The sequence below is a fragment of the Siphateles boraxobius genome, unplaced genomic scaffold (assembly GCF_051911475.1).
Source record: "Siphateles boraxobius isolate OS27281-9 unplaced genomic scaffold, OSU_SipBor_1 9, whole genome shotgun sequence".
NCBI lineage: Eukaryota > Metazoa > Chordata > Actinopteri > Cypriniformes > Leuciscidae > Siphateles > Siphateles boraxobius.
Window position 1 is genome coordinate 22,043,424 of NW_027509219.1, and position 72,089 is coordinate 22,115,512.

Below are 72,089 nucleotides of genomic sequence, written 5' to 3' on the forward strand. Positions count from 1 at the left end.
CTGAGCACTTTTTTCTGTATCGTAGCCGATTTGTAGATTGTGTTTTTGGCATTTTCCCATTCATATGATCGGTCATTTTTGACCGAAGAGGACAATTGTTACAATTTTTTATACACACACACACACCCATATATATTCTATATATATATATATATACCCATATATATATATATATTAAAGAATTTATAACACCATTCCACAGTGTCCTTGTTACATGTACTTACTTTAGTAATATCAGTTAATTATGCATAATTACATGCAACTAACCCTAGACCAAATCCTATTCCTAACCCTTTAGTACATTGTTAATTACTCACTGAAATGTTTAATTACACTGTAACAAGGACAGAAATCAGAAATCCTTCTAATATGTTGATCTGATGCTCAAGAAACACTTCTTATTATCAATTTTGAAAATGGCTATAATATTTTTTGTGGAATACATTTTTTGAATTTGAGATGAATAGAGAGTTCAAAAGAACAGTATTTATTACAAATAGATTTTTTTGTGATGTTATAAATCTATTTTCTGTCTCTTCTGATCAATATAATGCCCCCTTGCTGAATAAAAAATATATCTTTATTTCAAAAATATTATTATTATTATCATTTCCAAAAAATAGAATTGAGCTGTAGCCAAGTTGAGCGCTCAAACATATTTTTTTTAAAATGAAAATTTCAGGTTGTAAGGTGTCGGATTTCACTCTTTATGGAAGCTTCAGGTCTTTCTTTATTGGCTTTCACCAAGCAGTGGTAGAAACCTTTTCAGTCTGTCAATTAATCTGGCCATCGCTCAACACAGGGATGCTCAGCCCTGTTGTTATCTGTTTTTAATACTGTTATTGAAAACAATATGAAAAGAAATCTCATGCCAAAGAACAAATCAGAGACACACATTTCAGCGTGAGAACCAACTTTTTATTGTTCATTTTTGTGACTCATAACTCAGCATTTTTGCAAGTGAATCAGAAATACTGTACAATATCAATGACATTGACTAAGAGACATTAAAATAGTCCTTGTGAAGCTAACAGTATACTGTGGCTAGTGATCTGAATGTGCTATTACCCAACAGAATAGGGTTTGACTAAAGTTTTAAGAGCGTTGCTCTTCTTTAGCAGTGAAGCCCTCTGACGCAGCTACTCTCAGAGTAACAGCGCTTCCTGTGGCCTAACAGACCGTCTGACCAGTGTCAAACCAAAGTAAATGCCTGTAGAAATATTGCTTATAAATCTAAGACTAGTACAGCACACAGGTGTAGACTAGAGGGTAATAGTACACGTTTCATCGGTGTACTTCTTACTAAATTATCGTTACAGTACTTGGGGGCATTAAAAATACATTTACATTCACATCAAGTATATTTATAATGATTAAAATAGCACTTCCAGAGTGCAAAAGTACTCTAGTTTTGACTTCCCTCCTTAGTGCGCATACACATACGAGGCACAAAGAGTGGAAATGTCCCAGCTAAGTGTGTGCTACAGAAATCTATAACACTACTAACAATGATTGCCTTGTATATAGTCGGACTAAAAACAACGTGTGTGAACATTTTGACTTTTGACAAAACCTAGAAGCAGCAAACAATAATATTGCGGATACTAAGGCCAGAGGAGCGTACAGAAGGTGCTGTCTGTATGATAAGCTGACGTCTACATTGAATTAAAACCAACATTTACATTAAAAGCGTAAAAGAACACTTCAGTTTAGTGTGCTAACCAACAATCTTTGCGGCGTGAACACACAAATGAACGAGTCATGTTCACAGAGGAATCAAAACTCACACCTGGAGGTGAATCTTAGGAGGTTAGGGACTCACAACATCACAATAGCAAAAATAAAACAGCTTTTTTTATACATACACACACACACACACACACACACACACACACACACACACACACACACACACACACACACATTTGAGACAACAGACACTACTCCCATACACAATACATACACTATAACACAATGTACAAAATAGTTAAATATTCTACGCTTTAACTGTACAACAGTATCATACACATCAGTGTTATAAGAAATCACCTGTTTGCCTTTCATAGATTTCTTACCGTTCATTTAACAAAATGTACACCGATATTTACAGATATAATATTCAGAATCACAATGTACATAAATATACAGTATAGCACTTTGCTCACAAACATTATGGCCTCCAGCACCTCTTGAAAAAAGGAAGAGATGCTTGTTTTACATTTCATCAGTTGCAGTCGACTAAAATATGGCTCAATGTTTACGCTAGAATGATCTTCATTTCAAGAGGTCTCAGAGCTGCAGTTTTCATTGTTTTCAGAGCAAATTAAAAGTGCAATTGTGTCTGCGCTTTAAAAAGATAAACATGAGCCAGATGATTCCAGATTGTCTACGACACTTAGTGGATTAACCTCAGTAGTTGAATTGGAGTGTAAAGATTGTATTGAACACATGCTATTCGAACAGAGAGCATTTGCAATTATGCATGAATGCGTTGCCACTATTACCACTACTTGTAACTATAATGTAGAGAGAGGCATGTGCTGCATATCATATCAGAGAAATGCCAAATGTTGTGCTTGGCTTTGTGCTAATGCAGCCATTAAAGGTGCACTTAAGTCGTTTTTAGTCCCTAAAAAGTTTCGGACATAAATGAATAGTACGTTTGATAAATGTTTCCCTTAAACCTTTCAGCTTGTGTGTGCCTTGACTGCTTCTTTGTTCCCTGTTGATTTATATTGTCTTTCCAAATACTGATGATGTGGTTGATGGTATTGTAAAAATTATACATGTAAAATATCGAAGTAGGGAAAGTTTCTGTAAGGGGTAAGGTCAGAAGGGTTATCCGTTTTTGTCTGAAGAGTGCAGATGGTTACGAATGAGGAACAAATATCAGCCAGAGCCAGTTCTCTTTTTATTTTGTGGTTCTGATTCTTTATAAAATATAACTTGGCCATTTAAATAATAATTTGTTTCTGTATTGAAATGATGCACAAAACCTTAATGTAAAGTGTCAAATGTGGGCAGGATCAAGAATATTTTTTCTTTAGATTCTTAGCTTAGCTTTGGTTGAAGTTAACTTAATATTGCATTTTTGTTAATAAATGCGTATTTTCCACACAAATTAGTTTTGTGAAATAATTGGCTTTGCAGTACCGTTGTGGACCTCCAAGGGGTCACGGACCCCCTGTTGAAGGCCCTTGATATAGAATTTAATATTCAGGCTGCACACAGAGGAGATTTTAATTGGAGAGCTGTAGGCTACTCTCCTCTTTGTTCTGTCTTTTCGTGTTAATAACTTGGTGTTGTTGAAAAGTTAAGATTTCATTCTGAATATCAGCTGTTGTGGCTGAGATAAATATTTTTTTATTCGAGTGCAAGGAGTTACAAGTTCAAATTTTGCTTGACTGGCTTTCAATTTTTTTTCTTAATGAACCAGTTAAAGTTGCATCTGTGTGTAGATAAAACAGTCCTGGTGTCATTTTGTGCTTGTGTGGTGCAGCTCTGGGGCCTCTTGTCGAGAGAAGGTAAAGTGCACAAACCCAAAACTGCCACAAGAGAACAACAACAAAACAAACAATACATGTTTCACACAAATCATTGGAGTGTAAGTGATAATGAGAGGTTGAGGCTAGAGATGAGGCTAGGTACATAGAGACACGGCAAACAGCGACACCTTGTGGACAATCTTGTGCTATTGCAGGTTATATAAATTAACATTATTGTACTTTACCACACACTGGACAACTATAAACTACTACAAACAAATAAATTGTGCATGTAAAAACATGTAACGTCTGTGCTGATTTATGTATCACTGTGCTCTTTTGACAATCTTATCTGACTGTGTGATTAGAGTCGATGCACAACAGATTAGTTAGCAATTCTCGTCTAGGTGGATGGCTTCACATATTTCTAACCTCCTAATTCTCTTTTAATGAATGACAACACAATCCATCTTAGTGCAGGTAAAATGTGGGCTCGTAAAGGGAAAGTTCTCATAAAAACATAAACACGTTTGTCATCATTTACTCACCCTCCCCTTCCAAACCCATGTGACTTTATTTCGAATTTAGGCTAAACACGGCAAAGAGATGATGTTGAACAATCAGTGTGAACAATGAAAGTGAAAAGGGACCGGAGGTGTCAAGCTCCAAAACATCACAGTTGAATGAAGCTCAATAATGGAGGCAAAGATTGTCAGTGAATGATTACTCATGATTCCTTCGCAAAGCATTTATATTACTTGAGAAGTCTACTGTTATGGTGCTTTTCGTCTTTTTAAAGCTTGACAGTCCCAATAGGGAATTGACTTTTATTGAAAAGAAAAAAGTAAATATTCCTAAAAAAGTATATTCCTAAATAAATTCATTGCATGTCCTTGGATTCAAGAAAGTCATTGAGGGTGAGTAAATGATGAAAGAATAAAACAAGAATTTGTAGGTGAACTGTTCCCTTAAAGCTGCAGTCGGCAAGTCTGGCAGATTGAGGGGATTTAGCCAAAATGTTGACTGTTTACAACTCTCATGCCCCTCTCCCACTACCACCGAGCACCCTCCCATCGAGTTCGTGCTCGTCAGTGCGTGTGCACTGAATTTTCTGTGAACGCGCCCGTATCTTCAGCATTGATCAACACCATGGAGTACTCGGAGGCAGGCTGCCCTGGCTAATCTATTGATAGATTTTTTTCTCCATCACGCTTCGTACAATCCAACACACCTGCAAACTTCAGGTGTATGTGATATTGTAACATGCGCGAGGGGGGATCTGTGGCATGTGCATGAACTGTGATTGACAGTAACATCTCACACAGCCCTGCACTGATTGGACCAGAAGAACCGAGAGCGGTGGATTTTTGCAAAACAAATAACAGGCTCTAGGTGGAGGTAGAAGCGCGTTTTTTTTTTTCTAAAATCGGCCGAATTATGTTGTTCTGTCGGAGCATAGAGTCGGTTTCAGTGAATATGATCAAAAAAATCTTGCCGACTGCAGCTTTAAATTATTTTCCCCTTGTTGTTGTGAAATGCAGTGGTTGCTAGGGATACCACAAGGAACATATTGAGCCCCCCTCCCCCCTCATTAACATGCAGCCGTGCTGTTTCTAACACAGGTTCCCCTAGGCAACCAGCCTAGTCCGTGTCTATTTTTATCACAGAAGCTTTTGTGACAGCCGCAAAATCTACAAGCAGCTGGATGATCAAAAGCCGCAGTTGTACTCATCAGTGTTTCAATATGACCCACAACTCCTGTCCCACTCTTCTTCACACCTTCCCCAGCTCTCCAGTCCTCTTCTGCTCCCTGAATCTATTCTTACTGGAATAAAAACTGAAAATGTACCCCTTTCATTAAAAGCACATAAACCAAACTAAAAGTGAGAGTATGTTTAGGCTTACAGACTATTAGGCAGTGAGCTTTTAAGGGCAGCAGTTCTCAATTACATTATTAAGCAGTCTTCACAGTATTCACTCTACACTACACATAAAGGGACTACATATTACACGAACCAAGACTGTTCCTTTTTCCAGCACAACATATTACCTTATAAATACACTTAACTGCTTTTCCATATCAGGTTGATTTACATGAATCTTTTTAAAAATATATTTACCATTTAGAATTTTCAGAGCCTGCTTTTTTTCTAATGCAATTTTTAAGAGAGAAAAAAATGCAACAAATATCATGCAAAGAGGCTTATATATATATGCTACCAATAAAAGTTTGGGGTCGCTAAGATTTTTTAAAATATTTTTGAAAGAAGCATCCTATGCTTACCAAGGATGTGTTATTTGGTGAAATTATGGTTAAAACAGTAATATTGTGCAATACTACATTTTACATTTTTTTTTATATTTTAATATATTCGTGTCTATTCTGTCACTTTGGATAAATGTAATGCAACCTTGCTGAATAAAAATGTCCTTACTAACCACAAAATTTTGAATGATAGCATATATCTGATCTGTGAATGTCTGCAGTGTGTGTAAATTACAATGTCATCATGTGTGTGGCATTTTGAAAGAATGCTTACAATATCAGATTGAAATCCACACAGATGACCTCATAATGTATTTTACACATATTCCAGATCAGCCGTATTGTAGAAAAATCCTGACTCTACAATCATATCTTATCTGTTCAGTGGCCATGACGAGAATATGTGTCTGTAACATGGCCTCAGAACAGCACATTTGAAATCAGGCAGTGTTAAACAATGGCCAAACACTTCTCTGTGCAGTAAACTCACCATAAGTAAATAATCTGAGATTGGCATCTGTAAATAATAAGCAAACACAACTTAATAACCATTTACATCTTTTGTGGTTTGAAGTTTAAAAGCATACAGTAGATTTCAGTACCATTCCCTATTTGGAACTTGTTGTCTTCACTTAGAATAATTATAAATAATCATGTCATATAGGCTAGTCTCCACCAAGCATGGTAACTTATGCAGCCAAGTCCCGGTGCAGAGTATAGCTCACAGCAGCTAATGCCACTCATTTCATTTATATTATTGCCACTGCAGACATGGAAATGAAATATTTGTTGATGTTCAGTTCATTTGTAATTTGAAAGTTATAGTTGTTGTGCTTGGTGGAGTTACATGGCTCAAACCGTACCCCTTATTGCATCCTGAAAAATGTCATTCCTTGTGCTGTGTGAAAGTGACCTCTAATCAGGCAGTCATATTTGTTAAGATTATAAAAAATAAAAACATCTAGATAAAACTTTCCAAAAATGAAACTTAAAAAGAAAATCAGATAAATCCAGTTGCAAAAACAGCCTGAACCTGACACTGATACTGTATATATTTGATACTGCACTGAGACTACAGTACGTTTGTTGTGTATGAATACATATGTCGCCCTCCTGTGCTGAGATGTGGACATGACATACTGTTGATGTGCAGTCTATAACCAAGAACACTTATCAAATGAACATGGACTTCAGTCTGTAACAGAAATCGAGCTATTGATACACTCTACTGTCAGGTGGTCTGTATTTAACAGTGACACTTACATAATATCCACTAGAGAACTCATTTTAATAAGTGAAAGGTTTTTTTTCTCTGAGCCCCTCTGAGTCGTCTATCGCTATGAGCTCTAAAGGTGGGTTTAATTAAATTCAATTTCTTGCATGGCATCTTGTGCATTTTGTAAGATGTCTGGAGTTCAGCAGCATTGGTAACACCTTAACCTAAGCAACAACTATTACTATCACACTCACAGAGAGGGATGTACTACACCCCTATGGCCCCAAACCAGTGACAGAGACCAAACATGCAGCTTGAATGTTTTCATTACCTTCTTGACATTATTTATCTATATGCAAAAATAACTTACCAAATTAGACACCTTACACACTGATCTGAAAGCTCCAGGCTCTCTTTCACCTTCAGACCAACATCTGTAGTCCGTATGAATAATTGGGCCCACGGAAGCTTTCTAGTCAGGGAATACGGAAGTATCTCTGCGTCTTTCTGTTCGTTTTCTTGTTTGTGGTCCTGCTCCTCTGGATGGCTTGGGTTAAGGTGTGACCAACACTAGGACCTTCTCATCTGTTCAGAATCTTCTTTCTCGTTCCGTTTCAGTCTCTGGGAGGTGGGTTGGAGGATCATGACTCAGATTTGGGAGGGGCAGGGTTGGTCTGGTAACCGCTGCCATAGCCGCTGATGGAGGTAGAGTTGGTGATGAGCTCCACAGGAGATGTGCTGCCAGGGCCCAGATAGGCCCGATGGCTGGGCATGGGAGAAGGGGCTTCACTGGGATTCTTCCCGAGGATAAACCTCGTCTCATCTTCCAGGGTGGAAGCCTCCTTTGCCAGGCTCTTGCGGTAGGAGACCGACAGCTTGTTGGAGCCGTCTGGGAGCCAGTTAAAGTGACGGGCAAAAAAGACCAATGGAAGAGGAAGCATGGCCGCAATGATCAGAGCAAAACACATGACTAATGCCCAAGGAGGATAACTCTGGAACCTCTCCATGGCCTGATTATAAAGAAAAGGAGAGAAAGAAACGGTGAAATACAATGGAAGACACTAAGTTAACAATTAAAGTTCCTGAATGATAATTTTCCAATTTAAATGTCATCAAAGTCTACAATTCATTGCTAACTTCCTCCTTGAAATACATTTAATACCATTCAAAAGTTTGGGGTCGGTAAGATTAAAAAAAAAACACTTTCATTCAGCAAGGATACATTAAATTGATCAAAAGTGACTGTAATGCAATTATTACATTAATTATAATGTAACAAAATATTTCTATTTTAAATGCCGTTCTTCTATTTTAACTTACTATTTATCAAAGGATCCTGAAAAAAAGTATTACGATTTCAATGAAAATATTAAGCAGCAAAACTGTTTTCAACAATGATAATAATAAATGTCTGCTGAAAATTCAGCTTTGCCATCACATAAACAAATTACATTTTAAAATACTTTAAAGTAATAAAGTTGTTTAAACTGTAATAATATTTAACAATATTACTGTTTTTACAGTATTTTTAATTAAATGAATGTAGCCTTTGTGAGTGTAAAGAGACATTTTTTAAAGTAACTCCAAACCTTTGAACAGTATGTATCAGAATATGAACATAATGCCTAGATGTACTTGAATATATAATATATAAAGGGAAAAATATCCAGATATGTAAACTAGGGGTATTAATAAAAACTACAACAAAATATAAAAAAATGTAAACTTTTTAATAGAAAAAATATATAGCTATATATATTACATATATATTATACAAATCTGTAATTCAAGATAAAATAGCCAACTTAATATTAAAAACAAAATTAATTTCAAAACATCAATATCAAACAATGGAAGCATAAATGTATTTTATAGTTAAGTATATAGGCTATTATAGTTTGGGAACAGGGAATAGGATGGGAGAGAGAAAACAATTAGACAGATATTTTCATAGTGTATAACTAACCAGGTCTTGCACCCATGCATTGTATCCTGGAGGGTTGATGGCCATCTCTACAACACTGGCAGAAATCAGTATGATCAGACACACTGGAGACACATACTTCCACAGGTAGAAGTAAACAATGCATGGTCTGAAACCCAGCATGTCCTCCAGATCCTGCATGAACCTAATGGACAACATAAAGCATGCGGAATTACAGATCAATATCAGACACAAGGCAAAAGCAAACTGGATTGCATAGAGACTATATTTGGTGTTAGCAAGAACAAACAATGAGGAGATCTGATTTCAGAGATAATAGTGGCTTTCGCACCGGAATTCAGTTATTGGAACTAGCCACCAGGGCGGTCTTCCGCGAATTCAATTTTCGGGCCAGCAGAAAACACTTCTCAGGGCTGGACGATATGGCCAAAGTTTATATGACAATATTTCTTAATTTTGGTCGATACGATTTAATTCCGATATCGATATGAAAAATATAAAAGCCTCAGAACAAGAGCCAAGAATACCCACAATGGATGTCTGTACCTACAAACTTCTGAAAAAATTAATTTGCCAAGTTTACGAAACCTCCTCCAATAAAACTATATACTTTATAAAATAAAAAAGGTACAAATAAATTAATGTTCACCTTTTATTTGTATTTAGCCTTCATCCAAACAAGAAATGTGAAATCACTGTCAAATAAACAAGACTCTCAACTTATTAATATTAATATCTTTAAACTATAATATAGGCTGATTATATTATTCTTATAGATTGAAACAAAAGTGCTTCAGCCAGGATAAAGAATATTAATAGTGCTCAGAGTTGCTGCAGAAACAGAAATAAGAGTGACCAACAACAAAAAAAACACATGTTGCTGGGGTAAGGACATTGTTGACCCGTCTCAGGGTCGCTTGCCTCTCCTCTTCCCGGGAGGTGTAGACAACTCCCGAGCGGGCTGGGCAGCTCTCTTGCGGCCGGCACCCTTCTGCCTAGGGGGCTGCTGCCTAGGCTGGGCAGGGGCGGAGGCGGCGGCAGGAGGGCGCCCTAGGCGACGAGCAGCCGTAGGCGCAGGTGACGGGGCAGCAGCAGGCCGTCTCTGAGGCATGATGTTCTTGATAACCTCCAACTGCTTCTGGGCGGCTGAGAACTGTTGGGCATAGCTCTCCACCGCGTCACTGAAGAGGCCACCCTGGGATATGGGCGAGTTCAGGAACCTGGACTTGTCCGACTCACGCATATCGGCCAGGGTGAGCCAGAGGTGTCAATCCTGGACCTCCAGCGTAGACATCGCCCGACCCAGGGAACGCGCAGTGACTTTCGTCGCCTGGAGGGCGAGGTCCGTCGCCGTACGCAGCTCTTGGAGCACCCCTGGGTCGGTACCACCCTCCTGCATGTCAGAGAGCGCTTTGGCCTGGTGGACCTGGAGAAGCGCCATGGCATGCAGGGCAGAAGTAGCTTCTCCGCATGCGCTGTAGGCCTTTCCAGTCAGACTGGAAGAAAACCTACAGGCGCGGGAGGGGAGCGTGGGGGTACCCCGCCAGGTGGACGCAGTCTTAGGACACAACTGCATCGCTACTGACCGTTCCACTGGGGGGATGTCCACGTATCCCTTCACTGCCCCGCCATCGAGAGTAGTGAGGTAGGAGGAGGGAGTCGATCTGTGTCTGGCCGCCAGAGGGGCCATCCACGACCTCGTCACCTCGTCATGCACTTACGGAAAGAAAGGAACCGGGGCGGGGCGCTGAGAACCAGCACGAGCTGCCCCGAGATACCAAGATACTCAGCGTGCGCGAGGCCCAAGCACGAGAGACAGCGATCGTGACCATCAACCGGTGGCAGATATCGACCGCATCCAGAAACACACGGATGAAACGTCATCCTGAAAAGGACGCGATCTTCACCCGTGTTACTCTTTTAGAGAATGCTCTCTTATTGTGCTGAAGCACGCAGGGATCAACGCGGCAACACAGCGGGGAAACTGCAAGCCCGCTGTGTGCACTCAACCGAATACTAGCTGTGAAAACAGCTCTTTTGAAAGATGTAGATAGCGTGAATCACCACCGGCAGCCGGGAGCTCGCGAAGATCACTGAAGCGCCGTCACACCAACACAGAGAGATCCAGAAAAAGAGCAGACTCGTTGAGCACAAAGAAAACACTTTCTTGAAACTCATTCACTCACAGGACACAACCGGTCGGCTCCGAAGCAAAAAGCAAATGTGTATGCGCTTGCTTCCGCTTTATACCCACACTGGTAGGCGGCGCGCGGAATGCAAATCTTGCATGCCAATGTTTATTGGCTCGTTTTAGTTCACTCGAAGTCAGTTGGTCTCCCTAGCGTGATCCCAATTCATTGGAAACTCCTCCGACGAGACATAGGAGTTCCCACGAAAGGGAACTGCTATTCATTTCTCGCGAGAGAAGCAGCGCGATTCACTTCTCTTTTCTGCAGAATATTACGAGATTGAAAAATATTAAGAATTTAAACAAATTTACACAGCAAGAAGAAAATAGCTGTCTATGAAAGAGGACAACTAAAAGAAAAAGTCTTGCTATATCAGTGCAAGTTAAAGTGAAGTTAGTTTATACAGCTGATAAAGGTATAGAGAGATTTGAATATTTGAGCTCACATGTAGTCATTTTATAGCTTTATCTATTGATTCTAAAGCGTATTTATATTACCTTTATATATATATGTATTAATTTAAACCGTGCGTAATAATAATTGATAAACTAAAATTGTATATGTGTGATCAATTAAGGGTGTAATAATAACATAAATAATATTTATATCATACACAATTATTATTCTAAATAAGCATTACTAAAAGCCAGACGATTTTGTCTTTAAAAATCATTTGCTATGTATTGACCTTAAAAGGTGCATTGTGTAATATTTCTGAGGATCTATTGACGAAAATGCAATATAAGATCCATAACTATGTTTTCAGTGGTGTATAAAGACCTTGCATAATGAACCGTTATGTTTTTATTTCCTTAGAATGAGACATTTATATGGACCTAACCGGTGAACGTGATTTCACCAAGTACCACATCTTCCTGGATCAACATCTTTGTTGATCCTGGAACAACTTTCAGATCAACCAATCAGATTTGAGGGACAAGTTTACAGATTATGTCAATTTTAGGCTTAAAACCAGGGTAAGGTGCTTCTACATCAGTGTTATTCACCCATCATTTCCCTCTGATTTTAGGGGAAAGTTATGGGTAGGGTTAGGTTTAGGGGTAGGGATAGGGTAAGGACTAAATTTTGGGACAGGAATGTTATTCTAGGATCAACAAAATATGTTGATCCAGGAACATGTCTTACTTGGCAAAATCACAGTGACCCTCTATAACCACGGGCACCCCCTTCTATGGAGGTCGACATATTGTGTCGCATTGTTTCTACCGTAGCCGACTGTGAACAAACATCGCTACAGAGCGCTTTTTTTCACTACCTTGAAAAATAAGTTTTCAGTGGTGTATAAAGACCTTACGTAATGAACCGTTATATTTGTAATACCTTAGAATGAGCAGTTTTACTGAATAATTAAGTAAACATAATTTCTTAATTTATCCTTGTAAAGAAACCTCATTGCTGGACTGGCTACTCTCTGCTGTCTCAGACGATGACATATTTTCCTGTTGCCACCATAGCTTTTGTTGGTTGCAATTTGTAACCTCACCACTAGATGCCGCTAAAATCACACAATACACCTTTAATTTGGAGTAGAAACAGGTAGAGTGACTTTATTCCATCAGAAATGTGTCACTTTGCTCACAGCTGATTGGTCCAAGTTAGGTTTGGAACCTTTTACCTGGAAAATAACCTGCCCCGGACCAGGTTAGCTGTGGAGCGCAAGTTAAGTTACTATGACAACAAAAGCCAAACCACTTTCATGGTGCCTAAAACCCAGGATTGGCGCAAACGAAGCTAAAACATACCCGGCTAACCACCTAAACCGGCTTCATGGTATAGGCCCCGGGTTGATGTGCTATATTTTATGTTTATATTTCACAAGCTTCAAATTGGAATATATATTTTTGACATGCGCTCACTGCACAAAAGATCTTCCCAATGTTTGCGCATAATAACCATTCTCCTATATTTGTTCTTTATTTGTTTTAAACAGCAGACTTAATATTTATCCGTTTCTGGTCATAATTTGGAGACAATGAGCATATGAACCGCTGTGACGTGCTGCTTATCACGCAATTAAAATGCCCCTCCCACGCCCAAAACCAGACGTCTGTGGATGAGAATCAGAAACTAGGACTGGTTGTCACATGCCTGTCCTGTCTTGTGTTGCACATGGGTGTTTGTTATGTTGTGCCATGTGCTGTTGTGATTGTTGATCCCTCCCCCTCGTTACCTGATTAGTGTTTGAGTTGTTCCACCTGTCCCCTCTTTATTTGTTCCCTTTTTAAGTCTCCTCTTGTATGCAGTCTTGGTCGGTTCGTTGTCGTACGTCTTCCCAGTTCCTTGTTGATGTTCTTATGTTCAGAGTCAGTGTTGGTTTCATGTTCATTTATTATGTTTTCCCCCTCGTGGGTTTTTGATTTGTGTTTGTACGGTTTTTATTATTAAATCCACCTTGTTTTTGCACTTGAGTTCTCTTCCCATTTTTGTATGTGTTGCGTGACAGAACGAACCGACCCTTTGAGAACTCAGCAGCATAGAGGATTTGCTGGAGGTATATGGATGACGACGACTTGGATTGCTCAGATTACATCATTTCCAGATTTGGATCAACCCAATTCTCTCCGATCGGCGGTGTCAGAAGGACTCCGCCAAACCTGGGTTCCAGCGGGGGGTTTTCGGACTTCTCTTCCCCAGCCAAGGAGCGGCGGAGGAGAGATTTTCGGGGGACCCGCCAGGTAATTTTTCATGGGACCCGGGGAGGTTGTAAAGGAGGAGGAGGTGGTCGAGAGGAGGGTCAACATCCCTCTCCATCCTGGCCCCCCTTCGATCCTGGACCGGTGGAAGGCAGTTCTGGGCCGGCTTCTCGCCGTCATGGACGGAGGAGGAGACGCCCGTCTGCCCAGCGAGAGACTGCTCACGTCCCGTCTGCCCAGCGAGAGACTGCTCACGTCCCGTCTGCCCAGCGAGAGACTGCTCACGTCCCGTCTGCCCAGCGAGAGATGGCTCACGTCCCGTCTGCCCAGCGAGAGACCGCTCACGTCCCGTCTGCCCAGCGAGAGACCGCTCACGTCCCGTCTGCCCAGCGAGAGACCGCTCACGTCCCGTCTGCCCAGCGAGAGACCGCTCACGTCCCGTCTGCCCAGCGAGAGACCGCTCACGTCCCGTCTGCCCAGCGAGAGACCGCTCACGTCCCGTCTGCCCAGCGAGAGACCGCTCACGTCCCGTCTGCCCAGCGAGAGACCGCTCACGTCCCGTCTGCCCAGCGAGAGACCGCTCACGTCCCGTCTGCCCAGCGAGAGACCGCTCACGTCCCGTCCGCCCAGCGAGAGACCGCTCACGTCCCGTCCGCCCAGCGAGAGACCGCTCACGTCCCGTCCGCCCAGCGAGAGACCGCTCTCGTCCCGTCCGCCCAGCGAGAGACCGCTCACGTCCCGTCCGCCCAGCGAGAGACCGCTCACGTCCCGTCCGCCCAGCGAGAGACCGCTCACGTCCCGTCCGCCCAGCGAGAGACCGCTCACGTCCCGTCCGCCCAGCGAGAGACCGCTCACGTCCCGTCCGCCCAGCGAGAGACCGCTCACGTCCCGTCCGCCCAGCGAGAGACCGCTCACGTCCCGTCCGCCCAGCGAGAGACCGCTCACGTCCCGTCCGCCCAGCGAGAGACCGCTCACGTCCCGTCCGCCCAGCGAGAGACCGCTCACGTCCCGTCCGCCCAGCGAGAGACCGCTCACGTCCCGTCCGCCCAGCGAGAGACCGCTCACGTCCCGTCCGCCCAGCGAGAGACCGCTCACGTCCCGTCCGCCCAGCGAGAGACCGCTCACGTCCCGTCCGCCCAGCGAGAGACCGCTCACGTCCCGTCCGCCCAGCGAGAGACCGCTCACGTCCCGTCCGCCCAGCGAGAGACCGCTCACGTCCCGTCCGCCCAGCGAGAGACCGCTCACGTCCCGTCCGCCCAGCGAGAGACCGCTCACGTCCCGTCCGCCCAGCGAGAGACCGCTCACGTCCCGTCCGCCCAGCGAGAGACCGCTCACGTCCCGTCCGCCCAGCGAGAGACCGCTCACGTCCCGTCCGCCCAGCGACAGACCATTCACGTCCCGTCTGCCCAAGCGAGAGACTGTTCGCGTCCCGTCTGTCCAGTCTGAGACCGAGCCAGAGATCCCCTTTGGCGTGGCCGCCAAAGTTGTGACGGACTATCTGGAGCGTCTGACTCGGATCTTGGAGAGGCCGGTCTCTGCTATGCCTGTTCCAGAGGCAGAGCCAGTGCCTGTTCCTGAGCCGGAGGCCGAGCCAGTGCCTGTTCCTGAGCCGGAGGCAGAGCCAGTGCCTGTTCCAGAGCTGGAGCTCATGTCGGTTCCGGACCCAGTGTTTGTGTCTGTGTTTGTGTCTGTCCTTGTGACTGTTTCTGTTCTAGTGTCTGTTCCTGAGCCGGAGGCAGAGCCAGTGCCTGTTCCGGAGCCGAAGCCGGAGGCAGAGCCAGTGCCTGTTCCTGAGCCGGAGGCAGAGCCGGTGTCTGTTCCCGAGCCGGTGTCTGTTCCCGAGCCGGTGTCTGTTCCTGAAAGATCTGCTCCGCCCTGGCCGCCCGAGGGGTCTGCACCGCCCTGGCCACCAGAGGGGTCTGCTCCGCCCTGGCCACCCGAGGGGTCTTCACCGCCCTGGCCACCCGAGGGGTCTTCACCGCCCTGGCCACCCGAGGGGTCTTCACCGCCCTGGCCACCCAAGGAGTCTTCACCGCCCTGGCCACCTGAAAGATCTGCTCCACCCTGGCCGCCCGAGGGATCTGCTCCACCTTGGCCGCCCGAGGGGTCTGCACCGCCCTGGCCACCCGAGGGGTCTGCTCCGCCCTAGCCACCCGAGGGGTCTTCACCGCCCTGGCCACCCGAGGAGTCTTCACCGCCCTGGCCACCTGAAAGATCTGCTCCACCCTGGCCGCCCGAGGGCTCTTCGCCGCCCTGGCCGCCCGAGGGCTCTTCGCCGCCCTGGCCGCCCGAGGGCACTTCGCCGCCCTGGCCGCCCGAGGGCTCTTCGCCGCCCTGGCCGCCCGAGGGCTCTTCGCCGCCCTGGCCGCCCGAGGGCTCTTCGCCGCCCTGGCCGCCCGAGGGCTCTTCGCCGCCCTGGCCGCCCGAGGGCTCTTCGCCGCCCTGGCCGCCCGAGGGCTCTTCGCCGCCCTGGCCGCCCGATGGACTATATGTTTCGCCTTGGCCGGCCGATGGACTATGTGTTTCTCCCTCACCGCCCTATGGACTCTGTGTTTTTCCCTGTTCGTCTGATGGACTCTGCGTTTCTCCCTCACCGCCCTATGGACTCTCTGTTTCGCCCTGGCCGCCCGATGTCCCTGTCCCTCTCGTCCTGCCCTGGTCTGTCCCTCCCGTCCCGCCCTGGTCTGTCCCGCCCTGGTCTATCCCTTCAGTCCCTCCGATCAGTCCCTTCCGTTCCGCCCTGATGTTTCCTTCCTGCCCGGCCCTAGCCTGATGGAGCGTCTGGTAGCCGCTCCGTAGGGAGGGGGTTATGTCACATGCCTGTCCTGTCTTGTGTTGCACATGGGTGTTTGTTATGTTGTGCCATGTGCTGTTGTGATTGTTGATCCCTCCCCCTCGTTACCTGATTAGTGTTTGAGTTGTTCCACCTGTCCCCTCTTTATTTGTTCCCTTTTTAAGTCTCCTCTTGTATGCAGTCTTGGTCGGTTCGTTGTCATACGTCTTCCCAGTTCCTTGTTGATGTTCTTATGTTCAGAGTCAGTGTTGGTTTCATGTTCATTTATTATGTTTTCCCCCTCGTGGGTTTTTGATTTGTGTTTGTACGGTTTTTGTTATTAAATCCTCCTTGTTTTTGCACTTGAGTTCTCTTCCCATTTTTGTATGTGTTGCGTGACACTGGTGGGACGTTCTCCTGCTTCACTTCACAGGCGCGGAATGAAAGGAGAATTTCAGAATGACGGGAAACTCATTTGTATGACACTTTATTCAACAGGAAGAACAGCTCGTTTCGTGTGTCATCACACTATTTTACGACATTGCACATGCGCAGTCCTTTCAGTTTCGGTTGTCAATATGATCAAGTGAACATGTTTATTTGATCGGATTAGAAAAGGAATATACTACCTATTTAATTTGGATCAAGCTCAATCTGATCGATTTAGGTGTTTACATGAAGGTTCTGCAGTCTGATTAAGCTGTGAATACGATTACTAATGGATTATCTGGGTTACATGTAAAGTACCAGTGACAAATGCTTTAAAATTTAAATATCCGAAATGTGTTTAAAAATCATATCACCCTTCTCAGTCACGTAGCCTATTTGAGTTCCTAATACAATCACACACAGTTCAGTTGTTTACAGGAGTGACAACCGCATTCTATAACTTAACTAACACCCGTCCCGTACATTTTCAGGACTCACAACCACATTCTCAGAAAACACACGCTGTGTGAACGGAACGTGAACAATGTGAGAGAGCCGCTCTGCACTGAACAAAACCATGTGTTGTGGATTTTCATGTATGGTTTTTCGGTATCTAACAGTGACGGAGATATGAATGTTTTAGATCTAGTCACTGTTTTCCACCGAAGCTGCTCCCATCAGTTTTGTGTGCTATGTGAGCCTCAAATGCTCCGCTCTCCACCCAGATATAAAAGCTGCTGTCATTTAATGAAGATTTGTTTGATGAACTAGCGGCTCAATTTGATTCTTTTCATGTTAAAAGTGATAAGACTTTTCTGTGTTAATAACGTCGCCATCTTTTATATTACTTTGGTCACTGTTACAATGGTGCCTAATTTGAAGAATTCGGCTTGACTCCCGTTGCACATTCATACAGAAATAATTTGAGATGCTACTGTAAGTTGCTGTGTGAACGGGACATTTTGAGACTCATTTGTCAACTTGTAGTGCTGCGCATCATTGAGGCTGAGAAAAGAACAGGTGAATGCTATCTATCACTATTTTCCATGTTCTTGGAAAAGGTGTTCCTATAACTAAAATCGTTCCCAGTTCCTTCAGTGCGAACAGACCAAAAATAGCATTCTTTCTCTACTAGTTATAGGAACTATGAAAACTCAGGTGCGAAAGCCCCTACAATCTTACAATCTGGAGCAAAACACCAGAGAACAGCACTAAACAATCTGCCCACCTCTTTGTGCCATAGATCCAGGCAACAGATACATTCTCCAGGATCACCACAATAGTGAGGGGCAAACCAGCAGAGTAGTCATCAAACATGGTGACAAAGTAGTTCCCTGAACGCTGGACGAAAAGCAAGCCGCACAAAAAGGCCACAATACAACAGCCCACTGGGGAAATACAAGATCATACAAGTTAGTTGGTGCCTTATAAAATTGGCCCAGCATCATTTAGAGTAAACTTGGCACTGAAAAAAAGAGAAGTGAACAAACCAGGAGCTCTCACCTGTGAGCACTTCTTTGCGAATTTTGAAGGTATCCAGAATGGGTGTGGTGATGCCAGTCATGGTGCCAATCATGCTGCCCAAGCCCAGGTTTATCAACATGAAGAAAAACATGACAGACCAGAAGGGAGAACCTGGAAAATGGGTCATAGCCTCTGTGAAGGCTATAAAAGCCAGACCAGTGCCTTGAACAGCCTGATGGGAGAGAGGGAGAACGAGAGAGAGAGAGAGAACAGTGTTATTATCATAAAAATACTAAAATGAAAGCTAAACTATTATTTTTTACATAATTGTAAAAACTAAATAAATAGTATTTTTAAAAATACATTTTATTTTTATATATAATATATTGTAAAAGTTTCACATTTTATAACCTCTTTTCATAAATTAATATACCACTAGATACCACCAGACAGCCATAAGAAGTTGAATGCGGGTAATTAAATAATCATTTAGAGCACTCATTTTGGTAGCACAAATATACTAAAATAATAAATATATTCCAGAACATTACGGTTCAAAGGCATTATTAAAATAGAATTTTTTGTCTATTGAGAAAAAAATTCATAAAAGTCTAAATTTTACTTTCATCCATCCTAAATGGCTTAGCTGAAAACCTGCTGAAAGCCTTTAGCTCATGGGCAGAACACCTGCCTTATTGAGCTCATCCTCCAGCAGACACGGCTCCAGCCCCAGCTGTGCAAAACTGTCCTCTTTCACAATCTTTATTACGCCGTACATCTCAGCATAGTCCGACGTGGTGAGGTGGGAAAAGTTGACGTGAGGGGGGATGAGATCCTGACTCAGCACATTTGAGTTCAAGAACCCTAGAATCTTTTCAGCATTCCTACATGAGAATAACACAGACATGAGCTTCCACATGTAGATTTAAAGTATTAGGCATTATTATTATATTATAATGGAGAGTGTAACTTAATCCAATCACAAAAATGATCCTTTCATGAGAGAAATGAAATGCATTGAGAGGTCATACGTACTCCACAACACATTTCTCGTTCATGATGTTGGCTTTGAAGCCCAGCACAGCGAACACTACGAGTGTGGCCAGTATAGAGGTCATGAAGTTGATGAAGGAGACAAGCACAGCATCAAAATGACAGTTGTTGTCTCTCTTATTGTAACTGGAAAAAGCGATGACACCTCCGAAACCCAGACCAAGAGCAAAGAAGACCTGAGTGGCAGCTTCACGCCACACCTGCGGCTCCAACATGATCTCCAGCTAAAATGAAATAAATTAAAACGATTTATTACATTTGAGTGATTGAAAATCTAAACTCTAAGTAAATGAACAGTGCCAAATAATTTTCAGGATAGCTGAAGGCCTTCTATTGCATAGAACCATGATGAGTGATTAAAGTAATAGAATCATATTTCATAATGTGAATTTGATTAAATATCCCAAATACACCACAAGAGGGAGTCCAACCATGTGACGAGCACTACATTTTAGCTGCACAAATTTTCTTTTGTAAGATTTGCTTACACTGCATGAAATGTGTCTGCTAGTTTCTAAAAAAGCCATCTCAATATCCTAACTATCACGTGTGCGTTTAAGAAAGTGTGTGCACACAATCGCCTTACCTTGGGTGTGAACATGTGAGCAATGCCATCTACTGCTCCTTTAAGAAACATCCCTCTCACCAGGAAGCAGAAGAGCACCAAGTACGGAAAGAGTGAGCTGAAGTACATCACCTGCACAAACACGGTGTGACAATATTTATTGTTTAAATGTTTTAGAAGGATTTGTGCATACATTTCTCAGAGAACAATAACTGTGTATTAATGCTTTTGGTATTATTTATTACAACAAGAGCTCATAAATTCAGCACATTATAAATGTATTTATTCTTCGTTGACTACTTTTTTGGTAAGAATCCACTCTGTACTATGTATATGGAAGCCTTATGGAGTCTCTTTTAGTTAAGTGGCCGGTTTCATAAACTGCTTAGACTAGCTTTACAAGTTTTCTTCAAGACTGGTCATACATTTTTGTCATTTACATAAAAATGTAGATTGGTCTGATTTGAATCTAAAAAGTAAGACTGATTAGCCCTAACTAATTGGTGAGGCTAGATCTTAAGACTTGCTGGTTAAGTTTATGCATCTGTCCCCAGAACAGGTGGTGAAGCTCTATTGGTCTGATGGGATTAACCAAAATGTTGATTATATATAGAGAACTATTTGTGTCCCTGTTGTTCAGACACTGTGATACATTCAAACAGCTAGTAAATGGGTATTTTTCCATAAAATCTGTGTTTGCAAAAACTGCAGCACTATCACACCTTGAATTAGCTTCAAGGAGAAAGCAAATGTTCCACTCTGAGAATATAATCATAATCGTGCATCGTGATTGTGTAATTATTCAGATGTGCCTGATAACGCAGCATCTGCATATTGTGCCTTTGAGCTATCTGAAAATTGATGTTTCTCAACTCAGTTGGTTCTCATTTCATTATCTCATGCAGTAGCAAGTCTGCCTCACCCTCCCAGAAGACTGAATGCCTCTTATTACAGCCAGGCAGACAATTATCCAGGCAGCCAGCAGCGACAAAGTCATCCTCCAGTTCAGACCCCCGCTGTCTGCGATTGAGCTGGTGATGTCCAGGGTCTCGCGGTACCAGTAGTATGTGGTTGCTGAGCTCTTCTCACACTCAGGCTCCACAACTAATCAGACAAAAAAAAAAAGCAGAGACACAACATTCCTTGTCTATTATTATGACCCTTTGAAAAAGATCAGCATGGTATTTCTTAGGATTTGATCCCGATTCATTTCAGTTGCAATGTCCATTTTGCTTAGATACTGTATGAAATAAATTATGTCCCTTCTAATGTTGTCAATTATATAGGACAGCGTTTCAGACTGATTTAAATCGGTAACTCATCTTTTAGAACGATTCATTAAAAATACCGACTTGAGAGAGCCATGTGTACAGAGAATCAGGCAGCACATGGTCGTCCAGTATTTATTTTTTTCCAAACAGTTTTTGAATATAATCTAGACTGTACAAATAAAATCCCAAACTATTATATTCTATTTGCAGAGGGTTGTGTCCACTTATCCTGCATGTCTACATGTATTCTAGTCTTAGTGAGTTTGAGACAGAGTCTGACTGCAGGTCACAGCTTCTGTCTAGTTTATTCTCTGCTCACTGACCAGGGGACACAACCGCAGGGCATGCTGGGAAACCTCAAACACACAACATGCTCTTGAGAATGAGGCTCATGAAGAGCATTATAGGATAAGGTGCCTGATGGGCAGACCCCACTGGGCAGAACAGTGGATCACAACCCTTTTTACTTCAAGGACCCCCTTCGTCCACAACAATATTTGAAGGCCCCACTCACAATTTCTACCCAATAAAATATTTTAGGCTTGGCAATTAGGAAGATGTATATTGGTTTTAAAAATAACCAAAGACTACGAAATATCTTGATTTATTTTAATGTTTGTTTTGTCTTATTTTAAGTAAGAGATAACCCACGGCCAGCTGTGCATTAAACGATTTTAATGCACGACATGGAGGCAAAGAACCACCCAATGTGAAGCGTAGCAATACCTCGATAAAAAAAAATATTTAATGCACAGCTAGCCGTGAATTATCCCATTTATACCATGGTCATTTGCCAGCATTGACAAGTTAAATCTGTTACTGATGTTTACAGCGTAATATTTGACCAAAAGGGTAAAAATTATGGTTACTAATGTCATATATAGCTCGTTAGATCTAGCATTCTGCCCGCTTTAAATCAGATTACATTTATTTGAATGAATGGATTATCGTGATCTCTGAGATCTAAGTGCTGATCTCTGATCTCTATGAGTGATACGTGTGTGTGCTTCAATGAAAACCGTGTATTAATGTAGAATGGTGATTAAACTGACTTGGAACTACCTGTGCATTAATCAGTTTTATTGCACACCTTCCAGCCAATCAGAATCGAGTATTCAGACAGACCATGGTTTAAATAATTTTTTGTCTTAAATTTTAAATAGTTTGTTGAGGCCCCCTGAGAACCACTGGGGTAGAATATATTTAAGAAAGACAGACAACAATTTTATCGAGGTCATCTGTTTTTTTAGTCGAGGGAAATAGGGATCAATCTCAATGGGCATTAAAGCAAAACTCCTCCATGATGATTCCATGCAAATGATGGGATAGGGATACAACATATTTCTAAAGCTTCGATTGTAAAGGAAGCAGGAATCTTCTTGCTGTGTTGTACTAAATTAAAAGCCTCACATAAAATGACATGCCTCCAATCTTTATGGTCATTATCTGAGAAACTGCAGACCACTCACTGGATTGAGTGCCGTTCTTCCTGATGGGACAGGCGCTCCATGGAAGAGGATATTGAAACGACTGAAAAAAGTAGAAGATGCTCCAGCCTATAATCACATTATAGTACAGACCCACAAAACCACACACCTGCAGAATGGAGAAAAGAAAGAACAAATTGTATTGGTTACCATCTAGAAAACAATTAAGATACTGAATACTGAATTGTAATATTGAAAAAAGAACAGCCCCCTGGAAAGGTCTCATCTAGTTTAAGGCTCATTTTGCTTGACTATAGACTGTTTACTGAACATCTAAGCCACAATGTGCACTAAAAATAGAAAGAGGTGACAAAATCTGGTCTAGCGATCTGGCACCTTCTGGGAATCTTTATCTGGGAGTGTTTTCTGCTTTACCAATGGCTTTGAAATAATTGCTATTTATATTAGATGAACAGAAACCACAAAATCTACACCTAAATCCACACATTTCAAAGGTGTAGTCTGAATGAGCTTACATGCCAGTTTAGGATTGTGGAAAGTTGATTTTACAGTACATTTCAGTCAGAGTAGCTCTTCTTGGCATTTGAATAAGTGCTGATGTGCACCAGACTGTGATGACAGTCAAAGTCTGGCTCCTGGAGTCCCATCTGATATATGATCGGATTGCTTAATGGATAAAATCTGAAGTCTTTTAACTCTTAAAACTCAATGCATTACTCCAAATATAGAGTGCATTTATAGAAATAGAACACAATAGAATAGAATTAATGTGTTATGTATGCTGAAATACCATGTATTTTGAGGGTTTAGCAACTTGTGCCTGTTAACAGCAAATCTATCCCTTGATTTTTCCCTGCAGTCTGTAACAGGGCCGTAATGGTACTTTGCGACATAACAAATCCACAGCACATTGAGTAGGTGAATAATTGAAGCACATTCTTTCTGCTGTAGTTTCATGGGTATTAATAGCTGAGGCTGCAGCAGAACAACCACATTTAGTCCCTGAGTTCTGAAAACAAAAAAGTTTTCCTTCGCATTTTTTTTTTTTGCGTACAAAAGACAAAGTTGTCAAAACGATCCCTGTTCACACCGAACTGCGAACTATTAAACTATTAAAAACGCTGTATTATGCATGCCAGGCCAGTAGTTAGAGATGTCACTTTGTAAACAAACTATGCGCCTATAGACTGAAAACGCATTACTCATGCGCATGTCGTCACTGTTATCAAAAATGTGTATTTTTGAGTTTACACAGAGACAATAACGTTATTGTTTTCAAAAACGTGCTGATTGAAACCGATTTTCAAAAGTTTGCGTTTTCAGGCCCCCAAAATGCCATTGTCATGTAAATGAACGACCATAAACGCTTTCCGTTTTTAAATTGAAAACCATGTCATGTAAACGGCCCCTTAGAGGCATGTGATATCAAAATGGCTTTCCCAATGTGTTTTTTTCATTGCCTTTGAATAGAAGATTAACAAAAACAAGGTTGATTCCCAATCTGAAGTAAATGAATCCAGCAGTCTCACTCAGACTACATGCCGAATACTAAATAAAATACAAAAGACATTCAAGATTATATTATATTATAATTAATATTTGTAAATTAACAGAATAATATATATATATATTTTTTATAATATATATATTGGTATTCAGCTCATTCTGCTACTAATGAGAAAGCCATTCACAAGAAACTGCTGATTGGCACAATACCAAATTTCTGCTCTGGTGCATATGGTTTATAACCATCTCCTCCCACAAGGCCCTACATACTTGCTGACTTGCTATATTTCTAAAGTGCAGTTGCTTATATAAGGAAAGAAAACAAGAAAGTCCAGGTGCAGCTGGGACTGAAAATAGATTTATTAAATGTTCAAACAGAGTGATATTTTAAGATCGAATCCCATCTGATAGGTTGCGTGACTGTGCTCATATTAAAATGATTTAAGAACAGCGCTGAGTAATGGATGACGCAGCACAGAATAGCTGGTGAATTAGCACTTTTAGGCCTGTAACTCATCAAAAATAAATTATTCTATTAAGGCCTTCAGAACAAAATGAAGGGGGAAAATGACATTGGTTATTATTGGTCTGGAACTCGCAGGCTCCTCATTGTATTGTGACCCTTTTTCAACAATGCATTAGCATCTGAACTAGAATCTCAAATTGTATCAATTGCCCAGTCTGATCTGATGTGAACTAGACACTCACAATCTGAAGTCTGGAGATAGTAGCCCATGAAGAATGATTTACTTTATATTGTCTATATAGCCGTATTTAAAGTTTAGTTCCACTTTCACATTTGACCACAACCACTCCGTGTATGCCCTCCATTTATACATATACACTCTCAAACCAAGTTAAGCAACATTATCTCAATCAAGAAAAGAAAATACATTTAAATGACTGCTCATTTGTGTCTTGTGTTTCAAAATAACTAATTCACTCACCATTAGGCTGGACACTCCAATGCCACCGAGTCGTGGACAAACATAATTCCACACTCCAATGCTCCCTCGACGAATCCTCTGGCCAACCGCCAGCTCCAAGAAAAATAGTGGGATCCCAATAAGGATAAGAAGGATGAAGTATGGAACAAGGTAAGCACCTGTACAGAGAGACAGCGACACTTGTAAACACAGAGTAATGTCCCTACAACAGTTTCTTTAATGACCAACCAATAGCCCAATATCAATCAAGCTACAGCACACTGAACTCACCACAGTGTGAAAAAATCCTTTCAGACTTTTCCCCTTTATGCGGTTTTTCCATACATACATAAAAAAGTAGTAAATTGTTTTAAAATATGTCTGTTGCTACAGTCAAAATACTATCTATGACTGCCTGGGCCATGTCTTTCTCTCATATTTTATATTTGCATTCATTTTTAAGTAAAATATATTATAAAGGGGCCACCTTTTATATTTTTATTTGACATTGTATGGGGATGGGAGAAACCCACCCAAATTAGCTTTGGTTAAACAGGCGTATAATAATTTGGGTAAATGTGTAAGCTAGATTTATGCCTATTTTTTCACATCTTCATAGACACCGCAATGATTTCCCTCGTGTGGTAATATTTGTCCTTGTAATTATGTATGGCTTGCAAAAATGGGAACTGCTGCGTCTGTGTAAATGAGAGAAGCAAAGTGCACCCTTAAAATAGCATCTGAATAACGCGCCATTGACTTTAGACTAGGTTTATCCTGGTTTGTGGCGAAATTGTTTTCTGAAACTGCAAAATAGCACCAGGGAACGTTTGCGCCGGAACACGCCTCCTCTTTTCGCTGAACCAGCCCCGGGAGCGCAAGTTCATTCCTTAATTTACCGAAATGCGTCTGTGGAGGGAAAAGTCCGCTGTGCGCCGGGTGGAAAATAGGAATGATACATGCGTCGGTGTATAAAGTCAATTGCGCTAGGTGCAAGATAGGGCCCTAAATCATATAGTGTATAGAAGTAATTCAAACTACAGTATTTAATACTTTTACAGTATATACACTCACCGGCCACTTTATTAGGTACACCTGTTCAACTGCTCGTTAACGCAAATATCTAATCAGCCAGTATTCATGGAAAAACATTGCCTGGTCTGATGAGTCTGAATTTCTGATACGACATTCAGATGGTACAGTCAGAATTTGGTGCAAATAACATGAAAGCTTGGATCCATTCTGGTCCAACGGTTCAAGCTGGTGGTGGTGGTGGTGGTGTATTAGTGTTGGGGGATATTTTCTTGGCACACTTTGGGCCACTTAATTTAGCATTATTTAAATGTCACAGCCATCCTGAGTATTGTTGCCTGACCATGTCCATCCCTTTACGGCCACAGTGTACCCATCTTCTGATGGCTGCTTCCATCAGGATAACACGTCATGTCACAAACCTCAAATCATCTCAAACTGGTTTCTTGAACATGACAAAGAGTTAACTATATACAAATAGCCTCCACAGTCACCATATCTCCATGCTATTGAGCATCTTTTGAGATGTACTGGAATGGAAGATTTGCATCATGGATGTGCAGCATCTGCAGGAACTGTGTGATGATGCTATCATGTTAATATAAAACAATATCTCTGAGGAATGTTTCCAGCATATAGTTTAATCTATGCCATAAAGAATTAAGGAAAATCTGAAAGCAAAACGGGGTCCAACCCGGTAGCAAATAAAGTGACACACACACACACACACACACACACACACACACACACACACACACACACACACACACACACACACACACACACACACACACACACACACACACACACACACACACACACTATATTATCATATATTATATATAATATCAATATAAGCATTAGTTAAACACACATGTATACTGTATAGTCATGTCATAAGATTCTACAACATATATATATATATAGATATTTATATATATATATATATATATATATATATATATATATAGATAGATAGATATATATATATAATTTATTTTATTTTTTTCATCAGAAGAGAGATATTATAAAGATATCAAGTATTGGGACTAAGTATCTAATGCCAGCCACACAAAAAGAAAATAAATAAAACAGAACATAAATATCAAGTCAAAATATTGCAAAAGTAGTGCAGTTGACATTGCTGAAGATTTCCGTAACTGCAATATAGTTGGATCACTGATTATATTTCTCTTTTGATTACATTTAAAAAGCTTCATTTCAGTAAACTAATGATTAATAATAAACATGGCATTCACCTTCAGAGAAATGCATTTAAACAAACTATATGACCTGCTGTCACACCAGATTTTAAAATATATTAATGACACATAATGAAATCCATTCTATTATACTTTTCCAAATAGAACAAGAACAAGTGCAAAGCTTAATTATTTTTATGTTTTGTTCTTCATACATTTTCTAGCTAAATTTCAACCAAACAGATGTAGAAGAAGATGGTATCTTATAGACTAATGACAGCCTGAGCCTCAGTAGGCATGAATGAACAGACAACAGAATAAAACAGCAAGTCACGCTGCTGAGCCCTGACGTCAAACTAGCTCCATGGTGACGAAGAGTTTGGTCTGAGCAGAGCTTCCTCTGTTTGAAGTCAAAGAGCAATCCGAAAATAACTGCTTCTATAGACATAGAGCGCACACTGCTGGCGGATGACCACAAACCCCTCCTCTTGGGAGGTTATAAGTGTAATTAGAGCCAGGGATGATCACAGCAAAGCACTCCCTTGGCCTCAGCTTATGACGAAGAACTGCTTGTTATCAGGTTGATTACAGCATGTCTTTTGTGTTCGATGTTGCTTTGTCGAGACTTTTTGTCTGGGCTTTATTTATGCATACAACTAATGAAACAAACAACAGGCCTTGTGTAGAAAAGACGGGAGGAAAGAGAAAGGGATGGACGGACAGATGGAAGAGTGAAGATGGAGAGAGCAAGGGTGCATAACGTAAACAAGGTCTTCTGGGAAATATTCATAATTGCAAGACAAGCAAGGACAAGACATGATGATCTAATTAAGGTTTCACTTTCAGATAACATTAACGTGTCCAATGTATATTTTAGGACCTTTTTTAATATAGTTTGTTACTATACCATTTTCACTGTACAGTAAATACTTTTTTTTCCAGATAATTTGCAATCAATTATGCACTGCAAAAACTAAAAAAAAAATATTTTGTCTTCTTTCCAGAAAATATATTTAAAGATACCTTTAACAACATAAATGTAAGTTCTTTAATATCTTATCAATTTAATTTTCCTTACCCAATTACCACTGTTTGTTTGTGTTTTAAACAAAACATAGTCAGTTTTATGCTTAAACAATACCATGGAATTAACTTAATTCATTATATTTTGTGGATATATTTAATTTTGAAGAGACTAAGCGGATTCAGTTATTATTAAATCAATAATTTCCTGAAATCATTCTAAACCACATTTCTGTCTAAAGACTGTGAAACAGCATGCAATACAATTCAGATTAAAAGAGGATATAAACAATGAAGAATAGTCCAAGCAGCCAAAGAGCAATGACAGCAGGAACATTTTATGGCATGTAAATTTGCAAACGAAGACCACAATGGCCTTGACTTTCCTGTTTTTAAAAATCCCATATAACATTGCTGCCCTAAATAACACTATCCTCAGCTTAATAAATTTAGAGAGACCAAGTAGTAGTGCACAAGGCACACAGCCGACCCAAAAAAGACTGTCTCAATGAAAAAGGTTTACAGCTAAAAAGAATGATAAAGAAGAGTGAAAACATTAAAGGAATAGTTCACAGGAAAAAAAAATCACCGTCATCATTTACTCATGCCTCTGTTTTCTATACAATGAATGTGAGTTAAGCCTGGGGCTGTCAAGCTCCAAAAAGATTTTTATAAGAAGCTGCGAATTAAGTTGTTATTCAGTACAATTCATAAGAGTTCATAAGAGAAAAGTCTAATTTGTGACTGAATAATCTTTTTGTGTAACTATTTAATAAATACATATTTTAATAAATGTTCTTGAGCACTGACTCTATGATCTGGTCACAATGGTTAACAGCTCACCGGGGGTGATATCAAAGTTATATCAACTTTATATCAGATATATTAAAGCATAACTGACATTCTGGAGTCATACAAAGCTATCATATGGCTTCATAAAGACTTTCACAACTATTAGTTATTGGTAACACTTTACAATAAGGTTAATTAGTTAACATTATTAATGTATTAACTAACATAAACGTTAATGTTACTAAAAAAATACAGCTGGTCATTGCTTGTTCATGTTAGTTCACAGTGCATTAACTAATGTTAACAAATACAACCTTTGATTTTAATAATGTATTAGTAAATGTTGAAATAATATTAACTTAGATAAATAAATGCTGAAGAAGTATTGTTTATTCTTCATATTAACTAAGGTAGGTTACTAATGTTAACTAATGAACCTTATTGTAAAGTGTTACCGAATTATCTGTATATATTAAAGATAATATATATTTCTATCACTTATAAATAATTTCTGTCTTTTCAGGACTTACAGAAAGTTTTTCACGGTTCTATTACTTCACGATTAGACAACTGTAACTCAATGTAAATCAATTTTCACTTTCGCACCTTCAGATGGTCCAGAACGTTGCTGCTAGATATATGACTATATGACCTCAATCTTAGTCTCTATTCATTGTGTCCTAGTTTATTTTAGGATCCAGTTTAAGATATTGTTTTTAAAGCTCCAAGTCCCATCTTACATTAAAGATCTTATCCTACCTTTTTCATAGCAGATCCTTAAGATCTAATAAAGCATTCTTGAATTTCCCATGATCTCGGTTAAAACAAAAGGGTGATAGAGCTTTTTTGATCATTCCCCCTAGTTTATGGTATCAGTTGCCACTTGACATTCACTTTACACCTTCACTCATGGTTTTTAAATCTAGGCTTAAAATGCATCTTTATTCCGTGGCCATTTCTTTTTTTTATGTCATTTTATATTACGTATGCTGTGTAATTTACTTTGGTCAGCTAAGCTTTGTTTAAATGTGATATATAAATAAATGTTACTTACTAGAAAAAATTTATGATTCTTTTATTGTGTTTTTGATATACAATTAAAATGTGGAGAAAGTTATTTATTGCAGAATTGAAGCGACTTCAAGGTTTGTGTTTGTTGTGAATTTTGATTCAGTTTGAGGAATGCACAATGTGTGTGGGTCTTTTTTTATATGCACATAATTCTGCTATATGTGTCATCCAAATGAACTTCTGAACCCAACACGGTATTTTTGTTATCTTCCCTTAAGGAACTAAATGCATTAACATGTAAACTAAAAAAAAAAAAAAATACATAGAATGCATTGAAATTTTGACAGCCCTAATTTCAGTCCCTCGGTCTCTCAAGGCTGTTTATTTGTTGCCAAAATTGAAATGCAACATTGCATTAAAGAGTAAATGATTGCTTTAATAATTTAATAATTTAATAATTAATATTAAAGGTGATTATAATCAACACATTGGAGGAAATGTTGATTTAGTTTTCAACTAATGGATGAAATCCAATGCAAAACATCTGAGGAAAACATTTATGTATCTTAATTGGTGCTTTTCTTTTTTGAGATTGAAATCTGTTGTCCCCATCCATTGTAGTTGCATGAAAAAAAGCAACCATTAACATTTCTCCTTTTGTGTTTTATAGAAGAAATGGAGGTTGAAAAAATTATGAAATATATAATTTATTTTAGGTTGAACCATGAAACGGTTAAAATTGCACATCACTAATAAGTAACTCACCTCCTCCGTTCTTCTGGCAAAGATAAGGGAAACGCCACACATTACCAAGGCCCACCGAGAAGCCCACCTGGGCCAGGATGTACTGCAGCTTACTGTTCCAGGCAGGTCGTCCATCTTCCAGGTCGGGGGAGATGTCTGGTTTGCCTATGGGCGGAGGGCCTCCTCCTGCCATGCTCATCTGGCTGCTCTTGTAGTCCATGGGAGCCTCCAGCGCCAGGAGGTCGGCCACAGACTCTGTGACATGCTCATTACTGTGCTCGCGTTGAGTCACTTTACTGCTCTTAGGCATGGCTGTGCCGTGTCGTGGTGATCCCAACAATTAAAGGTGTGAAAGAAGAGCAGGGCAGAATGGAGGTCACAATAACTGCCCTTTTTGTTTGATACAGGTGTGGAGAATGAAGGTTTGTGCTCCTGTGAAAAGAGCATAAAAATATGAGAAATCGGGCCACAAGAGATAAAATTATGGCAATGGGATTCATAATAAAGACCAAATCATCTTCCAAATGAATGTCCATTTGTGTTACATTTAACAAAATATTTTTTTTCTGGTGTTCTGTTGGCTGTTCATTTTTATAACTCAAGCCTAAATATTCCTTTGATTTCTTAAAAATGCAAATACGGGACTTGCTACTGCCAATAGATACACAGCACACTACTGTGGGCAAAGAAGACATCCTGCTGCTGTACAATATAGCATACATGAATTACCCGTAGCAGATCTATACAGGTGGAGCTGGGGAAGGTGGAGGGTATCTGAAAGCTTTCTGCAACTGCTACAGAAAATGCTGACCAAGTATTTGAAGGTTGAGCACACAAGCTCATTGGCTACTGATTCAACAGGAACCAATCAGCTGTGCCCTATAAAGGATGAGTACTATATACAAACATGACAGAACTTTGTATTTAACTCTTTCCCTGACATTGACAGAATTTTACGGCAATCCATGTTTTCCATGTTTGTCATGTTATACGGTAATAATGGGTGCTATTTTGAATCTTCTGAAAGTGTACAGAATCTCCAGATCAAAACACAGGTGAAGCAGAAGCAGAAACAAGCAACAGAAACATTGCTTATGCAAATGTAAATAATGTGATCATCAAACATTAAACAGCATCAATCAAAATTGCTTAATGATACCGAATGAAATGTCGACCCAGGATGAGGTATAGGACTATGAAGCTCTTGGGGTGTTGATGAACTCGATCTACTCCATCTATGTTTTGATCATCGTTCTGAATACAATCCAGACGTAGTCTTTGACAAAAATTTGTTTTTTCTCAGATTGTTGTTCAAAATGTTGCTTTTTTTTACTAAACTCTTTGTTGTTTAATAGCAGAGGCTCTGTTCTTTCTTTTTATATATTGCATGTTCAGATATTCATATAACAAAATATTCTGGGGGCCATGGAAGCTTTGTGTAAATAATCAAAAATGCTGGTGCTAGCTGGCAACATGTTAAAAAAAATGCTGGTGGGGAAAGAGATACAGTAAAGTTAAAGGAGACCGGGCAATTTTTAAGTTAATCTTGATCGTTATACCTTTGTGAGTACTACTGTCTATAGGAAAAAAAACCCAAACGGATTGGTGCTTGCAACACGGAGCTGCTACAGCTAATGCCCAGAGCTCCCACTCAGCTAAAACGGCAGTTATGGGGGCATATACGTAAAGAGTTTCTTTGTGCCTCTTAACAGACACAAAATGCCATTAAAATGTCTGTCCAACAACAGGGCCCTTACATGTGAACAAGACGCGTTTATCAACTTAGCCATTGTTTAAATTCACCTAAATAGTGTTTTAGACGGCTAGCTGTAGTCTCGCGCTGACGTCTCGTGCGTAGAACTTGTATGGGAGTTTGCACATCAAGTTGAAGTACAATTAGCTACAACTGCAGAATTTCGTGGTCATGGAAAGGAGGACGATGAAAATTTAAGTTCTTGTATTTTCGCATTCTGTTGCCACAATTCGTAACGGCACAAACGCGAACCATTTCTTCTTCACTTGTGAGAAACTCCGATCATCACTCTTCACACACTACGCTCTACGCACACTGCTATTTACCTTTTCCCGGCTACAACTGAGTTCCCAAGGGACTTCAGCGCAAGACTACAGCTAGCCATCTAAAACACTATTTAGGTGAATTTAAACAATGGCTAAGTTGCTAAACGCGTCTTGTTCACATGTAAGGGCCCTGTTCATGTTGGACAGACATTTTAATTGCATTTTGTGTCTGTTTACAGGCAAAAATTTCAAATATATCAAAAATTTATTTAAAATATAAAAATGAATGCCTAAATTGGAGCATTGTTGTCACGGTGTGGGTTTTGTGTCTTGTTCCTTGTTCTTGTCTGTCACGTGCTTCCCTGTTTGTCATGTGATCCTGCCATGTGTCTTGTCATTTGTTAATCATTTGATCATTGTCCACAGGTGTTCCTTGTCTTGTAATTAGTCAGTGTATTTAAGCCCTCATTATTGCCCTGTGTCTTTGTCGTGGATTGTATGCATGTTTCTAGTGTTGACTGTTTCCTGCCGTTGTTCTTGTCTCATGCCTTGCCCTTATTTTATGTTTGTTTATGTTTTAAAAAGTAAAGTTTGCGTTTGGGTCCTCACCAGCTTGCCTCCAGTGGTTTGATTGCATTACAATAGTAGTATACTTAAAATGCAAAAATAATATTTAAATAGTAAACTATAAGTATGATGTTAAACTAGTAGTTTACTGAGAATATACTTCAAAGTGTACTTTAATAAACTAAAAAATGTGCTACAAGTATTTAACTATAAACAATCAGTATAGCTATAGCTTCACTTGTAGTATAGCCCAGTTGCAGTATACAAAAAAACATAGATGTAAATTAGTTATGTCATCAAAGTTTACTACTGTTACACTTAAAGTACTTTCATAGACTAAAACCAATTAAGTCCAAAGTAGTTTTTAAATAGTAGATTTATAAGTATACTACTAGTAGATTGATATCAGTATACTTTCAACATAAAGTATGCTTACAACTTAAGCTTTACTTAAGTATATTTAATAAAATGAACTTGAAGTATACTTATTTTTCTTAAGGGTTGATGAATAGAAAGTTCAAAAGAACAGCATTTATTTGAAATTGAATTATTTTGTAACATTATAAATGTCTTTACTGTCAAGTTAATACATATATGCTAAATAAAAGTATTTAATTATTTTTTCAATCTTACTGACCAAAACTTTTGAATGGTAGTGTATTTTAAATATACAATTCATTCTATAATTGATCTATAAATTTAGATTTATATTGAATGATTAATAAAATCCATTAGCACGTTGTATGGCAAAACTCAAGCTCAACAAGTATAAAATATTTGCATACAAATATTAATGAGAAGATCATCAAACAACAGTAACAAAAATCATTTTTGTTACATTTGCAAGTACAGTATGGAGAAAGCTACTGCAGATTTGGTGCGAGTTCAGGGTTTGCATTCATTTTGATGCAGCTTGAGGAATTTACAATGTGTGTGGGCACTGCTACTGAAATCTGCACATGATTCTACTACATGTGTCATCCAAATGAACTTCTGAACCCAAAACTAACACAGTATTTTGTTATTTTCCCTTACAAATGAACTAAATGCATTAACATGTTAACTACAAAAAAATCATAGACACTGAATTTTTGCATCTTTTAACAGCCATAATTTCACTCCCCCAGTCTTAAGGTTGTTTATTTGGTGCCTACTGATTTAGTTTTTATGTTGGGAGACTGGTGTAATACTAAAGCTAAAATGTACTAGGCCTACTTGGTTTAACATTGCAATATTGCACATTGCAAGTGTAAATTAGTGCTTTAAAATTAGTCTTAAAGAGTAGGGTCTTATCAGCAGCCTATTGGACAGAATTTTGGTTTGGTGTTCAACTAATGGATGAAATCCAGTACAAATCACAGACTGAGATTAAAAAAGAGGCAGTCACTTATGAGCTTTTAATCTAGACCAGGGGTACTTTTCATGATAAATAAGAGAGAGGTGATGAGCTGAGATTTTTATCTACAGAATGACTAGGGAATGTGGCAACAAAGCCGTCATCTTTGCTCTTCTCACCTTTGTTTATCTTTTGTAATGAGAGCCTGAGGCACTGAAAAAATCTATACAGATTATCTCAAATACAAGAGGACACAAAACCTTGCTGTGTTGCTAGGCGATGCTCACCTACCGCCCATGAGAACCTACAAAACGGATTCAAAAAAGGCTCAGATCTACTTGGGGGACCATATGGGGAGGAATCCAACTACTGTTAAGAGCAAACATACATCATATGAAATTATTAGCATGTGCATTGTTTTTGTGACATGGTCAATGATGATGATAAACAATCAAAGGACCATCACACACTGATTTTGAACTTTTGCACCCACTGTGAAATTTTGCACTGTGTTCAGGTCCAAAACAGCCTGTCCGGGCAGCAGGCCAGTCAGTTCTCTACGACATTATTATGGAAGGGATTATATTTCAGTAGGGAGCAAACTAAACCTGAAGTATGCTGCTCACCCTCCCCTTAGTCTCATTTTGCTGTGCATTAAACACATGGGTGCTTATCACTCATAATGCAGGGAACGTGCTTGGTCAGTTGATTCTGCGGAATTCAACCAAGACAACCAAATCTAAGCCTCCCTGCTGGTGCCATTTTTCAACATTTTTCCCAAGAAAATAAAATGCGTTGCTGATCAGAGCCAACAATTGGTATGGCTACCCTTAGCAATAATGGTTTATTATACTGTAGCTAAATATCCTGTTGATTCAATTGCACATTATAATATGCAAATGTACATATTTTATCTTTCTGGGTTGCTAGGCAATGAAGCTTGATGAAATTCTCACATCTCTGCTTCCTGCATGCTCTCTATATCAGAACAGTGAGTGACAGCTCATCTATCCAGTGCTTGAGAGCATCCATAAACCAAATTTAGTCAAATCCTTGAAATACACAGAAGGTGGATCACAAGAATCAAATTTCATATATAGCAAGCAATATACTGTGTGTATATATATATATATATATATATATATATATATATATATATATATATATATATATATATATATATATATCATGTTCAGGAAAAGATTACATTGATATAATACAGGGATGATGGTAACTGCATGTTTTGATTGTGGCAAATGAATCATTGGAATTCAGAGGACTTCTGTGTGTATGTCTCCAATGTCCATCTCCTAGAAAAGTAGTACAGTATATTTATGACAAGGATTTCTACAACAATAATTGTACTACAATGATATTGTACAACAATAATTGCTTAACTGAACCGACAAATAAATTTTTTGCTCACTCAATGCCAGAACAGAATGTTAAGGAAAAATTAATTGGTGGCAGAATTTATAAAAACCAGTAGCCTCTATGGGTAGTTGAAAAAGACATTTTTAATTAACATGTCCTTTGGTGCAGCATAAAATCCATCGAAAACTGTTGTTCAGATACTCCCAATAAAAAAAAAGGTGTTCAAGTATGTATTAATTTTAGTGCTGTTAAATCGATTAATCACAATTAATCGTATCTAAAATAAAAGTTTGTATGTATATATGTATGAATGTATATATATATCTATATATGTGTGTGTGTGTATTATATATATATATATATACACACACAAACTTTTATGTTAGATGTGATTAATCATGATAAATGGATTTGACAGTCCTAATTCATTTTAAATATATGTACAGGCCTACATTTCAACAGTGTTTTCAAATGCTTCTGTTATGATTACAGTTGCATTACAAGAGCATGAAAATGAAAAGATGAGAAATTGGACCACAAGAGATGAGTTTTTCCTGATAAGTGTTCTGTTGGTTGTTAAATTTTATAACTCAAGCCTAAATATTATTCTTATTTATTAAAACTTGAATGAATCTTAAGTTTACAGCGTTCATTTCATGAGAAGCTAAGTAATCTGTTGTAATAGAAGTCAAGTCAAGCACTTATAGGACAGGATGGGGAGATTTGTCTGACCCTTTGTACAGTAGTGTTTAATAGTATAGGGCTATGGTACAATGATTACATGAATTCATTTAGTTGACATTCTTATCCAAAGCGACAAATGAACACTCGAAGCAATTTATTAAAAGAAACATCAATATGATACTGTTGTCTTTTAAATACATATTGCTGACCCCAAATAGCCCATATTTCATACGTTTCATGACAATATGCATTCAAGTTACAATTTAAAATAATGCTCGTGATTTACATAATTACATTGGGCCTATACTTGTTTTCATTTGTGTATGAAGTATAACAATAATATTTTCAAACATAGTTTTTTTTTAGCCTACTTCATACACAAATGAAAACGAGTAATGTAATGAAATCAAATCAAATGCATCTTCGTCAAGTTTTCAGATAAACTCGACGGCTCAAGCGTAACCTGAGGATGCGCCTGACTGCAGTCACGGACAATGATACCATTCACCTTAACCCTCCCTCTTTCACTGATCTTTCAACACTAATAGAGACGAGCAATACGCTTACAATAGTTTAAAAGCACTAACACGTGGACCCCGCGGGGCTTAATGTTGTCATTCAAAGACTAGCCTACCACGCGCCTTGCAGCATCCTCAAGGTCAAATATTTGTGTCACGATGACCTAAAACTGACTCGCCTCTGATAACATGACAAACCGCGTAAATAACAAACAACTGACCAGCAATTGCTGCTGTGAATTATCGACATGAACTGCGTGCAGCGTGATAAAACGCTCTATGCATGACAGGAATACCAAATAAGTTGCCACAACGCAATCATCGATGAAAAATCTCTTGCATCTTTTATCACGTCGGGTACTAAATGAAGAGAAACCACGGTCACTTACTGGATGTCGAAGAGTGAGAATCAGATGTGAGTGTTTTCATATAGGTCTCAATAAGTGACAATAACCGGAAGGATCAATTTGATGTCTCCCACAGAAAGAATCCTCGCTGCTGTGCCGTTTCCGCGCTCACGACTGAACCTGCCCAGAAATGCGCAGAGTAAGTGATTGAGCGCGCCGCCTGACGCAAAGACCACCGCGCACTATTGTGTATTCTCTTTCAGCCCAAAATAGTAACTTTGGGTTCACGGTGACACATCTATGGGTGTTGTCCACGAGAACACTTCTAACCAACCCACTCCTTGTTTTGTCCTCCAGTGGTTAAAATTCAAAGCACAATTTATTTCTCCTTACACGATTGGCATAGAGCAAATTACTATATAGGCTATACGCATGAGTCACGAATTCGTTCATACGTCAGCAGACGCGTAATCTGCGCATCCCATCCCATCCCGTCCAAATTCTGATGAAATACCTTTTGGCGATTGCAAAGTAAATTCTTACCTCCTACCTTTGAACCCCACAATGGTGTCCAGATCTGTCCAAGGGGCTACAAGTCATGTCTTATTTAGTACAAGATAGGGTTGTTTCCCCCACATTTTAAATCAATAAACTCCACTATGATCCCATCAAAGCAGTGAGAGATGACACTAAAATCTGGAGCTCTACTGATGCTTGTTTCTTTTCTCAGAAAAGACTGTCTGCTATCAGAAAGGCTATTTCTTCGCACCTGCAGTCTGATTGTGTCTAGCTCATTCTTCTTCCTGACATTGGAGGATTTATACCGTCCTTGGATCTGGCTGGTCTGGCTCAATTGAGTTTCTTTTCAATTTTGCTGTGTGAATTGAGATGGATATCGCAGATCACTGATTAATGTCTTCAGCAGATGTTTTTTAAAGCCATCTCATTAATCACACGTCTGCACTCCTGTAAAGATAAAGAGTGATTTAGAATGAATCCCTTAAAATGAATAGATGGTTAATGTAAAATACATTTTCAGATTTCCATCCTTATGAATTACAGTAGCCTATAACACACTGACTTAACTGATCACAAATCAATGCAACACTCTGTTTTTACCTCATGTGGAGACCAATGAAGGATGTTCTGGCACCATGTTTTACAGAAATCAAACTCTGAATGTTTAGTTCCCTGGGTAGGAGGCAGAGCTGTCTTCTGCGCCTACTGGTTGGATCCTGAGGAACAACAAACAGGTAACACATATGTCAGATATGGGTGTGTTTATTTGTGAGTGTGTGTTTGACTCACATCAGCAGATGTGGCCCAGAGAAGCAGATGTCTAACAACAAAGAGACTTTTTAGGGGCCGGATACACTTGCAGCAACACCACCTGTGTTTTCATAGTGCTCAATGTCCAGAATTGACTTTTTCCACATTCGGCACTGATGAGAATTTTCCGTACTACTTTTATTGGAAAATCTGTGGAATTGATAGGACTAATTAAAAAGGGTTTACTGATCACATAAAGAAAGCATAATTAAATTAACCAAACTTTATTTGATGAATTTAATGTAAATATCATAATCACTTTGATATTTAGCCAAACTATTAAAAGCATGTAATTCATGTGATATAAATGATAATTCATGTTGTAGAAAATGTTTGTTATTTAAATTTACTTAAATTTCCGGATGCATTTATTGAAAATGTTATGATTTTAAGATATTGCTCCTGCATAAAAAATAATTAAATAATACATTAAAATCACTGAAAATGGATATTATATTGACCACAACATACCAACATAGGAAAGTACATGTATTATTTCTACAGAATTTTTGAATACATTTTATTTTGTGTTGAATCCTGATAATCATGATTCCAAAACCTATAACCATTCAAATTAAAGGTATTATTATTGACAAATGAAGTTCTGCAAATCTAAAGCAAGATTTACCATGGATAAACATCGCACCCTGTACTTGTATATCTTCTAGATGAAAACATGCATTTTGAAAAATTGAGGTTTTTTTTTTAGATGTCCATTAATAAGAATTGTAAGTACATTTAAGTTTCGCTTACTCCTTTTAAGATTGAATGTTAAAGGATTAATAAAAACGGCATTCCTGTTCTATGGAAATCTACAGATTGGCATAGATTCTGCGTGGGCCTTGTCATAGCCCACATGGATACCTTCAGACTTATGCATCTAGGTAAACGCTAGTAAGGCACAATGAGGATTTGAGCATCTCACTTTCCACAGATGTCTAAGACGCCGGGATGCTGCATGCAGACGTGCACAAACACTGCCAAAAATAGGACTGAAGTATCCAGCAATTCCCTTCCTGTGTTAAAGCCTGTAACTCTGGGCACGTTGGAGCATCCTCAGCCCTGCAGCGAGTGTGTGTGTGCGAATAACAAGTCTCTAGCTCTCTCTCATGGAGCATAGAGAGCTCCTCAACCTTCTCATGTGACTCACCTCGCCAGGGCCCACTGCTGGGATCTGTTGCCATGGCAACAGCAGATCATATGATTCTGACTCATTCGGTCGGGTATGTGTGTGTATGCCTATTTGGGATGATGTTCTGGTGGCATGAATGAGCCATGGTGGTACACGCATGTCAGATCATGGTAAAAGGGATGCCTGTCTACTTGCAACCTGAAATCACACCGCACGCGTCACCTAACCCAACACAGAACATTAGCCATAGCATCAGTGTTTTTATTCTATCAAATCCCTGCTGGCACAGGATAAGTAACTATACAACATAGCAAGCTACAATCCCTAATTGCCGCAGCATCTGTGTTATAATACTATGGGGGAATAATGGAAATGTTGAATTTACCAAGATGTGGATTGACAATTTAAAAGCCTTATCCATTTGAGTGTATGCATCTTAAATCTACTGAACCTGCATAGACCAGTGTTGTTATTGTTAATAAATAAAAAAGTAACTAATGTATGCGATAGCATCGGTATAAATACAATTTCCTCTGCCGTTCTTACTGTGAGGCTGCAACATTGGTCCCAAAGGGAGGCTTTAATTATTGAGAAGTTGCTGGCGTCACTGTGACCTTGAGTGAAGTGCATTTGTGTGGATGCTCTCCACTGGCGCACACATGCTAGTCTGACGCATTACACCAGTTTTCAATTCTAGAAAAAAAGGATGAAAAGGAGGTATTTTTAGACACTATTAATGAGTCTTCTAAAGCTTGTAACTAAGGTCTGTCACTCAAACTTCCATGAACTCCACATCCCGCCTCAGAGTTGATAAGACATCCCGCCTCGGAGTTCACAGGCTCATTTGCACGCACAGGCTTCAGGAAACCAGCGGCAGGGATATTTATCACCGGCCTAATGGGGCATGCAGCAAGGCTTGAATTTACAACATGGCCGCACGGGACATTTTATCTGGGGAGATTATGACACGGTGGGGTTAGTGGAGAGGAAGAGAGAAAGCAAGAGGGAAAGTATAGAGTTATTAAATAAAAAAAGTAGTGTGTGCGCTATCAAATTGGGCCTTAATGATCTATTCACCCATGAATTAATACATTTTGAATCATCCCCATATTACTTTCTTTAATCTGTGAGATGCAAAATTGGTAACACTTTATTTTGATAGTCCACTTTAGACATTCAACTAAGTAATTTTGCAACTACATATCAACTGCCAGTAATTAGTGTTAGTAGACTGTCTGCTTACAGTAATATCTGCAACACTGCAAGTTCAAAAACTTTGCAAGTTAGTACAAGTTAGAACTTATTCTACCAACCATAGCCTTAACCTAACGGTCTTCTAATACTCCAATGAGAGTTAGCTGACATGTAGGACTTTGCAAAGTTACTTCAAATTTAAGGCTTTATTCACTCTCAAATAAAATCAAACATTGATCAATGCACGCATACTACATCAAATATGGCCTAGTGATATATTCAATCATTAAAACTGGGCAAATAATTTCCAAAGAAAAGCCTCTAAACAAATTACCACAATGGCAAAAAGAAGCTTCCAAATTTCTATTCAAGTACACAGCGGTAAGAGTGAAATTTTGCAGTGCTGCCAATCTAACATTTGTCAACACCATGTGTGATCCAAAGTGCTGTTCCTTTTTTGTGGCCGTGTCTGTGCTCACGTTCCTCACTTCTAAACATTACAAAATGAGGATAAATAATGCCTAAAAGAGTGGGAGAACAAGAAAAAAAGCTCATTATAGGCAAAGTATGGTGCATAATCTGGTATATTTTGCCTATTATTTATTCCATGTACTGGTATTCAGGATTTAACTACTTACCCCGGACTCAAATTTAATGGCCTATGGTGTCTTATCTCACTTTCTGTGCCTTTTAACTGCCTTTGACAAACCGTATTTCCTCAAGCCTTGTACCTGACAGAAGCAACCTGTACCTCTTGCACAATCTGTCAGAGAGTCAGAGGCTTGGAAATGTAATTATCCCGCAGTGAAGTCAGATTTATGCAATTACATGGATTGAATCATTAAAGATGTATGCTCAGACCAATCACTGTGTAACTGACATCTAATGAACTTAATCACAGAGAAGACGACAAGGGACATGGGTGAGATACAGCTGTAATTCAGGTGTCATGAACCGGGGTGTGTGTTACACTGACAGGATATGAAGCACAGGACATATTACATGCTGAAGCTGAGCTGAACACTATGAACAGCCTTCTGTTAAGAGCCGGCTGACGTCATAATCTCCTGCTGCAGCATTACGTATCATAAACAGAATGGCGATACAGATTTTGTCAGTGCCAAAGGTGGAGCTACAGGGATGCTTTTGATTTAGGCTCGATTCCAGTTGGATATGTGCTGTGACAGAATTTCAGGACATATATGACCAAAAATATGACCAAAAAAAAAAAAATTCTATCAAATGATTAAAAGGGGCATTGATATCCGAATTTGTCCTAAAATTATAAACATTCTATGTATGTGTTTTCGTATCGATGGAACTGTCATTTCATTGGAAAGAAATAGAAAATGGTATAGGAGGTTGGAACTGCATGATGGGAAGGCACAACACCATCTGTATCACAACCTGCCAATGAGACGGTCGATCGCCACACAGACACAGATAACAGGAGCACTGATAATATACAATATATGATAATATATAAAAAGGGATAAAAAAAGATAAAGGGAACACAGATTATATATAAAATATTAGATACGTATAATAATAAAGTATAATAAAATAAAATGTTTATGTAAAATGTTGTATTCTGTAATCGTGATTATTTTCCCACAATGCTAATGCACTGATGCATTGTGCTTTTGTATTAAAAAACTAAACTTGACCATATTACTCATCAAATGCCAGAACTGAAGACAATATACTGATGGTGGATTCGCCTGATGATTTCATATTCAATACAAACATTTTCAGTGAAAACCCACACATACACTGCATAATAAAACTAACACTGTGCATTTTTAATCACAGATATAACATGAAAGGATTAGACATTTGTAAAGCGAGATATGAGAGCGAGTGCAAGATAAAAGACTCTAAAGGCTGCAGGAAATAGACATTTCATCTGCACTGTTAACAGAGTAACAGCAAGCTTTCTGCTGCCAAGAATTTTAATGCATCCTTTAGCACCGCTTCATCCATAAAGACAGAATCCAGAACATGACATTTATAATTTTCACTAAATGGCTTTGTTTTTCTTCATGTCTCAGAGCTCAAACATGACAATCTGGGGATCATGTCAGGAAGCAGACAAATTGACTAAACTGACCGTCTGCTAGCTGTCTCACGTCACTGAGGTCAGATAAATCCCATCACATAGAGACTCTTTCTCCTAGACATCATCATATAGAGACTGTGTCTGTTCCCCCAAATTAGGAAATACAAAAAACTTCCAAAAAATGTAATTGACGTTCAACAAATAAAAGACAGATATAATACAAATGAACAAATGATAAAGCTCGGGTTGCTGAATATTCGATCCCTTACTTCAAAAGCACTTATTTTAAATGATATGATTACAGACTATAACCTAGATATGCTGTGTATGACAGAACCCTGGCTAAAACCAAACAATTACATTATTTTAAATGAGTCCACCCCCCAAGATTACGGTTATCAACATGAACCTCCTATGAAAGGCAAAGGGGGAGGTGTTGCTGTAATTTATAGATTATTTTCAGAATTACTAAGGAGTCTAGTTTCAAATATAATTCTTTTGAAGTGTTGGTGCTTTAATATAACAATATCTAGTGTAAATGATAAATCACGTTTTAAGATTTGTGCTGGTTACTGTATACAGGCCACCAGGGAACCATACAGACTTTATCAAAGAATTTGCTGACTTTCTATCAGAGTTAGTACTGGCTGCAGATAAAGTCCTAATTGTTGGTGATTTTAATATACATGTAGATAACGAAAAAGATGCATTGGGATTGGCATTTAAAGACATTCTTAACTTAGGTGTCAGGACCTACTCATTGTCGTAATCATACTCTAGATCTAATATTATCACATGGAATCAATGTTGATACCGTTGAAATTCTGCAGCAAAGCGATGACATCTCAGATCATTATCTAGTCTCATGTAAACTTCATTTAGCCAAGGCTGCTTAGCCGACTCCGTGTTACAAATATGTTAGACCTATCACTTCTGCCACTAAAGATTGCTTTATAAATAATCTTCCTGATCAGTTTCATCATCTCAGCATCCCGGACAGCTTAGAAGAACTCGATATTGCGACAGAAACTTTTAACTCTCTCTTTTCCAACACTTTAGACACAGTTGCTCCTTTGCGCTTAAAGAAGATTAAAGTAAATAGTCCAACGCCATGGTACAACAAGCACTCTCACTCTTTCGCATTTCATGGAAAGAGAGCACGATTGCATACAGAGAAGCCTTAAAAACTGCCAGATATGCCTATTTTTCAACCCTATTAGAAGAAAATAAACAAAACCCTAGGTATTTATTTGAAACAGTGGCTAAACTAACGAACAATAAAGCTTCAAGCCCAGAAGTTTCCAAGCAGTATAGCAGTAATGACTTTATGAACTTACAAGATTGATAATATCAGGGAGAAAATTATAACTATGCAACCTACATAGAAGGCCTTTATTAACCCCCTGAAGCCGGATGGATTACTTTTTTGGGCTTCAAAAACCAAGGTTATTACCAATATTTACCAATATATATTTTATAAACCAATATTTTTTAATATAACACCGATTGGGCTGAAAGAAGAAAGCCATATACACCTAGGATGCTTTGACGGTAAGTAAATAATGGGATAATTTTCATTTTTAGGGTGAACTAACCTTTTAACAAAGGTTCAGTTGCTAAAATAAAATAATTATCCATCTTCCATTGGCTGGACCAGATTATTAAGATGGCATGGAAGAACATCAGAAAAAAAAATACATCGCCTTCCTGTTGACCTGCGCATAATTCCTGTTTCAAAATTATGGAAATATCCCGGACTCTTGATGATAATAGTATTAGACTGTCACAATAACTGATTTGATTAATGGCTACATGTGCACCATCAAATCCAGTTCTACAGTGTCCTAGAGCTAAGTGTCCAGAATAAGCGCACATAATAATCCTAACGCGCATTAATGGTCAGCCAGCCATCTCTGCTTTAGTCATTTTTTAATATGTCTCTCTGTTATATAAGGCATTATATGGGCAGAGATGGGAGAGGGTTAAGCCACTACTAAGCCCTCATTACAGAGATAAAAGGAGGTGTGAGGACCCAACAGATGGCCCTCTAGAGTCTAGGAGATGTCACTCAGAGATGTTTTGCTTATTTAAGTCTCCAATCTAATGGATGCAGTTAGTATGACAAACTGTTCAATTAAAAACCTTTTGATTATATATACAGTGCTGGTCAGAATTATTTGCCCCCTTCGTAAATATGATCAAAGATGGCTGTAAAAAAATTGGATCTTTTATCTAAAAAAATTGCACAAATCTAACCTTACATTGAAGTAAAACAATTGATAGTGGGGGGGTTTCTCCAACAAAAAAAATGTTTTTCTCTAAAACACGTTGGGAACAATTATTTGCCCCCTTTTATTAAATACTTTTTGCAACTTCCTTTTTAAGATAACAGCTCTAAGTTTTCTCCTATAATGCCTGATGAGTTTGGAGAACACCTGACAAGATTCAAAGACCATTCCTCCATACAGAATCTCTCCAGATCCTTCAGATTCCAATATCCATGTTGGCGCTCCTCTTCAGTTCAGCCCACTCATTTTCTATAGGGTTCAGTTTCAAAAAGCTCTTTTTTTGTTTCATCTGTCCATAGAACGTTTGAAAAGTAACTGACGCTACTGGAACTTCAAATGGGATGGGTTCTATTGTCAGATGAAACAAAAACAAAAAAATTGCTTTTTTTGTAGCAAACACTTAAGATGGGTTTGGTGCATACAGGGATAAAAAAAGTATGTGTAAAATGAAATACTCTGTTGTATCTTTAATGCTGTGGGCCTAATTTTCTACCAGAGGTCCTGGACATCTTGTTCAGATACAAGGCATCATTCGAAATACCAAATGCCAACAGATAAAAAAATCAAAACCTGACAGCCTGTGCTGTGCTAGAAATCTTATAATGGGCCATGTTTGGGCCATCAAAAGTGATCCAAAAACAAATATCAAAATCAAAACATAAATGGGTTACTGAGCACAAAACCAAGGACCTGCAATGGCCATCCCAGTCCCCAGACCTGAACCCTATAGAAAATGAGTGTGCTGAACTGAAGAGAAGAAGCGCCAACATGGATCTTGGAATCTGAAGGATCTGGAGAGAGGAATGGAAGACTCAGAGCTGTTATGGAAAAAAGGAGGTTGCAAAAAGTATTTAATAAAGGGGGGCAAATAATTGTTCCCAGTGTGTTTTGGAGAAAAACATTTATTTCATAATGTGATTTTCTCCCCACTTTCAATTCTTTTACTTCAATGAAAGGTTAGATTTTTGTATTTTTTAAAAATATCAAAAGGATAAACAATGCAGATTTATTTTTTTACAGCAATCTTTGATCATATTTACCAAGAGGGCAAATGATTCTAACCAGCACTGTATGTATATTCAATTCAATTCAATTCAAATTTATTTGTATAGCGCTTTTCACAATACACATTGTCTCAAAGCAGCTTTACAGAAATTGCATTTCGGAAATGTACATAGAAAAATACAGTTAGTTAATCAAGTATTAATTTATGGCATAACATATCGCCGGCTTTGAGTCGTCTCTTCACAGGCGTCGAGTCGTCTCTTCACAGGCGTTGGGGCATCTGAAGTCTCCGTGAGAGGCTGGATACAAACTGGAGCTGACGAACGCTATTTACCTCGGGACTAGCGTCCCGAGATAACAGCAGAAAGGCAGATGGGAAATAATTAGCATAGCTGATGTTCATAATGTTAATGCATTCGAACCGATTCAGCAGTATCAAAGGTTAAGCATTAAGTGAATGCTTGGTTAAAGAGATGCGTCTTTAATCTAGTTTTAAACTGGGACAGCGAGTCTGAGGCTCGTACAATATCAGGAAGGCTATTCCAGAGTTTAGGAGCTAAATGCGAGAACGCCCTCCCTCCTTTAGTGGACTTAGATATCCTAGGAATGACCAGAAGCCTCGAATTTAGTGATCTTAAAGAGCGCGATGGATTGTATGGCGATAGAAGGTCTGTTAAATACACAGGAGCTAAACCATTTAGGGCTTTATAGGTCAGTAGGAATACTTTGTAATTGATACGTAACTTAATAGGTAACCAGTGTAGAGATGATAAAATAGGTGTTATATGATCATATTTTCTTGATCTAGTAAGAACTCTAGCAGCTGCATTTTGCACTAACTGTAGCTTGTTAATTGAGGATGTAGGACAGCCAGCTAATAAAGCATTACAGTAATCTAGTCTCGAGGTCATGAAAGCATGAACTAACTTTTCTGCATCAGAAACAGATAGCATGTTGCGTAGCTTAGCAATGTTTCTAAGGTGGAAAAAGGCTGTTCTTGTAATATATGAAATATGATTTTCGAAAGTCAAGTTGCGGTCTAGTATAACACCCAGGTCTTTTACTGTAGTGGATAAAGTAACAGGACATCCTTCTAAATTAAAGTTGTATTGTAAGGGATTTTGTGGGTAGTTTTTTGGACCAATAAGTAGTACCTCCGTTTTATCTGAATTTAATAGCAGGAAATTACACGTCATCCAGCATTTTATATCATTTAGACACTGTCAATTTAGATAAGTTAGTGTTTTCATCTGGTCGTGATGAGATATATAATTGAGTGTCATCAGCATAACAGTGGAAATTAATTCCATGTTTTCTTATAATATTACCAAGTGGCAGCATATATATTGAGAATAGCAGAGGGCCTAACACCGATCCTTGCGGCACTCCATAGTCTACTGACGTTATCTTTGATTTTTCCCCATTTAGACAGACCAAATGGTAACGGTCTGATAAGTAAGATCTAAACCAGCTTAATGCCTGTCCCTGAACACCAGTGTAGTTTTGTAGTCGATCCAAGAGTATTTTATGATCGATAGTGTCGAACGCAGCGCTTAGATCGAGTAGAACTAGTATTGAGATACAGCCTTGGTCAGAAGCTAAAAGTAAATCATTTGTAATTTTAACTAGCGCAGTTTCTGTGCTATGATGCGGTCTGAATCCCGACTGGAATTTTTCATAGATATCATTTTCTTGTAAGAAAGAGCACAATTGAGCGGACACAATTTTTTCTAGTATTTTAGACATAAATGGAAGATTTGAGATGGGTCTGTAATTTGCTAAGTTATTTGGATCTAATTGCGGTTTCTTAATGAGAGGTTTTATTACTGCCAGCTTGAATATTTTTGGAACATGACCTAAAAATAAAGACGAGTTAATAATATTAAGAAGAGGCTCTTCCACTACAGGTAACACTTCTTTCAGTAGTTTAGTGGGTATTGGATCTAATAAACATGTTGTTGGTTTCGATGCAATGATAAGTTTATTTAGCTCTTCCTGTCCTATAGTTGTAAATCGGTGTAGTTGTTCTAGAGGGGCCATAATTGAGGCTGAATCATAAGACATCATAGAGGATTGTATATTTACAATTGTGTTTCGGATGCTTTCTATTTTCTCATTGAAGTAATTCATAAAATCATTACTACTATATTGTAATGGAATATTTTGCTCTGGTGATGTTTGTTTATTTGTTAGTCTAGCCACGGTGTTGAATAAAAACCTTGGATTATTTTGGTTATTTTCTATTAGTTTGCGGAGATGCTCAGCCCTTGCTGCTTTTAGAGCCTTTTTATAACGTGACATACTGTCTTTCCACGCGATTCTAAAGACCTCTAAATTAGTTTGTTTCCATTTACGCTCTAAGTTACGAGTTTCTCTCTTGATTGCATGCGTAGCACTGTTGTACCATGGTGCTTTAGTTTTCTCTCTTACCTTTTTTAATCTAATTGGTGCAACAATATCTAGTGTACTAGAGAACATGGTGCTCAAACTGCTAGTCATTTCCTCTAGTTCATCTGTTTGTTTGGGTGCACTGCGCAGCTGAGATAGATCAGGTAAGCTATTTGAGAATCTATCTATAGTGGTTGGAAGGATTGTTCTGCCTGGTCGATAACGTTGCGCAACGTGACAAATTTCAGCAGTACGTATTATACAAGTTACCATGTAATGATCAGTGAGATCATCACTTTGCGGTATAATATTTATATCAGTTGGATTGGTTCCATATGATATAATTAAATCTAGTGTATGATTTAGACGATGAGTGGGACCGCTGACGTTTTGCGTGACCCCAAAGGAGTTTAATAAATCTGTAAACGCAGTCCCTAACGCATCATTTGTATTATCTACGTGTATGTTAAAGTCTCCAACAATTATTGCTTTATCGACATTGACCAATAGATCTGAGAGAAAGTATGCAAACTCTTTTAGGAAATCAGCATAGGGCCCTGGAGGTCTATATAGGGTAGCCAAGGCTAGAGATAATATGGATTTGTTTCTTGCATCTAAGAGCGTAACATTTAGCACAAGTACTTCAAACGAATTAAACCTGTGACCTGTTTTCTGAGTAACATTAAGAATATCTCTATAGATTGTTGCAACCCCGCCGCCACGACCGATCAGACGGGGCTCATGCTTATAACAGTATCCTGGTGGAGTAGACTCATTTAGACCGAAATAATCATTTGGTTTAAGCCAGGTTTCAGTAAGGCAAAGTACATCGAAACTATTATCTGTGACCATTTCATTTACAATAACCGCCTTAGGTGTGAGCGATCTAATGTTTAGAAGACCTAGCTTTAGAAATTGTTTTTGTTCACTGATATTTAGATTTTCTGGTTTAATTACAATAAGATATTTGCTAGATCCTACACTAGATTTATTGTTTGGCCTCACTAAGCGAGGAATAGACACAGTTTCTATATAATGTTCTACACTACTTATATCAATTAAGTTGGGACAGCAAAGACTGTGATTTGGACTTTGACTTACTAGTCATATGGTGTGTAACGTCTTGGAGATGTTGTCGGACAGAACAGCCGCTCCGATTCTGCTGGGGTGCAGGCCATCAGCACGGTAGAGCCTAGGTCGCTCCCAGAACAGATTCCAATTATTTACAAAGAGCAGTTTCTGTTCATTACACCATGACATTAACCATTCATTTAGAGCAAATAATCTACTGAACCTTTCTTGTCCTAGTCGGTACGTGGGAAGCGGTCCAGACACGATGATAGTTGCTTCAGGCGATGTGCTGCGAACCGTCTCGATCAGGCTTCTGTAGTCCTTCTTCAGAACCTCCGTCTGCCGCAGCCTGATGTCGTTCGTCCCGGCGTGTAGGACCACAGCTCCGACGCGCTCGTCACCGTTCAGGATCTCGGGAATCTGTGCGGCGACATCAAGAACACGAGCACCAGGAAAACAGTGAGTGCGCACCTTACGCTTACCTGAGGTAGCACGGACATGACGGACCATGGAAGTGCCGATGATCACGGCGGCGTCACGTTCCGGCTCGCGAAGAGGGGAGAAGCGGTTCCGGGTGGAGATCTCGAAGACCGGGAGGGGGGGGGAAGTCCTTGGTCTGGTCCTGGCTCGTGTCTTCCGCTGTGGGATCACCCAGGGTCCGTGGTGTTGCCTCGGTGCCGGAGTGAATGAAGGCAGAGATGATCGCGTCCTCCTGGGCAGAGAAACGCACGGAGTAGACGAAGTCGGAGTCAAAAAGTTACTAACCACTGACTTGTGAGCATCGGCGCGTGATGTTTCGAGCGTTGATCGCCGATCTCGCAGCTCGGCTTGCTTCACCAGCAGAACGCGGATCTGTTTCTCCACCGACTCCAGCTCCAATCGTACCGAAACCAGCTCGAATGTGTCCTCACCTGCACTCAGAGGTAACGTTAGACACACATCCGATATGTTCGCCATTATAACAGATGAACAGTAAATTAGTAGTGATACTACCAATATCACTACTAATTTAGGACTGAAATGATGGATATAACACGTATCCTTTCAGTCAAACGGGTGTAAAATGAGAGGGTCGATAGGCGCGAGGCCACGCGTGAAATGCTAGCGGGCTAAAGGCTAGTAGCCGAGATTCGGAAAGTTGGATCTAAGTAGCGATATCAAAGCAATCCGATTGTTTTTTATAAGGAATAGTGTCGAGGATAAGTTCACATGATATAAAAATAGAAAGTGCTTGTTTATAAATGAGTGGTAAAGAAGAAAATCAGCGATTAATGAATCAATTCGACGGAGCTCCAAACACAAACACAGATCGCACGCGCATGCGCATACAGACGCCCTGCTTTTATTTATATATATATAATATATTCATTGTGTAACGTAACACACAGGAGAGAGAGATCCAATAGCAGGTAAGAATTTAATAGGGAAATCCATAATCGTACATCCAGTCCAGGCAAGGGTCAAATCCAAAAACAAGAAAAAAAAACACTAACTGGCAAAAAACAGGCAACCAGAAGTGGTGTGACAATATACAAGGACTCCGTAACAAACACTAAACAGGCAGGGTATTTATACACATATCTAATAAGACTAACACAGAACAGCTGGGAACAATGATTACGGGGAACAGCTGAGTGCAATGAACTGATGAGTGACAGTGACAGACAGAATGCTGAGAATTGAAGTCAAATGTGAAGGACACCGTGAGAACGAGGACCTCTAGTGATAGACAAGGGAACACAACCAGACACTGTGACATAACCCCCCCTCTACGGAGCGGCTACCAGACGCTCCACGACAACACGAAACAAGAGTTCAGGAGGGAGGTGGAACGGTGGAGGATCAGGGGGAGGGATGGTGGGCCAGGTCCGTGAAGGGAGACAGGAACAAGGGGTGAGGGCTTAACCGGGAACCAGGGCGAAGCAGACGACCCCTCGGGCGGCCAGGGCGAAGCAGACGACCCCTCGGGCGGCCAGGGCGAAGCAGACGACCCCTCGGGCGGCCAGGGCGAAGCAGACGACCCCTCGGGCGGCCAGGGCTGTGAAGACGACCCCTCGGGCGGCCAGGGCTGTGAAGACGACCCCTCGGGCGGCCAGGGCTGTGAAGACCCCTCGGGCGGCCATGGCAGAGGCTCTGGAACAGACGACGGCACCGGCTCTGGAACAGACGGCACCGGCTCTGGAACAGACGGCACCGGCTCTGGAACAGACGGCACCGGCTCTGGAACAGACGGCACCGGCTCTGGAACAGACGGCACCGGCTCTGGAACAGACGGCACCGGCTCTGGAACAGACGGCACCGGCTCTGGAACAGACGGCACCGGCTCTGGCTCTAAAACAGCCACTGGCTCCAGCTGTGGAACAGACACTGGCACTGGCTCAGGAACAGGCATTAGCTCAGGAACAGACACCGGCTCAGGAACAGACACCAAAACTGTAACAGCCACAAGAACAGACACAAACACAGAAACAAACACTGGCTCTGGTGCTGGAACAGGCACTGGCTCTGCCTCCGGCTCTGGAACGGGCACTGGCTCTGGAACGGGCACTGGCTCTGGAACGGGCACTGGCTCTGGAACGGGCACTGGCTCTGGAACGGGCACTGGCTCTGGAACGGGCACTGGCTCTGGAACGGGCACTGGCTCTGGAACGGGCACTGGCTCTGGAACGGGCACTGGCTCTGGAACGGGCACTGGCTCTGGAACGGGCACTGGCTCTGGAACGGGCACTGGCTCTGGAACAGGCACTGGCTCTGGAACAGGCACTGGCTCTGCCTCCGGCTCTGGAAGAGGCATTGGCTCTGCCTCCGGCTCTGGAACAGGAGACACTGGCTCCGGCTCTGGGATAGTAGACATGGGCATATCCAGGATCCGAGCCAGACGCTCCAGATAGTCCAGGTCCATGAAGGCAGACGGCACTGGCTCTGCCTCCGGCTCTGGAACGGGCATTGGCTCTGCCTCCGGCTCTGGAACGGGCATTGGCTCTGACTCCGGCTCTGGAACGGGCATTGGCTCTGACTCCGGCTCTGGAACGGGCATTGGCTCTGGAACGGGCACTGGCTCTGGAACGGGCACTGGCTCTGGAACGGGCACTGGCTCTGGAACGGGCACTGGCTCTGGAACGGGCACTGGCTCTGGAACGGGCACTGGCTCTGGAACGGGCACTGGCTCTGGAACGGGCACTGGCTCTGGAACGGGCACTGGCTCTGGAACGGGCACTGGCTCTGGAACGGGCACTGGCTCTGGAACGGGCACTGGCTCTGGAACGGGCACTGGCTCTGGAACGGGCACTGGCTCTGGAACGGGCACTGGCTCTGGAACGGGCACTGGCTCTGGAACGGGCACTGGCTCTGGAACGGGCACTGGCTCTGGAACGGGCACTGGCTCTGGAACGGGCACTGGCTCTGGAACGGGCACTGGCTCTGGAACGGGCACTGGCTCTGGAACGGGCACTGGCTCTGGAACGGGCACTGGCTCTGGAACGGGCACTGGCTCTGGAACGGGCACTGGCTCTGGAACGGGCACTGGCTCTGGAACGGGCACTGGCTCTGGAACGGGCACTGGCTCTGGAACGGGCACTGGCTCTGGAACGGGCACTGGCTCTGGAACGGGCACTGGCTCTGGAACGGGCACTGGCTCTGACTCCGGCTCTGGAACGGGCACTGGCTCTGACTCCGGCTCTGGAACGGGCACTGGCTCTGGGCACTGGCTCTGCCTCCGGCTCTGGAACGGGCACTGGCTCTGCCTCCGGCTCTAGAACGGGCACTGGCTCTGCCTCCGGCTCTGGAACGGGCACTGGCTCTGCCTCCGGCTCTGGAACAGCAGACACTGGCTCCGGCTCTGGGACAGGAGACACGGGCATGTCCAGGATCCGAGCCAGACGCTCCAGATAGTCCAGGTACATGAAGGCAGACGGCACAGGCTCTGCCTCCGGCTCTGGAACGGGTACTGGCTCTGACTCCGGCTCTGGAACAAGCATTGGCTCTGCCTCCGGCTCTGGAACAAGCATTGGCTCTGACTACGGCTCTGGAACAGCAGACACTGGCTCCGGCTCTGGGACAGGAGACACGGGCATGTCCAGGATCCGAGCCAGACGCTCCAGATAGTCCAGGTACATGAAGGCAGACGGCACAGGCTCTGCCTCCGGCTCTGGAACGGGTACTGGCTCTGACTCCGGCTCTGGAACAAGCATTGGCTCTGCCTCCGGCTCTGGAACAAGCATTGGCTCTGACTACGGCTCTGGAACAGCAGACACTGGCTCCGGCTCTGGGACAGGAGACACGGGCATGTCCAGGATCCGAGCCAGACGCTCCAGATAGTCCAGGTCCATATAGGCAGACGGAATGTGAACAGTCTCTGACTGGGCAGACGGGACGTGAACAGTCTCTCGCTGGGCAGACGTGACGTGAACAGTCTCTCGCTGGGCAGACGTGACGTGAACAGTCTCTCGCTGGGCAGACGTGACGTGAACAGTCTCTCGCTGGGCAGACGTGACGTGAACAGTCTCTCGCTGGGCAGACGTGACGTGAACAGTCTCTCGCTGGGCAGACGTGACGTGAACAGTCTCTCGCTGGGCAGACGTGACGTGAACAGTCTCTCGCTGGGCAGACGTGACGTGAACAGTCTCTCGCTGGGCAGACGTGACGTGAACAGTCTCTCGCTGGGCAGACGTGACGTGAACAGTCTCTCGCTGGGCAGACGTGACGTGAACAGTCTCTCGCTGGGCAGACGTGACGTGAACAGTCTCTCGCTGGGCAGACGTGACGTGAACAGTCTCTCGCTGGGCAGACGTGACGTGAACAGTCTCTCGCTGGGCAGACGTGACGTGAACAGTCTCTCGCTGGGCAGACGTGACGTGAACAGTCTCTCGCTGGGCAGACGTGACGTGAACAGTCTCTCGCTGGGCAGACGTGACGTGAACAGTCTCTCGCTGGGCAGACGTGACGTGAACAGTCTCTCGCTGGGCAGACGTGACGTGAACAGTCTCTCGCTGGGCAGACGTGACGTGAACAGTCTCTCGCTGGGCAGACGTGACGTGAACAGTCTCTCGCTGGGCAGACGTGACGTGAACAGTCCGTGAACAGTCTCTCGCTGGGCAGACGTGACGTGAACAGTCCGTGAACAGTCTCTCGCTGGGCAGACGTGACATGAACAGTCTCTCGCTGGGCAGACGTGACGTGAACAGTCTCTCGCTGGGCAGACGTGACGTGATACATCTCTCTATCACTTCCTCTACGGCGACCTCCACGGGTCCCGCGGAACTTTACCAACCGGGTCCCCTTAAACAACTCCCTTCTCTCCCGCTCGGTGGCTGGGGAAGAGATGTTGCAAAACATACCGCTGGATCTCTATAGATGGAGTCCTTCTGTCACGTAACACACACAGGAGAGAGAGATCCAATAGCAGGTAAGAATTGAATAGGGAAATCCATAATCGTACATCCAGTCCAGGCAAGGGTCAAATCCAAAAGGCAATCCAAAAACAAGAAAACAAACACGAACTGGCAAAAAAAAAAAAAAAAAAAAAAAAAAAAAAAAAAAAACAGGCAACCAGAAGTGGTGTGACAATATACAAGGACTCCGTAACAAACACTAAACAGGCAGGGTATTTATACACATATCTAACAAGACTAACACAGAACAGCTGGGAACAATGATTACGGGGAACAGCTGAGTGCAATGAACTGATGAGTGACAGTGACAGACAGAATGCTGGGAATTGAAGTCAAATGTGAAGGACACCGTGAGAACGAGGACCTCTAGTGATAGACAAGGGAACACAACCAGACACTGTGACACATTGAGATGTTCTGCTCCACAATGCACTTAAAGCATCATGATAAAATATATATTCAGCTCTATTTTTATCATGCTGGATTTTATATTGTGTTTGCGGACCAATTGTATGATTAATCAGATACTCATTCTACAAAGCTGCATGAATAACGAAAAAAAAAAAAAAAAGATTCCTCTGTCACGCATACCATTCATAAAGCCAAATCAAGTGCTTTTTTTTTTTTTGCACATCTACATAAATGTTGTGGATGCTGCAGAAACTAGAACAAGACGCAGAACAAGAGCATCTACTGAAATTCTGCTTGTCTAACTACACATCACGACTGCAATTTCCATTAGAGGAAATACACTTCAGCACAGTTCACTTATAATCTGCAACCTAAAGCCCCACGTGGTCGTCCATCAGCTTAATGACTAGGATATCTTTACACATGGAGAGGCCTTTTGATAAAAGAACAAAAAATCTGTCAGGAAACAGCCACCTCCTGGGTGCTATACCTGTCTTTTTTTGCTCGGGTATAGAGTCCATGTCAGATGTATGCATTTTTCTCCACTAGAATTTATCTCTGGAAAAGCTAAGCAAGAACAATTAGAGCCAGGAAAGAGATAAAAAAAAAGCCATATAGTGTGTTTTGACTTCTGTTAAATCTCTTTATGGTTTTCAAATTAAACATAGCTTCTTTTTCTTTGGCTGCCATAAGGGTCAGTTCAGAAATGACATTCTTAAATATAATGTCTTGGTTTTTGGATAGAGCAGCCAAAAGTCTCTTACCCATCATGCATCAGTAAAAGCAAATCAGCACAGCAGTGAAATGGAGCTCATTCCGTGTGGACGGTCAGCACCCTCTTGTGGCTAGAAAATTCAATCAAAATGTCATTGTCATTTTATCTTTGCTTGGTAAAGCTTATTGAAAACATTCTGTAGTTTGAGACATTAAGTATTTACAGACAAGGTTACAAACAATACATTAAGGGACTATAAAAACAAACAAGGGACTATAAAATATTATACCAGTTCAATGTTGTACATCTTTATTTTTTTTTATTATTATTATTTTTTAGCATTTTAACTAAGATTATGTTAATATAAAAAATAATAATGATTTTAAGATTTGGCCAAGCTGGAAGTTTGCGAGGGCCCCTTTGCGAGTCCCGGCCCCTGGTTGAGAACCACTGGTCTAGAAAATAAATAGTTTATACATAGAGTCTACAAACATTAGATAAAGTAGGCATAACCCATATTGAACAAGGGACTTCAGAGCGCACACTGGGTGTATGCTTTTTTTAACATTAAGGATGTGGATGAAGTGATAAATCCATCAGAATGATTTAAAAAGTAATATTTTATAACCCCAGATATCACACATACAATGTCATGGTGAGACCTGTGTGAATGTGCATGAGGAGATTTACTCGGGCCCTTTCAGCACTGTAAAGGTCACCTTTTGAAGACGAACATACTGCAGACGAAATAACCCACCGCCCAACTCCCACCCTCCTCTGGGTAAAGGGCTCTTTAGATGATCACACACCGGTGTGCATTAGGTTTCAGGATGATGGCTTTCCACCTTCATAAAAAAATGTGTCTTTAAAAGTCCACATGACAGACGGACATCAGATTTACGGAAAGTGATTAAACCATGACTTAAAGGAAGATAATTATAATAATTTTAAAGAAGATAATTATAATAATTTTAAATAAGATAATTATAATAATTTTAAGGAAGATAATTATTATAAATTTAAAACTTGCCATTTTTTGTCTAACCCACTACTAAAATTTGACATATGGCTTGCCTGTAAATGTAAAACACAAGGTAGGTAGGTTAAGGTTTAGTGTTAGTCTATTTTTTTTTTTTTTTTTTACAAGCAACATTTTGTCCGTACTCTGACATTTTTTGCTCTTTCTCTCTCACATTCTGTCTCTCTTTCCACACACACACAAATACAGTGCTGACAAATGAGTGTGCCACAGCCGCTCTGGTGTGGGCAGCACTATGTCTTTTCTCTCTGCACGCCTGTCTTCCTACTCCATTGCTTTATTGATTCCGTGCTCCTCTCCATCAGATAAAGACATGGAAACTGTCTATATGAACAAGCCCACCACACACGCCCAAAGGTCCTTTTATCTAGTATGAACACATAGAAAATAACCTAAGATTTTATGCTATACGTAATGAACCTTATTTATTTGTGGGCTGTTCTTTAAGCCACAAATTACTTTATAGCCCAGTTAGGTCTCTGTTTCAAGGAAAGATACTTATCAGTGCTTTTAATTGCAAATGAAACTGGGAAAATTGGAATTTAATGAAGTGGAGTTGTTTGGAGAGGACTGCTTTGCAGAAGCCATACGGATGTAAAATGGGAGATTGTGGTCATCTTTTTTACATTAGACCTTGCCAACTGCAGTATTTATAAAAACAGACAATATCACACCATTTTAGCCATAAACAACCTTGGTTTTAGCACCGAATGTGCTGGAAGGGGCTGGAAGGGGCTGGAAGGGGCTGTAACTCTGCAGTCTGTGCAGTTGATATACAGTTGTGTTTTTTTTTTTAAACTCTCCGTCAGGTCTCAAACTTCAAGCAGCATGGTCGTTACAGGGAATGATTATGGCTGTATTTCTCTGGTCCAGTGTTCTTTTTTTTGCTGTTTGAAGTTGCATATTGAGGTCACAGTTCTGTGCTTTGGACCAATGGGTGCAAAAAAAAATAGCATTATCACCGCAAAGAAGTTCAGGATAATGGGGCATATATCATATATCAACAGGCCTGGCGGTGCATTCTGTGTGATTTTCCTGGCTTTTAAGACTTCATACAGAATGACAAGCTATACATCAGGTTTTTCAAAAGTATAACGGTGAAGGTTACTTCAGAGACCTGCTAAGAAGCATAGGTTGTTTCAGTATGTTTGAAATGAGCTATTTAGTGCAAAAACCTTATAGCCTCTCAGACTGCTATTCTCAGAAATGTTTATTTTGCTCCAAAAATACTGCATTTATTAGAATAAAAATACTAGTACTAATATTATTATATATAAAAATAGTAATATATATGTATGTGTGTTCGTGTGTGTGTGCGTGAGTGCATGAGGCAAAAGTTTGATTATTTGATCAAAAATACATAGTAACGAAACAGTAATATTTTGAAATATTATTACAATTTGAAATTATGGTCTTCTATTTTATTATATTTTAAAATATATTTTATTTCTGTGATGCAAAGCTGAATTTTCAGCATCATTACTCCAGTCTTCAGTGTCACATGATCCTCCAGAAATCATTCTGATATGCTGATTTGATACTCAATGACTATCAATGTTGAAAACAGTTGTGCTGTTTAATATTTTTTTGGAACCTGTGATACTTTTTTCAGGATTCATTGATCAATAAAAAGTTAAAAAGAACAGCATTTATTCAAAATAGAAAACTTTTCTAAACAATTTTTCAATTTTTATCAGTTTAGCACATCCTTGCTGAATAAAGCTATTCATTTCTTTCAAAAAAAAAAAAGAGAGGAAAAAACGATTGACCCCAAACTTTTGAACGGTAGTGTATGTTGTTATAAAATATTTCTATTTTAAATAAGATGCAGTTCTTTTGAACTTTTTATTCTTCAAAGAATCCTGAACAAAAAGTATCACAGGTTATAAAAAATATTAAGCAGCACAACTGTTTGCAACATTGATAATGAATCAGCATATTAGAATGATGTCTGAAGGATCATGTGACAATGAAGACTAATGGCTGATAAATATTCAGCTTTGCATCACGGAAATAAATCATATTTGAAAGTATATTAAAATAGAACATCATTATTTTAAATTGTAATAATATTTCACAATATTACTGGTTTTTAATGTATTTTTGATCAAATAAATGCAGGCTTGATGAGCATAAGCGACTTCTTTTAAAAACATAGACATTTTCCAAATTTTTCATCTGCCAGACAGCCGAAACAGCTTGTGTGTGGGGTGCGTATAAAGTCCTTAATGATTCTGTGTGCTTCCTTTGGACAATGACACACATGTATGATTCATACTGGGATATAAAGACAGTTGACGGAAGCCATTGACTTTCATAGTATTTTTTTAGTTTTTAGTTTCTGAACTTTTTAGCTCAGCAGAAGAAAGAAACTCATACATGTTTGGTACAACATAAGGGGCGAGTAAATGATGACAGAATTTTCATTTTTTGGTGAACTAATCCATTAAAGACTGTCCACCCTATTCTTACAAGAAAAAATAGGCTCTGAAAGAGAACAGGTAACAATAAAATGTACTGTTGCCTAAATGAATATATACAATTCAAGCATTTCAGAGGAGAACTTGATGGTGTGGCTGCTTCTGTGAAAATTTGGACAGTGTCCACAATAAAGGAAACTACATCACTCATAAGAAGATAGCAGTATTTCATCCACTAGATGGTGTTAAAAACGTCATACTTGGTTTCTGCTGAAAGGTTCATTACGAAAGTCCTGACTTGTTTAACAAACTGTACTGTCTATTTTCTATTTTAATCAAAGTTGATGTAAGTGATCTCACAAAAATGATCATCTACCCGGACTCAATATACAATCAGATATGGAGTGATGCACTAATAATGAATCTAAAGGAGCAACTCAGGCAACATATTTGAGATAAGACTGTTATCTGGAAGCACTGTGTGTGCTGCTGACCCTTGAATGAATTCTCTGAATGGCTCTGGTTACAGCTTAAATCTCCATGTGTTTATCTTTTGGCGAAGGGAGGGGGGTTGAATGCTAGAATGCTCTTGTCATAACCTGGCAACATTTGAGGGTCACATCATGTCGAAGACGACTCATTTGAACAAGAACTGGGGCCAAGTGGAGAGTTTGTGAGCTCAATCTGACTTTGTTTGATTGCAAGATTTTACTACAGATGGTAAACCAAATAAGCAACCACATGTTGAGTCCTGTATATCTGTAATTATGACTGCATCTGGACCTTTTGCTCAGGCCTTTGCATACACAAGTCTACTTCTTTAAGTCAAGATATCAGGAATAGTCCTGACCCCACAAGCTCAACATGCCCCTTTTAATAAAACAATAAACATGGGACGAGTCTCGCAATCCACCCCCATAGCAACCGGCCACATAACCATAACCTTTTATCCCCATACCAGCCGATGGCTACAAATACTCTGAACACAAGCTCACTACAAAAGCTGGTCACTATTTTAAGCCATCAAAGTCAAATAAAGTTACACAGGAAAATAAGCTAAATAATTCCACTCATACCTGGACATTTCAAATAAGCTGCTGTAAGTCTTTATTTACGCTTGGCTCCCCCTATGTGATGTCCTGGAGTGTTTGAAATTGAAGCCCGGCCACAGAAGAGGGGGGCTCACGGGGGTCCCAGACACCCAATACCCCACGCGCTGCAGGCTCAGTTTGAAGAAAAAGAGCACAATTGGATTAGATACCAAAATATGAGCAGTGTTTGTTTTAATCAGTCTGGTGACACAGGGAGCTTTTGAAAGCACTAGGGAGAGAGGGTTGAGGCAAAGGGAGATGAGAAGGAGAGAAGGACAGCTGTCCTGCAGACCTGATACTGCGTTTGTAGACAGAGGCCTGCGGTCTGGGGGGTGCTTGGCCATAAATGGGTCACAGCCAGGACTCTAGACCATAGTCAGGGTAGCGCCATATTCATTTATTTTGCCAGGAGATAGGCCTACAGACAGTGAATTCAAGGTATACTGTTTTACAACATGCCAACTGTTCAGCTGACAAAGCGTATAAACATTTTTTTTTTTACATTTTTAGCAGAAAAAGACTCCATAAAACAGTTTTGAAAGTTGTGAGTTGTGACAATTAAGTGATCTTGGACCTTTATAAAGAATGTGCCATTGTAAAGACTTAAGCCTATCCATCATTTGTTTTCATCCACATAAAATTCAATATGTAGTCCAGTGAGTACAGCACCCAAAGACTCTGATTCTGAGCATGTGTGTAACTTCTTAAAATAATTTTCTCTTCAAATTTTCATTACTAATGGAACATGTAATAACATCTGTATAGCTAATGTATTATTATAAGATATAATCACTTATTATATTCACCTTATGCCAGGATACAGGCACAGAGACAGAGGTAAGTGAATTCAAACGTTGTTTTATTTAATGTGAAACAAGTGCAAAGGTGAGTATTCAAAGTTCAGGTGAAGATTCGGTGATGATCACTACGTGCGGGGCAGATTACAGGTGAGCAGGTCCTCCTTAGGTTAGTTGATATCAAGCAGTCACAGTTCATTAATACTTGTCTTTTCTCTTTCAGATGCAGCCACGAGCAAGTAGAACTCAGCGTGAACACAGGAAACTCAGGTGAATACCAGATCTCGGGAAACATGGATTCAGACAGGATTTCTGGAGACAGCGGAGCAAGGATACAGAGGTTAATATTTCACAGGTGAGTATACGTTACTTAGCGGACACTGGATGACTCAGAGACTTCAGGAGACAATGGGTTATGGTCTGTTCCTGTTGGAGGCTTGACAAAGACTGAAATCACAGTGAGTGTTTTATTGAGCTGGTTGATGAGGTAATTGATGATGAACAGGTGTGTGTGGTTAATATTCTGGAGAGAGTGATCTTTGAGTGGTGGACTGAAACGAGTTTGATTGAGTCCTGACACCTTATCAGAATTCAGATCGGCACCAGAATATTCCTCTGGTAGGATGGTTGAAGCAAGAAGAAGCCTAGGCCTATCTTCAGACTGCTGGAGATTTTTCCTGCAGTCAGGGAAGAGTCAGTAATTGAACTGGATGACACCTGCAGATTACAAATAGAAATGGTTGGAAATGCGAAAACAAAATGTGTGACAATAGCAACTGATGAGACAACCTGTCTCATCAGTTGCTGCACCTGTATGCGAAGACCACTTTCTCATTAGTACTCTGTTTTCCACAAGAAAACACTGACCTTTCCTACACTCGCTCGGGTCAGCAACAACTGCGGCAAAGCACTTTGTCAGTGAGGGGTCAAATTCCTGTGCACCAATGAGTCCTTCACGTGTCAACGGCAGTGGTACTTCAGGAGTGGCAAAAGTCTCTGGCACTGTTTCACACACGTCTGTCGACTCTCCACCAGCGAACATACTGTCCTCAGAAAAAACAGAAGGGAACATGGAATCAGACAAGGTTATCTCCTGATCTTTTTTCCGAGCTTGAGCTCTAGTCAACACGCTGACTGATCACAGTTCTGAGTGCTTTTGAACCAGCTCGTCTGGCTCACTCTCAGAAATGGGTACATCCACAACTTCAGGGTCAGGTTATACTTTACCTCCCGCAATGTCGTTACCCATGATGAAGTGTACTCCATCAACAGGAAAACATGATCTTACCGCTACAGGGAACCAACCAGAAACAAGCTTAGATTGGACTTGGATGTGATGAAGTGGGGCTGGCACATGCCACATACCAATACCTCGGACAACTGTACTGACCTCACAGGCTGACTTAGCATCTAAAGGCAAGACGCTAGAAAGGATAAAAGACCGCTAACCATTAGTGTCACATAGTATTTTGACCTGCTGCCGATCTTCAACCTGCCCTGTGAGTGATACAGAACCAGGAAGGATGAACAGTTTAAAACATTCATCTGGCTCTTGCAAAGAGGTAGGCTCTCTTCCAGAAGTGACAGTTTTAATTAATCCCACTCCCTTCGGCTGATTGGTAACTGAACCCTGCTGCTTTTGTTTCCTAGTTATAATCTGCTATTAGGTGACCAGGTTTATGATCGAAAAAACATAGTCTATCTGTTTTAGCACTTGAAGTAGAGTTAGTTAAACCAACCCGGGGTACCTGTCTGTCACTAGACTTCTTGCTAGCACTAAGATGTGGTGGAGAGACAGAGGAAGAGATGGGTTTACTGAAGACACCCTTATGTGTTAAAGCAAACTCATCAGCTAGCATAGCCGCTTGCTGTAGGGTAGCCACTTTCTGTTCGTTCAAGTAAATGACGATCCTCTCAGGCACACAGTTCTTGAACTCTTCCAACAATATCAACTCAGGTAAGGAAGAAAAGTCTTCAGGTTTACAAGCCGCACACCAACGATCAAATAAAGTTACCTTTTCCCTAGCAAAGTCTGCATATGCCTGGCTAGCAGTTTTACAGAGGCCCCTGAACTGCGATCTATACCCCTCAGGCACTAGATCATAGACCCGCAAAACTATAACTTTAACTTTATCAAAGCACAAACTGTCTTCCACTGACAGTGCCGCACAAGCCTCCTGAGCCTTACCAGTCAACTTGCACTGAAGCAAAATAGCCCAAACGTCCTTTGGCCAACGAAGAGCTACTGCGATTCACTCAAACGCGCTAAAACAGCCTTCTACTTCTGATTTTCTGAACTCAGGCACCAGTTCTATGTTTTTACTTACATCAAAAGTAGTGTTGGATGAAAACCGAGTCTCAGGGGGAACTGAGCGGTGCACAGCGGCATCAGCTTGTAGATCAAGCTCACGCATCTTGAGAGTTTCCGCCTCCAAAATCTAACTCTCTACGCAGCTGGAACTCCCACTCCCGCTCCTCCCTGTCCAACTGTAAGCGAGCTAATCGAACCTTTAATCGGGTGTCATCTTGTGGTAAGGAAGAGGACTCTTCAGTGTGCGGTACAAAACGAGGCAAAGTGAAATATTGCCGTTCAACCTCACCCTGCTTCACTTTGGGTGTGACAACCTCAGCCTGCTCTGAACTGTCTGTTACCTCTACCTAGCCATCTGAGGAGGTCTCACCTGCAACCAAGCTAAAAACTCCCCTCTGCACTAATCCACTCACCACAGCATCCTTCAGCTCTCTTTTCACTAGAGTACTACCAACAGGAATACTAAAGTGATTAGCAACAAAATATAAATCAACTTTCCGACACAAGTCAAGCTGATTTAATGTGGGATTCGCTAAAAACTCCTCCCGGTTAAAGACAGCCATGCTAGCCACCCACTAGCACTGCTATTAACCACACTAGCCACTAAGCTAAACCAAATGCAAGTGTAACACACACACACACACGCTTACGATACTCACCATCCAGTGCTTTGTGCAATACCACAACTTCCCCAGATCCTGCCTATCAATCTTTTATCTAATCTATCTTCTGGAGCGTGCCGGGCTCAGGGCGTCTTTAAAGGCAGCAACTTCAGTGGCCGAAACCCCGAAACGCCTACCCCCGTCAGGGAATTAATCCCAAACCAGGATTACTCCGAACATATAAAGGCAGGAACACACCAAGCCGACGGTCGGCCGTCGGGCAGTTTTTGTGCGTCGGCCGACTAAGTTTCCCCAGTGTGTTCCGCACCGTCGGCTGAAATTTGACCTCGTCGACTTTGTTTCGGCCGATTCGACATGTTGAATCGGCGTCGGGCTGTCGGGGACAGAGAGAACTCTGATTGGCTGTTCAGCTTAGTGAAAGAGTGCACGAGAATAAAAGCAAAACAGCGAGCAAAGAAGTCAAAACGGTACAGATCGTCGTACACTCAGGTAAGATCGTCATCTTACCTGAGTGTTCCTTGGCAAATATTTTAATATTAACATGAGCGGAGTGGAATAAAGCCGACGGCCGGCGTCGGGCAGTTTTTGTGCGTCGGCCGACTAAGTTTATAAAGAAAGTGTTTAGCAGGATTGATATTCAAAACGGTAAGCACGCACTGTTTTGTTTACGGTATGTATATCTGCAGCCGGCAGCGTCGGTTTCCTTTTTTTAATGACGAATATAGACAAATATATCTGCAGAAATAGACAGTTGTCTCATTTACACGCAGGCGCAGAATGCGCCTTGTAGCTGACAGTCGGCTGTAGTCCTCTCGGTGTGTTCAAGTGCAGCTTTTTACCCCGACGAGAGGCGACAACACAGTCGGCTTTCATCTGCGCTAGTTCGTCGGCGTCGGCTTGGTGTGTTCCTGGTGTGTAAAAGGCAAAACAACAAATGGTGTCCGAAGGAAGAACTAAGACAGTTCAGCTGAACACCTCTAGTCTAAACTAGGGAAGTTAGGCATGTGTTCACAACCCTGGACAATGACAACCACACAATATAAACTAGCACAATAAATCTGATTTCCAGTCTCCTTTAAAACCAGGATGAGCCCCCAAATTGTTACATTCCTCCAGATGGTAAGTCCAGGGGGAGGAGAAGCAGCAATATTTGAAATAAAACCAGGGCAAACGAGGTAAGGAAGTCAGGGTTATGTGCAAACTGAAAAGTGTATTTACAACAATATTGACAAAGGAAAATCAACAAAACTAAACAGTCCTCTCTTCACCGAGGAGGTTAACAAAAAAACAAAACAAAAAAACTGTTCTGAACTCACGAAAGATGCAAGTCGGTGTTCAACCCACTGGTTGAATGGGGTTGGTCTGCAGTGTGGTCACAACCGGTAGGAAGGGGAAAAAACAGAACCAATGCTGTGGAAAAAAACAAGGCCCAGTCCCAATTCGCATTCTATGCGTCCTACATAGTATTCGAAAATAGAATTAGTACGTCCCAAATCGTAGTATGTTGAAATTAGTTTTCCAAAGATAACCAGATGGTCTACTATTTCCATTCAGAATCCGAAGTGCAGATCGATCAATGCACACTCTAAAGGCTAATATTCCCCACAGCCCATCGCGCGTTGGACGAGGATTCGGTTATAACTACAAACACGAGTGAAGTGTTAAAAAAATTTTTTTTTTTTTAAACCTACAGACATGGAGGAGTCCGGCGGTTATGTAGAGAGGTTTAGATAAAGGGGTTTGAGTGATTCATTATCAGTATTTAACCTGACGAAAATGTATTTATTCAACGTTGTCTACATTATATTGCATCTGCAGCAGCATTGTGAACTTTTGTAAAGATATGTTTAGCCATTAGGCCTACAATTGTTGTAGAAATTTTAATAGTCATTGATCCCAAACAGGTATCATAAGAGAAAGAACCTATTCAATGTATAAAAGTATATGTGTGTACGTGCTTGTGCGTGACTTTTCAGTAACATATGGGACAGGACCTCTGACCTTAGGGACGGTCAGTTTTGGCCAGTTTATTTCAGTACCAGTTTGTGTCTTTAAGCAGAAACTGAACAGCAGTAAGGACCTTATCTGGGTGGGTGAAAGGTACAGCGGGTGAGGAGGAACCTTGAAAACAGTATAAAGGCTGTCTCATATCTTCCTGTTGGGTGTCACTCTCTTGCACAGCGTAACTTCTGTGTACTAGACTGAACCTATTCTTGCAAGAATAAATACTTTTCTTTTTATTAATTTGACTCTGTGAGTGTCTCTTACGCAGTGATGATGTTAAACAGAATTTTTGCCACAACACCTTTTAAATGCATCATTATGTTAAAATTGCAAACACATGAGGAGAGTCTCCGCGTGAAAGACCCACTGCTGGCAGATGAACGTGCTCTCCGAAATGGTAGGAAATCAAATTAGACTGAATGGAGGATTTTAACTTTGACAAGATGATTGACAGGGCCGTTTACGGTGACAGGATGCAAGCAACAGATCTGTCCTTTAAAGATGACGTGATAGTAGGCTATGTACCAAAGCTTGCCTACTCTTTTGCTACACACTCAAAAGTATGTACTTTTTCTTCACAAAAAAGAATCCATACTTTTAGGTCGTAGTATAAGTGTCACGGTTCATAAATCCTATGTCTCCTTCTTGTCTCATGTTTCTGTGGTTGTGTATGTGTGTGTGTGTGTGTACTGATTAGGTGGGCGTGCCCACTCATTAACTTCATCAGCAATCACTCATCACTCCCGTCTACAGCTGCAGCCCATCTCATCTTGTGTATATATACTCATCACCTTCTCATCTACTTTGTCAGATTGTTGTTTGTGGTTTCCCGGTGTTGTGTTCCAGTCTACGTCTCGAGTCCTGTACCTTCCTTGTTCCTGTTTATGTTCCTGTGGATTTCGTTGGATGTATTCTCGTCACTGGATTCTCTCACCGCACCGCTGCACTGTCTTCACCGATTCCATCTGACCATCGGGGTCCCTGTGCCACTAACCTGTCATCTCTGGACTTACCATCATCTACTTCATTTGTAATAAATTGTTATCACTTGCATCTTGCTTCCTGTGCTATTTACCCTGACAGAACGATCTGACCAACATGGAAGCAGCGAGCGATTCATCAAGTTCACTGGACGCGTTTGTGAACAGCAGCATACAGAGAATGGACACGCAAGAGAAAAACCTCAACGACACAGCTCGCGCCGTTCAGGCTTTAGTGGCGCAGGTGTCCGGGCTCACCCAACAGATCCAACAACTTCGGATTCCCACTGCGCCACCCGCACCGCCGATTCCTCCACCACCACCAGCGGAACCCTCCCAGTCAGAGCCTCGTCTGCCGGTTCCAGAGTCCTATTCAGGTGAATCTAACTACTGTCGAGCTTTTCTAACATGATGTGAAATGCATTTCGCCCTTCAACCCAGGACATTCCAGGAAGAACGAACCAAAGTTGCGTTTGTCCTGACTTTGCTGTCTGGGAGGGCGGCGCTATGGGGAACGGCGGTGTGGGAAAATCAGGACGAATGCTGCTCCTCGTTCCAGCGGCTCGCGGACGAGATGCGGCGAGTTTTCGATCGCTCTGCTGCGGGAAGAGAGGCTGCCAGGGTGCTGGCGGATCTAAGGCAGGGTGAAAGATCCGTATCTGACTTTTCGATTGAGTTTCGAACCCTGGCAGCAGAGAGCCAATGGAACGAGGAGGCGCAGTGGGACATGTTCCTGCATGGGCTGGCTGACCGCGTCCAGAAGGAAATCTACGCCATGGACCTTCCCACCAAGCTTAATGAACTTATTGCTCTGGCCCTGAGAGTAGACGCACGTCTTTCACGTATGGATTGACGAATTCAACCTAACCGTCCACCTGGAGGGATCGAGGGACAGCGTTCTGGAGGCGGGGGCGCGGTCAGCCCCGTTTTCGATCTTGAGCCCATGCAGGTGGGACGAGCCCGGCTTTCCCGGGAGGAGAAGGAGAGGCGGAGATCCCTGGGCCTTTGCATGTACTGTGGAGGAGCTGGACATTTCGCTTACAGTTGTCCGTTAAAAAGGCCCAGCCCGACAGTAAGTATGAGGCTACTGTCGGGTGGGCTCTCTGCCGAGAAGACCTCATCCACATCTACTCTCCTTCCGGTAAGGCTCCGATGGTCTACTCACCTCCACGACTGTCGGGCACTTCTGGACTCAGGGGCAGAGGGTAATTTCATGGACCACAACTTTGCACGCACATTTCAAGTTCCCCTCAAACACCTTCCGCACCCGATTGCAGTTCACGCCCTCAACGGTCAAAGACTCCCCACCATCTCACTGGCCACCGAAGACATTACACTCATCACATCAGGCAACCATACCGAGACCATCTCCTTTTACATTCTGGACACTCCTCTTGCACCCATCGTCCTTGGTCACCCCTAGCTCACCCGTCACAACCCCAAAGTGGACTGGCAACTCAAGTCTGTGTCAGCATGGAGCAGTTATTGTCATAAGTCTTGTCTTGTCTCTGCTTGTCCGTCTGTTTCTGTCCCTGTGTTTCAGGAGAAGGCAGTGGATTTATCTAACGTGCCCACGGAGTACCTGGACCTGAAGGAGGTGTTCAGTAAGTCTCGGGCTGCTTCTCTTCCCCCGCATCGTCCCTATGACTGTGCTATAGAGTTACTGCCAGGTACGTCTCCGCCTAAGGGCAAGTTATATTCACTCTCTGCTCCAGAGAGAGAGGTCATGGAGAAATACATTTCTGATTCTCTAGCAACGGGATTCATCCGGCCTTCCTCTTCTCCAGCGGGGGCGGGGTTCTTTTTTGTGGGGAAGAAGGATGGATCGTTGCGACCTTGTATTGATTACCGGGGGTTGAACAACATCACGTTAAAGAATACTTATCCTTTGCCGTTGATGTCTTCAGCCTTCGAGAGGTTGCAGGGAGCATCTATCTTCACGAAATTGGATTTAAGGAATGCTTATCATTTGGTCCGCATCAGGGAGGGGGATGAGTGGAAGACCGCGTTTAACACTCCCAGGGGACACTTTGAATACTTGGTTATGCCGTTCGGCCTTTCCAACTCCCCAGCGGTCTTCCAGGCACTTGTCAATGACGTATTGCGAGACATGGTCGATCAGTTCATATATGTCTACCTGGATGACATTTTGATTTTTTCATCGTCTCTCCAGGAACACGTGCAACACGTCCGACAAGTGCTTCAGAGGTTGCTAGAGAATGGGCTTTTTGTCAAGGCGGAGAAATGCGCTTTTCATGCACAGTCGGTTCCTTTTCTAGGTTACATCATCTCGGTTGAGGGAATGCGCATGGATCCTGAAAAGGTTAAGGCTGTGGTGGATTGGCCAAGTCCAGATTCCAGTAAGGCCCTACTGAGGTTCCTGGGGTTCGCCAATTTTTACCGGCGTTTCATTCGCAATTTCACCAACTAGCCGCACCTCTGACCGCCTTGACCTCCCCCAGAACGACATTCAGGTGGTCAGACGCAGCCGAGGCGGCGTTTGCTAAACTGAAGGGTTGCTTCGTTTCAGCCCCCATCCTGATAACCCCTGATCCATCACGTCAGTTCATGGTGGAGGTCGACGCGTCAGAGGTGGGGGTAGGTGCAGTGCTATCCCAGCGTTCTCCTTCAGACGATAAGATGCATCCTTGCGCGTTTTTGTCTCATCGTTTATCCCCTGCCGAACGCAATTATGACATTGGCAACAGAGAGTTGTTGGCAGTCAAGTTAGCATTGGAGGAGTGGCGCCACTGGTTAGAAGGGTCGGGGGTACCTTTTATCGTCTGGACCGACCACAAGAACTTGGAATACATTCGGACTGCTAAAAGACTAAACTCCAGACAGGCTCGGTGGGCTATTTTTTTCGGTCGTTTTGATTTTACTCTCTCGTACCGCGTATTTTTGACCGTTCCGAACGCCCGTCTACTCCCGAGTGCATTTTACCAGAGAACCTATTCATCTCTACACTCACATGGGAGATCGAGTCGAAGGTCAAGAAGGCCTTAGAAGGGGTAACGCCCCCGATCCGTTGTCCACCGAATCGTTTATTTTTGCCTGAGGGTTTACGGTCCAGCGTCATTCAGTGGGGTCATTGTTCCAATGTGGCTTGCCATCCTGGGGTCAATCGCACTAAGTTTTTAGTCAAGCAACGATTCTGGTGGCCTCTCATGGCTCGCGATGTTCACAGTTTTGTCTTGGCTTGCTCAGTTTGTGCCACGGGTAAGACTTCCAATCGGGCCCCAGATGGGTTACTTCAACCGCTGCCGGTGCCTTCAAGACCTTGGTCCCATATCGCTCTAGATTTCATCACCGCCCTCCCACCCTCCCAGGGTTACACGGTAGTTTTGACCGTGGTGGACCGATTCTCGAAGGCGGCCCATTTCATTCCCTTGCCCAAATTACCCTCAGCCAAGGAGACAGCGTTGATTGTCGTTAACCACGTCTTTCGGCTACATGGCCTCCCGACAGACGTGGTTTCTGACAGAGGACCCCAATTTGTGTCCAAATTTTGGCGAGAGTTTTGTAAATTCCTGGGTGCGACTGTCAGTCTGTCCTCTGGGTTCCATCCCCAGAGCAATGGTCAAACTGAGCGAGCCAACCAGGATTTGGAGAGAACGTTGCGATGTTTAGTGTCCAAGAATCCTTCCTCCTGGAGTCAGCAACTGTCTATGGTGGAGTACGCCCACAACACGTTGCCAGTGTCATCCACGGGCCTATCACCGTTTGAGTGTAGTGTAGGATACCAGCCACCTATTTTTCCTAGTCTGAAGTTCGAAGTCGCGGTCCCCTCCGCACATGCCTTCGTCCAGAGGTGTCGCCGCACTTGGACTAGAGCCCGTGAGACTCTACTCCAAGTGGGGGCGCGCACCAAGGCCCAAGCCGATCGCCACCGGCGTAGGCCTCCCGTATACGTCGTCGGTTCCAAAGTGTGGCTTTCTACCAAGGACATTCCTCTCCGCTCCGTTTCAAATAAGCTTGCGCCTAAATTCATTGGCCCGTTCTC

The 72,089-nt window shown here is 41.5% G+C and overlaps 1 protein-coding gene and 1 long non-coding RNA gene across 2 annotated transcripts; both read right to left on the bottom strand.

Annotated features, from left to right (window-relative positions):
* Nucleotides 1–896: 896 nt before the first annotated feature.
* Nucleotides 897–38,292, bottom strand: slc6a17 (solute carrier family 6 member 17). Its single transcript, XM_077224343.1, has 12 exons — nt 37,882–38,292; nt 31,016–31,426; nt 25,212–25,369; nt 22,780–22,906; nt 20,962–21,143; nt 20,061–20,171; nt 19,457–19,698; nt 19,113–19,305; nt 18,461–18,653; nt 18,186–18,345; nt 8,934–9,096; nt 897–7,977 (listed from the first exon to the last, which is right to left on the bottom strand). The coding sequence occupies exons 2-12, from the start codon at nt 31,302–31,304 to the stop codon at nt 7,609–7,611; spliced, it is 2,187 nt and encodes a 728-aa protein (XP_077080458.1). The 5' UTR covers nt 31,305–31,426; nt 37,882–38,292; the 3' UTR covers nt 897–7,608.
* An 18,577-nt stretch (nt 38,293–56,869) lies between these two features.
* Nucleotides 56,870–63,173, bottom strand: LOC143732412 (uncharacterized). The gene is made up of 3 exons (XR_013201113.1): nt 63,036–63,173; nt 62,749–62,885; nt 56,870–56,951 (listed from the first exon to the last, which is right to left on the bottom strand). It is a non-coding gene; the product is annotated as an uncharacterized LOC143732412 (long non-coding RNA).
* Nucleotides 63,174–72,089: the final 8,916 nt, after the last annotated feature.

What these genes read in the sequence shown, in the direction of transcription:
- slc6a17 (XM_077224343.1), bottom strand. Translation starts at nt 31,304, where the DNA reads ATGCCTAAGAGCAGTAAAGTGACTCAACGCGAGCACAGTAATGAGCAT. An exon ending in TTGCCAGAAGAACGGAGGAG is followed by an intron (nt 25,370 to 31,015) that starts GTGAGTTACTTA and finishes CTCTCTGTACAG; the next exon opens with GTGCTTACCTTGTTCCATAC. An exon ending in TGGATCTATGGCACAAAGAG is followed by an intron (nt 9,097 to 18,185) that starts GTGGGCAGATTG and finishes GTTGTCCATTAG; the next exon opens with GTTCATGCAGGATCTGGAGG.